The sequence below is a fragment of the Miscanthus floridulus genome, chromosome 1 (genome assembly GCF_019320115.1).
Source record: "Miscanthus floridulus cultivar M001 chromosome 1, ASM1932011v1, whole genome shotgun sequence".
Lineage (NCBI taxonomy): Eukaryota > Viridiplantae > Streptophyta > Magnoliopsida > Poales > Poaceae > Miscanthus > Miscanthus floridulus.
Genome location: NC_089580.1, coordinates 201,652,773 through 201,715,881, shown reverse-complemented (window position 1 = coordinate 201,715,881; position 63,109 = coordinate 201,652,773). Strand labels below are relative to the sequence as shown.

General features: G+C 44.1%; 1 protein-coding gene across 10 annotated transcripts; it reads right to left on the bottom strand.

The window, feature by feature from the left end:
- Nucleotides 1-30,048: 30,048 nt before the first annotated feature.
- Nucleotides 30,049-61,823, bottom strand: LOC136450571 (uncharacterized). 10 transcript variants are annotated; one of them, XM_066451136.1, is made up of 13 exons: nucleotides 61,575-61,823; nucleotides 60,305-60,358; nucleotides 59,628-59,735; nucleotides 58,858-58,912; nucleotides 42,085-42,121; nucleotides 39,686-39,861; nucleotides 39,470-39,593; nucleotides 39,307-39,391; nucleotides 39,104-39,213; nucleotides 38,910-39,005; nucleotides 38,490-38,627; nucleotides 30,664-30,725; nucleotides 30,049-30,489 (listed from the first exon to the last, which is right to left on the bottom strand). In XM_066451136.1, exons 2-10 carry the CDS (start codon nucleotides 60,318-60,320, stop codon nucleotides 38,913-38,915), a joined length of 804 nt encoding a protein of 267 aa, XP_066307233.1. In that variant the 5' UTR covers nucleotides 60,321-60,358; nucleotides 61,575-61,823; the 3' UTR covers nucleotides 30,049-30,489; nucleotides 30,664-30,725; nucleotides 38,490-38,627; nucleotides 38,910-38,912. The 10 variants fall into 10 exon arrangements, with proteins under 10 accessions (XP_066307233.1, XP_066307206.1, XP_066307240.1 ...); XM_066451109.1 differs by having other exon boundaries at nucleotides 60,305-61,823; XM_066451143.1 differs by lacking the exon at nucleotides 59,628-59,735 and having other exon boundaries at nucleotides 30,050-30,489; nucleotides 61,575-61,820.
- Nucleotides 61,824-63,109: the final 1,286 nt, after the last annotated feature.

The window sequence follows — 63,109 nt, the reverse complement described above, 5'->3', positions numbered from 1 at the left end:
CCTAGGGCTCTGGTTCTCCGTCGAGGAGCGCCTCGGCGAGGAGCGATGGCTCCAACTCCGGCGATTCGTCGAAGAACCACGACAGCGACGACAACGCCACATCCGAGGTACAACGTCGATTCCCATCCTCCATCTTCACCACCGTAGGGTTTTAGTACGAATCCAAAATTCCAATTTTTCCTGACCAACTAGTTCGATTAGTGTTGATTTATGTTGTATTGTTGACAGGTAGGTGCTTGTTACTACTGGATTGTGCACACAAACCCTAGGATTCATTCGTTCGTGCGCATTTCTGGTGGATTTGTGACCAAATTGGGTTTTTTCCCCTATTCTTCCTAGGAGCAGAGCGAGTCAGTAGTCCCTGACGGTGTCATCGAGCATGATTGGGCCGGGATGCATGTTGTGCGGCTTCGCAAGTGCGAGCATGGTCGCCATGCCATTCTGAAGAGGGCCTAGGGTGGGAAGCACACATGCAGACGCTTCTTGGGGTGCCCACTTAAGGTTTGCCTACAATCTTTCTGTCATTTTTCATTGCAATTGTGTAGTTTTCATCTTATCTGTCACTGCATGATGGTGTCCCTATTGACCAAGTTACTGAAACTACAATTGTGACACGCAGGAAGAGGCGGATCAATGCCAGTTTGTGGAATGGTAGGATGAACCCTAGCCTGAACGGGTTCAGGAGTGCCTGAAGGAACTCTGGAAGGAGATCAAAACCACCAGGCGTTGTGAAGCCACAGCTAATGAAGTTCTGATCGATGCTATCCGCTGCAACGATGCGGCCAACAATGCCAGGGTTGAGCTGCAGGAGGTGAACCGCACCAGGCGTGTTGCTGAGCGCATCTGTCAGGTTTACCACCGAAAGGCTTCTCTCGCAGCTGTTGACAAGTGCTAAGTACTTGAAAATACAATTACATGCCTTAGACCTTGTACAGCAGGTAGGCCTACAATGCAACCAACACCAACAGAAAAACACAGTGATGCTTAGCATGGTCTCTGTGTTCAAGTTACAAAATCACAGTTAGTGTGTTATGACCGGCATCCCCTATGCCAGGCGTAGGACCAATAGTGGCTAGGGAACCGGTCTGTTAAGGGGCTTAGAGGTCCAATTTATCACTTATTTGGTATTTTCTTAGAGATAGATATAGTTCCTTAATTATAGCATCTATAGGGAAGGATAAATACTTGTAATCGGGGATGATTGGAATTAAGCAGAAAGCAACAATTAAGTTGCTGACTTCCCTTGGGAGCCAGCCGTCCCTACCCTCTCCCTTGCGTGAACAGTACCTGCATTACTGTAGCGCTAAGAACTCTAGGGCTATAGCAGCAGCCGCCGCTCTCGCCACCACGGCCCCTCGCCGATGTCGAGAATACAGACCACGTCCTCCTCTCTTCCACCCCTATAATCTGCGTAGCAACACTGGTAGGGCATCAAGTCCTATTAATCTGGTATCAGAGATCTCTGGTTTGATCATGTCCAGCCCTCTACCGAGTTCTTCCCACCCACCGCCGCCGCACACCCACCCGCCGCCACCAGCGTCTTCGTCGGTGCTGCTGCCCCACACATCAGGTGCGCCGGCTTTAGGCGCGCTGGCGTCCTTAGGGGCGCTCGCGCCCTCTGCCCCGACGCCGTCATCTTTCGCTGCCCTCGTCCTCACCCCAGAGCAGATGACGGCTGCAATCCTAGAATTAGGGCAGGCCATGGCAGGCATCAGGGCCTTCCTCGTCGGGCCCTATGCGCCCCAGTCGCAGCCCCAGCTGCCACCTCCTCCACCACCACACCAACAGCAGCTACCCCCACCGCCACCGCCCTCGGCCGCAACCACGGCGCCGGTCATCTCGTACCAGTATGGGATGCCCTACGACAGGACTGCAACGACCTTGTTCCCAGCCACGCCGCCGCCATCCAAGGGCGTCCCCATCCAGCAGATCAGGTTCCCGTCGTCGCTGTTAGCGCTTCTGGCTTGGATCGCCAGTTCGTCGAAACCCATCTACACGACACCCAGTACCCAGCCTCACCTACCGCCGCTCCCGACCACCGGGGCTGTCATGGCGCCTGGCGGTGCCCTGGCTCTAGGCGTCCTCTATGGCGGGGTGGACGGCCTCCTGTTCCACGGTGGCAGCCTGATGCCAACGCTCTCCGCCGCGTCGCCCTCACTGGACAGCACGGGTGTGGTGCCCTCGGCCGCCGCATAGGACCCACCGTCGCCCAAGTTTTTCAAGTTCGAGTTCGCCACATACGACGGCTCTGTTGATCCCCTGAATTGGCTCAGCTAGTGTGAGCAATTCTTTCGAGGTCAGCGCACGCTCGCCTCCGACCGTACCTCGCTCGCCTCCTATCATCTTCGGGGGGTGGCCCAGACTTGGTACTACGCCCTCGAGCAGGACGAGGGCATGCCACCGTGGGAGCGCTTCAAGGAGCTGTGTCGTCTGTGCTTCAGCCCTCCGATCCGCGGGAGTCGGCTGGCTGAACTGGGCCGGCTGCCGTTTGTTTCCACTATGTAGGAGTTTGCTGATCGCTTCTAGGCGGTAGCATGTCACGCCTGGGACGTCTCCACACGTCAGCGGGCCAAGCTCTTCGTTGGTGGCCTTCCAGATCATATCCGGGTGGACGTGGAGATGCAGGACCCCCGGACCTCCAGATGACCATGTACTACGCCCGGGCATTCGAGCGCCGTGCGGCTGCCATGCAGCCGGCACCGCCTCCTCGAGCCGCTCGTCTGGCTCCGTGTCAGGGTCAGCCTCCTCCGACGCGCGCACTCGGGGTGGCCTAGGCCTGGTAGGCCCCCGCTGCGGCCAATGCGGCCCCCGCGGTGCGCCCATTTCACCGCCTTACATCGGCGGAGCAGCTGGAACATCATCGCCAAGGACTATGCTACAACTGCGATGAGCCCTATATCCCTAGACATGTGTGTCACAGGCTCTTCTACCTAGAGTCCAAGGACTACATTGTGGAGGACGCCGCGCCCTCCGAGGACGGGGACACTGCCATACCACCAGAGGAGCCAGCCGCCCAGGGGCAGGCGACTACTCACGCTCTCGTCGTGTCCCTCCATGCACTTGTAGGTATCCAGATGGAGAATACAATGCTGCTGCCGGTGATGGTCAAAGGGAGCGCCTATTGGCCCTTCTCGATACCGGCTCCACCCACAACTTCCTCCAGGGTGCAACCATGCGCCGCCTGGGGCTTCCGCCCACCAGGGGGCGCAGCTCTGCGTCACTGTCACCAACGGCGATCGCCTTCGTTGCGAGGGCATCGCCCATCACATCCCCATCAGCATCGGGGGTGAGGACTTCTCTATCACTTGCGTCGGCCTTGACTTGGGCTGCTTCGACTTCATCCTTGACATCGACTTCCTGTGGACCTTGGGCCCCATTCTCTGGGACTTCGAGGCCATGACGTTGGCCTTCTAGCGTGAGGGTCGCCTCATCCTCTAGAAGGGCGTGGGCGGCTCTGACTCGGCCGTGCCCCAGCAGCATGTGGCGACGACCTCCATCAACTCTTAGCTGCCCTTGCTGGACCACCTACTACAGCAGCATAGTGCCATCTTCGAGGAGCCATAGGGCCTTCCACTAGCCCGTTCGTACGACCACCGCATCCACCTCCTATCGGACACAGCTCCCGTCACCGTGCGCCTGTACCGCTACCCCCAGCTATAGAAGGATGAGCTGGAATGGCAGTGCGAGGACATGCTCACCTAGGGCATCATCTGACCTAGCACGTCGTCGTTCTCGGCACCCATGCTCCTTGTCCGCAAAGTGAACAAGTCTTGGTGCTTCTGCATCGACTACCGCGCATTCAACGCCAAGACATCTAAGGACAAGTTCCCCATACCGGCCGTGGATGAGCTTCTCTACGAGCTCCATGGGGCTCGCTTCTTCACCAAGCTCAACCTGTGTTTGGGCTACCACCAGGTGCAGATGCACCCTGACGACATCGCCAAGACCACTTTCCATACCCACCACGGCCACTACGAGTTCCTAGTGATGCCTTTCGGCCTCTCCAACTCCCCGGCGACATTCCAGGCGTTGATGAATGACGTCCTTCGCCCCTACTTGTGGATGTTTGTGCTAGTCTTTTTTGATGATATTCTCATCTATAGCTCTTCATGGGTAGAGCATCTGCAACACATTGCCATCATCCTCAATGAGCTTCGGGCGCACCATCTTCACCTTAAGCGCTCAAAGTGCTCATTCGGGGTGACGTATGTGGCCTACCTAGGCCATGTTATCTCTGTTGACGGTGTTGCCATGGACACCGACAAGGTGGCGGCAGTCGCTATGTGGCCCTCGCCGCGCTCCGCTCAGGGCCTCTAGGGCTTCCTGGGCCTAGCGAGCTACTACCGAAAATTCATCCGGGAGTTCGGCCTCATCGCGGCGCCCCTAACACGTCTCTTGCGACGCGACGCGTTTGCCTAGGACATGGAGGCAGAGGAGGCCTTCCAGGCGCTTAAGCGCGCCCTCACCACCGGGCCCATCCTCTAGATGCCCGACTTCGACAAGCTATTCATGGTGGACTACGACGCGTCCGGCGTGGGGTTTGGCGCCGTTCTCCACCAGGGTGCTGGCCCTCTCGCATTCTTCAGCCGGCCGTTCGCCATGCGCCATCTCAAGCTCACGGCTTACGAGCGGGAGCTCATCAGTTTGGTGCAAGTTGTGCGCCACTGGTGCCCGTATCTATGGGGCCGCCACTTCCTTATTCGCACTGACCATTACAGCTTGAAGTTCCTCCTAGACCAGTGCTTGTCTACCGTTCCACAATACCAGTGGATCAACAAGATGTTCAGCTTTGACTTCACCGTCGAATATCGCCCCGGGCGCCTCAACACCATGGCGGACGCCCTGTCCCACCACAACGCCGAGCATGGGTCCAATGAGGACAGCAGCGTGGGCGCTGCCATGTGCGCTCGCTCAGGACCCTCCTTCACTTTCATCGACGACATCTGCCGCGCCACGGCGACAGCGGTGGACGCATAGCTACTCCTTCGGTGCCTTGAGGTGGGTGACCTGTAGGGGCCATGGCGCCTTGACGACAGGTTGCTCCTACATGGTAGTCGCCTCTTCGTCCCCGACCATGGTGACCTGCGCCATCAGGTGCTCCTTTTGGCACACTCGGCTAGGCATGAGGGCGTTCAGAAGACCCTCCACCGCCTACGCTCTGACTTCTACATCCCCGGCGATCGCGCGCTGGTGTAGGACTAGGTGCAGACCTGTAGTACCTATCAGCGCAACAAGACGGAGACACTATAGCTGGTGGGACTGCTGCAGCCGCTGGAGGTTCCGTCCTAGGTATGGGCGGATATCTCCATGGACTTCATCGAGGGCCTCCTGAAGGTGGGCGGCAAGTCTGTCGTCCTCACGGTGGTCGACCGCTTCTCCAAGTATGCGCACTTTATCGTGCTCGCCCACCCCTACACCGCCACCTCCATCGCTCATGCCTTCTTCGACGGCATCGTCTGGCTCCATGAGTTTCCCTCCTCCATCGTTAGCGACCGAGATCTGGTGTTCACCGGTCACGTCTGGCGTGACCTCTTCCAGATGGCTGGCGTCAAGCTGCGTATGAGCACGGCTTTCCTCCCGTAGACTAACGGTCAGTCCGAGGTGGTGAACAAGGTGATTGACATGTACTTGCGGTGTGTTACCGGTGAGTGCCCACGTGCGTGGGTGGACTGGCTCACTTGGGTGGAGTACTGCTACAACACCTCCTACCACACCGCCCTACGTGCCACTCTGTTCGAGGTGGTCTATGGCCGTCCCCCGCTGCCCATCCTACCGTACAAGTCAGGGATGGCTCGGATAGAAGCTGCTGACGCCCTCCTCCGCAACCGTGATGAGATCCTCACCGAGGTGCGCCAGCGCCTCCTATAGGCGCAGCAGCTATCCAAGAAGTACTACAACACCAACCACCATGACTTGGAGTTCGCCGTTGGCGACTGGGTCTGGCTGCGGCTGTTACACAGAACAACGCAGTCCCTAGACCCCCGTGCTAGATGCAAGCTTAGGCCTCGCTACGCCGGACAGTTCCAGGTGTTGGAGTGCATTGGGCGCGTCGCCTACTGCCTGCAGCTACTGGAGGGCACCCGCATCCATGACGTCTTCCATGTGGGGCTGCTGAAGCGGCACCATGGAGATCCACCGGCTGTTCCGGCTTCCCTTCCGCTGGTCCTCGATGGTCGCATTTTGCCAGGACCAGAGCGGGTGCTGTAGGCATAGCAACGCCATAGTGTCTGGCGCGTGTTGATCAAGTGGCATGGCCTTTCGGACGAGGATGCTACTTGGGAGCCTCTTGATGAGTTTCGCAAGCACTTCCCCGACTTCCAACTCAAGGACGAGTTGTTTGCGCAGCGGGGAGAGATGTTATGACCGGCATCCCCTATGCTAGGCGCAGGCCCAATAGTGGCTAGGGGGTCGGTCTGTTAAGGGGCTTAGAGGCCCAATTTATCACTTATTTGGTATTTTCTTAGAGATAGATAAAGTTCCTTAATTATAGCATCTATAGGGAAGGATAAATACTTGTAATCGGGGATGATTAGAATTAAGCAGAAAGCAACAATTAAGTTGTTGGCTTCCCTTGGGAGCCAGCCATCCCTGCCCTCTCCCTCATGTGAACATTACCCGCATACTGTAGCGCTATGGAACTCTAGGGCAGCAGCAGTAGCCGTCGCTCTCACCGCCACAGCCCCTCGCCGACGTGAGAGTACAGACCACGTCCTCCTCTCTTCCACCCCTATAACCTGCGCAGCAACACCGGTAGGGCATCAAGTCCTATCAGAGTGTTGTCAAAACTTCTATGATGGGTGTCCACCTAGTTAATCAATGATGTATTAAACTCGGTGGCTTGCTAATGGACGTTTAGTGATGCTTAGTTCTATTCTATTTGACAGTGCTTCTAGTTTTGAACAAAATTTGATAAATGAATGACTTGACAACCGTGATTTTGTAATTTGAACACAGAGAAAATGCAATGGTGTACATGATCATGGTTCAACTACAAATGTGCATCTTACTTATTACATGAAAATACAATTACATGCCTTAGACCTTGTATAGCAGGTTGGCCTACAACACAACCAACACCAACAGAAAAAACAAGCAAAGCATCCTTAGAGTCATCCTTGCTATCTCCTTGCTGTTGCTAGGGCGAACTCCTGCTTCTTCTTCCAGTTTAACTTCTTCAACTTTGTTTTTGAGGGACCAGCCTCTCTTGTCAGAAAACTACAATGGATGTTGTCTAGATAACCAGACACCTGGGCACTAGCATCCATCCATGTTTTGTAAACCCCTAGAACACGTCCCTTGAAAACCACATAAACCTTCATTGCCGAAACTACAGTAATATAAATTCAATCAGTACAATCACAGCACATTCACATCATTCCAACCAAATGCACATCGATAGATTCAACTCAAATTGCCACAGCTTAAAGAAAAACCATAAGTTGGGGTTCGATGTAGAATGCAGTAGTCAGCTGTGGTAGTTAACTAGGCTAGTTAGTTTAATGCTACCACAATCTACCCTACACAACAACCTTAAGTTCAAACATTACAACAAATGTTATAGCTCCAGAATGGGTTAAGCAGCTACACATCAAGCATATTTTCATGGCTCTTCTTCATCTAACAATCCACTCAGTTCATAGTTCATAGGAAGGCCATCTAGCCTCTGATCTTGGCCAGATGGGTGTTGATCCATAGCTCTTAGTCCTATGGAGACATCCCCACAAACACCAATGCAGAGGCCTTGTGATCCATCAGGTAGTTCAGGCAAACCATCAAGTCAGACCTTGCAAAGTTTGGGCACTCCATCACTGCTTGATAAATCCCTAGAGCAGCCTCTATGTGGTTTCCTTCACTGATAGCAGTGCTCAGTCCCACAATTGCATCTGTCATTCCACTCAACAGGGCTACATCATCCTCATTGAGCAGCCTCTTCCTCTTGCCTAGCTTGTTATCTTCCTGCTTCCCCTTATTTGAAGGCCTAGCTTCTTTGCTTGGTGTAGTGGCAAAAGCTTCCAGATCAATGGTTTCTAGGTCTATGGGTTATCCAAGTGGTTCGATGGAACCCATGGCAAACCTTCTAGTTGCAACTCTAGACCCAAACACTATTTACATGTAGTGGTAGTTTAGAATGGGCACATTCAGGAACTCTACGTCCTTTGGGTGATCCTGCACAAGTGCTTAAACAGTTAGACAACAGTACTCAATAGTGTATGAAATCTGAAGCTCACAGTACACAAATCATGCAAATGGATGTTACCTTGACATGTCCATGGTAGTGTTCGGGATCTAGGGTAATCATGCAGAGGTCTTCGTCCCAATTTGCGCCACTGAGCTCCTTCAACTTGCACACCTTAGTCCATTTTGCACGCCACTTGGGCAGATGGTTGTAGACTTGTGATGTGGTCACTGGCGCCTGAATGAAAGCCTATAGATCCTTGGCAACAGAGTTAACATGAAAGTCTTTGAACCCCTTGTCAGTCCTCACCCCCTCTGCCACTAGCATTGAGAACGTCTCCAACATACGGGCAGACATGAGAGTTGTCCAATTCAGTCGAGGGGCAGCACCATTGCCTTGCTATGCAGGAAGGACCTCTTGTACCTCATCTCCATTGTTCATTGGAACCTCTTCCCCAAAAATATGAAAAGCATCCATAGCAGCCATAACTAACACAAATATAAAAAGTACATCCAATAGAACAGTAAAGGATGCACATAGATAATCAGAATTATGGCATAACAATTTAAGATAACAAATACCAGTTCACAATGATAGCAAACATTGTTCATATTACAAGCAAAATAGAAAATGAGTAAGGGAACAAGCATTGTTCAGATTACAGACCAAATAAGAAAGGAAGTTCAGATAACAAAGGCATCATTGCCTTAGGGAATGGTCTCAGTTCTACATACTGCTGGCACAATAGGTCTACAAGCCATAGTGTTGCTTGAACATTAACTAATTTGGCCCATTTCTAGTCTGCCACATTTGTTGTGCCCATTCATCTCTTCTAGCAGCCCAAGAGTTGTTATCAAGGACATTGTCCTAGGGTCTAGCCTGATTTGTTGGATTGGCCTCCCATTCAGACTCAAGAGGGATAACTTCATCCTAATCAAACCTAAGTATCCAGTTATGGAGGATACAACATGCTAACACCAGCTTGACTTGGGTTTTGTATGGATGGAATGGCTTGTTGTATAATATCTTGAACCTATTCATCAATGCCCCAAATGCCCTTTCAACAGTAACCCTCAAGGAAGAATGCCTTAGGTTGAATAGCTCCCTTGGATTCTGGGGGCTTCAAACACCAAACTCTCTAAGGTGGTATCTTGTGGCTCTATATGATGGAAGGAACCCAGGCCCCACAACATACCCGGCATCAACATGGAAAAACTTCCCTAAACAGAATGAAAGAGGAGCAAAATTAGACATTTGAACAAGGACCTAGTGGACCATGGCTAATAGATTGAGCCAGTTGGTTGTACCTAGTGGCACCCTAAGACCATCATCCCTTTCCAGGGCATCAACAAGAATCCTAGCATCATTAGCAGATCCCTCCCAACTAGCCAACACATAAGTGAATCTCAGATCGAAATCCACAGTTGCAAGCACATTTTGTGTGGTGGTTTGTTTTCTCCCCATGAAAGCCACCCTATACCTTTCTAGAACTCTTGCAAGCACATGAGTTCCATCAATTGCACCCACACAATCCTAGATAAATAAGAAGTTTATGAACAAGGACATCCTAGAAAGAAGAATGAACTTAGGTGAAGTTAAAAACTCCAACCTTGAAGAATGGGTTCCACTTCCTGCTGTTGTTTATTTTGGGGTGGACTGCTGTTGAGGGTGGCACAATCATCTCATTCCTTAACTCACCTACTACATATAGGACTTCATGAAAGTATCTGCTGATGGTTTCTAGTGAACGCCTAAAGAGGGGCATGAGAACCCTAAATCTCTAGTTATGGCCTACAACTAGCAGAAACATTGCAACTTGTTCTTTAATGCTACTATGGATGCTATCCCTGAGGAGGGCCCTATTGTGAAACAAATCGTAGAGCTGGAAGAAGGGGGCTCTCCTCATCCTAAGAAGCTCCACACAGCGACGATCGTTGCTATGGTAGATGAACCTAAGGTTGCTAGCCCTTTCTTCATCTCTGGCACTCAAAGGTCCATAGGTAATTCCTCTCCTAGAGGTGGCAAGCCGCCTAAATCTAACGAACAACCAAGCAGTGATCACAGCGACCAATGTTGCGGCCCTACTGATAAGCTGTCGATGCCTAGCGAGATGAGCCATGGCGCTAAGCAAGAAATTGGACATCAATTAGTAAGACCTTGACCCTAAATGCATGGATCGGCTGCGTCACCACTTGGTGCGCCACCCAAATCCGAAGAAAAAGAATGACTTTACCAACAAATGGACTAAACTAGGGTTTGGGGAACAAAATTAGGTGATTGTTAGTAGCAGTATGACTACAACCCTAACCAAATTCTTGGACCGGCTGCAACACCAATAGGTGCGCCACCCAGATCCCCAACCATCATAGACCAAACCTGAAAGCTCAACGAAGAAATCGAATGAAGTGGCCAATAATGTGTTCAAAGGGTACAAACAAGAACACGCATATGAATTGGAAGGCAAGAGAAAGGGATTGAGGCCTCATACCAGAAACCTTCGAGCGTTACCAGCAACGTCGGTCACGCCTTCTTTAGGTTCTAGTGTCGCCGTGGCTGGGCTGCTGACAGAGGGGTGGCGTGTGGAGTGCTGCCGAGGGCCGGCCTCGACCTCGGCGTCCGTGTGCGTGTGCGTGGCAGAGGTGGTCGTGCTCGCGGAGGGTGGCGTGCTAATGCGGGACAAGGCCAGGGCACACTACCGAAAGCAGTAAATATGCCAAGTGTTTTTTGGTTTGTCGAGTGCATTCCATCGGGCACTCGGCAAAGAGCTAATTTACCGAGTGTAGTGAAGAAGACACTCGGCATACATATTGCACTCGGTAAAAAACACGATTTGTCGAGTATAGTATATCAGACACTCGACAAACAGCAAGACGACACTTGGCAATGAATTGACACTTGGCAAAATACTATCATGTGACCGGCACGTGCGACGGCCGTCTGACGGCGTGCTGGCCGTTAGCAAAAGTGCTATTTTGCCTAGTGTTTTTCACCAACACTCGACAAAATTATAAGTTTGCTGAGTGTTTTTTATAGGCACTCGGCAAAGCCAAAACTTTTTTCCTCTCCTGCCGTCCAAACTTTTTCTACTCTCCACATACAACATGTGGTAATACATGTCAAAATTTGGTATATTTCTCAATCTGTTTGGTATATTTAATTAATTTATTGCATTTAGAGGAATTTTTTGGTATAAGTCAAATTTGAACTGCAAGTGATTTAAATAATGGAATAAAATGAGTGGAAAAATGATATTCATGTTATTGAGTTCATTTTGAGGTCTTACCCGGGAAATGAAAAGAAATTTCGAACATCTTGTTCAAGAAACACGACCACGAACGTGTGGCCGAATGGTTTTTAAATTCTAAAAAAAGCAAACGAAGTCTGAAAATCATGAGATTTGTCAAAATCTCATGATATAACACATGGAGGCTATGGTAAAAAATTGAGAAGGTTTCGCACAATCTGTCACGTACGATGTTTACAAACTGAGGTATATCAGAAGAAGAATCGTAGCGTTGAGAAGGATTCGGTAAGATTTGGAGTCAAAGTGGCGATCAAATTGGGGTTTAACTTTATAGGAAATAGAGAACAAAGATTGATTCACATGTAATTTTGGTAAATTTTTGATCCGTTCAATAATTTTAATTTGTTAAGTGCAATTATAGAATTTTAATTGATATACATTGAATTTGAGCGACAAACTGCATGAAATAATAAGTTTTTTTCACTTCTAACCTTGAAACTTTTTCTACTCTCTACATACAACATGTGGTACTCCATGTTAAGATTTGGTATATTTCTGAATCCGTCTGATATATTTAATTAATTTATTGTGTTTAAAGGAATTTTTTTGTATAAGTCAAATTTGAACTGCAAGTGATTCAAATAATATAATAAAATGAGTAGGAAAATGATATTCATGTTATTGAGTCCCGTGTGAGGCGATATCTAGGAAATAAAAGGAAATTTTGAACATCTTGTTCACGAAACCCGACCACGAACGTGTGGCCGAATGGTTTTTAAATTCTTGAAAAAACAAACAAAGTCTGAAAATCATGAGATTTGTCAAGATCTCGTGATATCATACGTGGAGGCTATGGTAAAAAATTGAGAAGGTTTTGGACAATCTATAATGTATGATGTTTATAAACCGAAGTATCTCAGAAGAAGAATCGTAGCGTAGAGAAGGATTCAGTAAGATTTGGATTCAAAGTGACGGTAGAATTAGGGTTTGACTTCAAAACTTTTTGTATAGGCAATAGAGAATATAGATTATTCATGTGTAATTTTGGTAAATTTATGGATCCATTCAATAATTTTAATTTGTTAAGTGTAATTATAGAATTTTAATATATACATTGAATTTGAGCTACAACTGCATGAAATAATAATTGTTTTTCACTCCTGACCTTGAGACTTTTTCTACTCTCCACATACAACATGTGGTACTCCATGTTAAGATTTGGTTTATTTCTGGATCCGTTTGGTATTAACATGTGGTACATACAACATGTTAAGATTTAGTATTGCATGAAATAATAAGTTTGTCGGTATTGCATGAAATAATAAGTTTGCCGAGTGCCCCTTATATGGCACTCGGCAAAGCTAGGTTTTGCCGAGTGTCAGACCTAAGGCACTCAGCAAACCCCTTCATGGCCCCATTGACGTGCAGCAGGGTTTCCAAAAAATGGGGAAAACAAAAACCGAGGCTTTATCGAGTGCTACCTTGGACACTCGGCAAACGTAGTCTTTGCCGAGTGCTAGATCTCGGGCACTCGGTAAAGCTTGCGCATATCCACCCCTCCAGCCACACACTCATGCACAAACTCACACACATGCCACGACGCACACACACTCCACACCGCCGCACCGCCCCCCTGGTCGGCTGACCGCGCCACGCTCCCGGTCGCCCAAGCCCCTGGCTGGTCGGACCCTTGAGGAGCAACCCCGCCATCGTCGCACCCTCGCTGAGTGACGCCATCCACCGTCCGCCCCTTGCTGGGTGACCCCGCCGCCATCCACCCCTCACCAGGTGACCCTGCCGCTATTCGCCCCTCGCTAGGTGACCTCGCCGCCATCCGCCTCTCGCCAACGGACCCCGACGACGTCCGTCCCTTGCCGCCGCCCCATCCTCACGGAGTGACCCCGCCGCCGTCCACCCTCTCATCGACGGACCCTGACAACATCCGCCCCTCGCCGAGCGACCTCGCCGTCGCCCCTTCCTCATGGAGCGACCCCGCCACCATCTATCCCCAATAGTTCGCCTCACGCCGGGCGACCCCGCCGCCATCTGCCTCTCGCCGAGCAACCTCGCCGCCGTCCACCCTCTCGCCGATGGATCCCGACGACGTCTGCCCCTCACCGAGTGACCTCGCCGCTGCCCCTTCCTCGCGGAGCGACCCCGCCGCCGTCCGTCCCCAGCAGTTCATCATATACGTATGTGCCAAATTTGATGCTCTGTTAATTTTTTTGAATGAAAGTAGAGAAGCCCCGATGACAAGAACTGTGATGATCCACTTGTCTGCATGTGTTTGTTGCCTCTTTACAATACAATATTCAATCGATGGAACTCTCTTGGTATATTGCTGATGATGTTTGTTCAACTGAAATAATGAAATTGTCTGTTTTGGTTGTCTCTGTATTTCGTGTGTGCTTGCTGCTACTGGCTGGTGTGTGGTCGGATAATTTTCTTTAGTTTATAAATGTTCGAGTTCGACATTGTTGAACTTGTTATATTTTTTTATGCAATTGATTTTACTCATCGGAGACTAGCATGATACTCGTACGTAGGGATAAAAATGGATCGGATACGGACAGATATCACCGATATTATATTTGTTTTCATATTTATGTCCGGATTCGGATTCGAATACGGATAGTGTCAACTATATCGGATAGAATACGATTGGATATCGACATCATAAATATGTGATTTGAGTATTCGGATACGGATATGGTATCGGATGTTGGATATCCGGACTCGGATACAGACAGATCTCAACCCCTCTAAACGAATTCGATTTCGAATACAGTTGGAAAATATCCGTACCGTTTTCATCCCTACTCGTACGCACGTCCAATTTTCTTTTACCTGTTTGATACACTAGGATACACTTCTTTATTTTACCATCAAGTATGTAACCTGATAACCAATTCTGTAGTAACCTAGTACGGTCCCTAGTAGCAGTAGTTGGACCTATATTGTAACAGAAGAAAACTATGTATGGTCAAAACTGAAGTGGCTATGAAGAATATAGGTTTTTTTATATATTTGCATTGCAAGGACAAGGGTTCTGCACGAAAAGGCATCCTATTTGTCTCAGCCAGAGCAGCTATATGTTTAGTAGTAATTTTATAGAGTCCTTGAGCAGCATGTGTGTAATATGTAAAATGTTCAGAGGTTATATGTGATGAGGACATGACAACTATGCATATGACCATGTTTGGTGCATGGGATGGAGGAGAAGGAGGCCAGCAAGGGTGTCCAAATAAAGAAGGAGGCCCGAGGCTAATTCGGTTCGAGTCCCCGAGGTGGAGGCCCAAAGCAACTCAAGTTCGAGTCTGCCTCGGAATCCAGGACCAGTCTGCCTTAAACTGGTCACCCAAGATGCATCCGGACTCCGTTTTTTATGATCCACATATGGATGGAAAGATAATTTGATAAGGAAGCCAATCCAAGTGGTTTCACATCAAAAGCTCTTCGGAATCAATAGGAATCGTTGAAATAAGCCAGCATCTAGAATCTGCTAGGGTGTTGCGACACCTTCTTTTGGTCCGTTGGACCGTGTATCGTGTTTGGGCCTCCACCTTGGGGACTCGAACCGAATTAGACTTGGGCCTCCTTCTTTACTTGGACACCCTTGCTGGCCTCCTTCTTCTCCATCCCATGCACCAAACATGGTCATATGCATAGGTGTTATGTCCTCATCACTTGATCTTCCGTCAGGTGATGGTAACTATCGTCGTGGCGGAGAATGACACATCGATCCGACTTCAGATCGAAAGATCGAACCCTGCAATCTTAGCACCACAGCTCCTCTGGTTATCAACCGAGTCTTAGACCAGATTAACCTCACCAAGAAGGCTAATCCCTGCCTGCACAACGAAGAACACAAGCAAGAACACAACCAAATTGCAGATGAATGATTAATATCTCAAAGTTGGGGTCTCACAAACCGATGAACGGCGAAATTGTTCTTGACAGAATAATCTAAGCAAAACCCAAACCCTAATGACGATGGCGGCGTATGATTATAAAGGTCTTAGGGTCGTCGCCTACCCTAGACGCGCCCCCTAATGGACCCAAATACGATACACGGTCCAACGGACCAAAAGAAGGTGTCGCAGCACCCTGGCAGATTTTGGATGCTGACTTGTTTCGATGATTCCTGTTGATTTCGAAGAGCTTTTGATGTGAAACCACTTGGATTCGCTTCCTTATCAAATTATCTTTCCATCCATATGTGGATCATAAAAAACGGAGTCCAGATGCGTTCTGGGTGACCAGTTTAAGGCAGACTGGTCCTGGATTCCGAGGCAGACTCGAACTTGAGTTGCTTTGGGCCTGCACCTCGGGGACTCGAACCGAATTAGCCTCGGGCCTCCTTCTTTACTTGGACACCCTTGATGGCCTCCTTCTACTCCATCCCATGCACCAAATATGGTCATATGCATAGGTGTCATGTCCTCATCAATATGCATATATTTTAATATTCTAATTATAGACAACATATGTTTGACCAATGAATTGAAAATTAGATAAGAGTGGCACACGAATATGCTAAAATTGGGATTGGGAGGTAGCCAGGGAAATTTGTAGTAATCGATGCAAGGTTACCTTTTCTTCTCGGTTACCCATTGTTCCTGCTACACGTTGGAGGTTCAGTTGCTGGTGGTTGTCCTTGCACATGTAGGTTTGATATTATGTTTGAATCTATGATTTATGAGCGGTCAGCATTAACGGAATATTAACCAAGGAGCATAAATATAACTGGAAATGGTACAAATTAGGCACAAAAAAGAACGCAGGTTGCAAAAGCTCTGTAACAGGAACATGCATCAAACCAATCCACTCCTATGAACGAATGGCACAGGGAAATACGAATCAAAACGGGAAAACAGACACTGTTAGAGAAGGAGCAAATTTAATATAACAGTCTCTGCTATAAAGGACAATGCGAAAGTAGAGGTTGTAGACATCAGAACAACCCTATCCATAGGTAGATAAGTAGAAAAATCAAGGTAATCTCTATTCTAAAAATTTCGTGTTGTCCATTGTTGATGGTCGTTTGACCCTAGGGGTGTACAACCATATTATTTGTCCATCATTTACATTATTATTAGGCCAATTATGTGTGTGACATGGGGGAATAGAACAAGTCCTTCCTTGGACTATTGTTAGAATAGTTGGGGTTTGTACTTGTCTAATGTACTAGATATGCACTTCCAAGATTGATTTAATTTTAGCAGACAAGTGGCATGGCTTGCTTTATGTTTTAATAGGTTACGCGGCTGCCGCTCCCTTCCCTGCCCTACGTCGCCGTCCGCCTTGAACTCCCGCCGCCCCACACCTTCAACTTGCCGTGGTTTTGCAAGGTATAAGATGTGTATGTGGTTGTCGGCCATCGTGCCGTTGGTTTGATGTGTATGTGGTTGTTGGTCATTGTGTCGTTGGTTTGTTGCAGGTTTTGGTTACCTCACTGTGTAGGGAAGGTGCTGCCGAAATTTACAATTGACACTATTATGTTCATTTGTTGCAGGAGAGTCTATTGCAAGGATTATTCCCCACCGTCCTTGACTCGTCACTTTGCAGGACAGCAAGGTGTGGCATCCTATAGCCCTCTTTCCATATCATGTGCGTATATCATGTAACCTAGCTAGGCATCTCCCGTTCAAAAGAGTTACAGTTGGAAATATGCAGATCTTTGTATATCTATAACTATATCTATTTCGAATTATCCACGTTTTTTGGACAGCCCGAGGATGTGTAGATAGAGTTAGTTTCCATGCTCTACTAGGATCCGAGTCAGAGTTTCAGCAGCATCTCCCTGTTGTTCTCCGGATACACAATCTCTCTGCCAGGACGTGTATTTGGAGAACAGCGGGGAGGTGCTACTAAAATTATGTCTTGGATAGGAGTAGAGCATGGAAACTAACCCTATCTACACATCCTCGGGTGGGATTAGGACCTATCTTCACCTATTAGATAGTATAGGAACCTGTAGATGCAACTGATTTTTATATTACTTGCTGATATGTTAGAGGATGGATGACTGTGAGTGGATGTACATGGGCCGCTCTAGTCAGGCTTCGTTCAGCGATGAATGGATTGAGAAGACCGATGCTTTCTTGGAACTAGCATTTGCAAGGGTTAAAGGAGCGCGTGGCACTTGGTGTCCCTGCAGCATTTGTGCAAACACGCATCGACAAACAAAGGTGGTCATGGGTAAACATCTTTGCAAGAATAGATTTACGACGGACTATACTCGATGGATCTACCATGGTGAATCTGATCGTGTGAGAGATGAGGTCGTTAGACAACGCATCGAGGATTATGATGTTGATGCCAGGGTAGGAGACATGTTAAATGACTATCATGAAGCACACTTCGATGAAGGACGTAAAGAGGAGGAGCCAGAGCCAACCACAAAGGCGTATTATGATATGTTGTCTGCAGCACAGAAACCCCTTCATGGGCATGCCAAGGTTTCTCAACTAGATGCCATTGCACGCCTAATGGTTGTAAAGTCCCAATTTAGCTTGAGTCGAGAAGCCTTCGATGTTATGCTGACAGTTGTTGGTAGTCTGCTCCTGGATGGTCACATCCTGCCAAAGAGTATGTATGAGACACAGAAACTCCTTCGTGCACTTAAGATGCCATATGAGCAGATACATGCTTGTCCGAAGGGACGCGTCTTATTTAGGAAAGAACATGCGGAAGCAAAGTTCTGTGTGAAGTGTAAATCGTCAAGGTTCCTGGAGGTAGACTCTGGTGATGGTCAGAAGAGGCAGCTCGCCATTCCCGTGAAGATCCTATGGTACCTTCCATTCATACCGATGATCCAACGGCTTTATATGAATGAGGAATCCATGTCGATACAATCCTAAGAAGCTGGTGCATCCATCCGATGGTGAAGCATGGACAAGGTTTGATATGATTCATTGTGAGAAAGCTCTAGAGGCTCATAATGTACGTGTTGCGCTGGCAACAAATGGGTTCAATCCTTATGGAATGGCAGCTGCCTCATACACTTGTTGGCCCATGTTCGTTATCCCTCTCAATCTCCCCCCTGGCGTCCTCTTTCAATGACAAAACATATTCTTATCGTTGATAATTCCTAAACACCTAGGGAATAATATGAGTGTGTACATGGAGCCTTTGATTGATGATTTAGTCCGTGCTTGGGAGGAAGGGTTATGGACATATGACCGAGCTATAAAGACAAACTTCAAAATGTATGTTTGGTACCAGTACTCCCTGTATGACTTTTCAGCGTATGGGATATTCTATGGCTGGTGTGTTCACAGGAAGTTCTCATGCCTAGTATGCAAGGCATCTCTGATGTTCATTTGGTTGACGAAGGGTGGTAAGTATTCTTCGTTCGACAAACATCGACAATTCCTCCCTCTTGACCATCCATTCAGATGAAATATCAAGAACTTTACGAAAGATGTAGTTGAAGGCCCTACACCCCAGATGATGATTGGTGTCGCGGTTTGTGCTCAGTTAGACGCTCTCGAGGTCAATGACCAAGGAGATCGTTTTCTAGGATATGGTGAGGAACATGCATGGACACACAAGTTGTGCTTGTGGAACCTACCCTATTTTGATGATATTCTACTTCCACATAACATTAATGTAATGCACACTGAAAAGAATATCGTCGAGGCAATTTTTGGTACAATCATGGACATTCCTGATAAGACAAAGGATAATGTTAAGGCTAGAGTGGATCAGGCGAGGTTATGCAATAGACCAAAGCTAGACATGGTGCCTCCCGAAGGTGGGAAGTCATGGACAAAGCCTAAGGCCAATTTTGTTCTGACGAGGACCCAAAGGAGGGAAGTACTAGAATGGTTCCAAACGTTAATGTTCCCTGATAGGTATGCAGCGAATCTGAAGAGGGGAGTGAACTTAGCTACTTTGTGAATCAACGGGCTCAAGAGTCATGACTACCACATATGGCTTGAGCGGCTACTGTCGGTGATGGTTTGAGTCTATGTCCCTGAGCATGTCTGGATAGTGCTAGTGGAATTGAGCAATTTTTTCCGCCAGCTTTGTGCTAAGGAGTTATCTCATACTGTTATTGCAGACATGGAAAGAATGGCGCACGTGTTGCTTTGCAAGTTAGAGAAGATCTTTCCACCTAGCTTCTTCAATCCGATGCAACATTTGATTTTGCACCTCCCGTATGAGGCACGAATGGGGGGGCCTGTGCAGGGCCGTTGGTGCTATTCAATTGAGAGATTTCAAAAGGTTCTTTGAACTAAATGTAAAAATAAATGCAAAATTAAAGCATCCATAGCAGAGGCATACATTCTAGAGGAGGTGTCAAACTTCACAACAAAATACTATGCTGACAACCTTCCTAGCGTGCATAATCCACCTCTCGTTACAATGCTAGCGAAGATGAATTGAACCTTAGCATTTTTCGAGGGCAACTAGGAAGTGCAAGTGGTGCGACTAACAAGACCTTGAAACATGAAGAGTGGCGCACTATTATGCTATATGTGTTGACCAACCTATCCAAAGTGGAGCCGTACATGCTGTAAGTTCTCAACAAACTTTTTCTCAAGTAGTCACAATTCTATGTCCAACTCCCTTGTTTCTCATTGGTATAGGGAATTTCATGAACGATTCTAGTGTGAATCAAGGGAACCTATCCCGTAGGAAACTTTGACCCTTCTTAGAGAGGGTGTGGGAAATGGAATGCCCGATTTCAATTCTTGGTTCAAACAGAAGGTACTATCCATTTTGGCTCGTACTTAGTTTGACATTACAAGTTGCTCGTACGTGCGACTAATATAACGAACTACCCTGCTTGAACTTGTAGGGACAAACTGATGCGTCTATGAGTGCCGAGTTGAGACAGGTTGCCGATGGTTGTGCCTATATGGTGTTATGACGTGAATAGATATCGCTTTCACACAACAAGCCACGAGCAGAGTCGGCCCAATCAAAGAACCACAAATACCATAGTTTTTACGCAAGGCTTAGATGGGGTTGAGTATTATGGAAGAATTGAAGAAATATACGAACTCATGTTTCATGGTTGCAAACCTCTTAATCCCATTATATTCAAATGCCATTGGTTTGATCCTGAAGTAGTGAGGCGGACCCCTAATCTTGGGCTAGTCAAAATTTGACAATCATCCATCTTACCAGGAGACGATGTCTATATTGTGGCTCAACAGGCAACGCACGTTTATTATCTCTCATACCCGTGCCAAACTAGAGACCGTCTTAAGGGTTGGGATGTTGTGTATAAGGTATCGCCACACGGTAAACTACCTGTTCCAAACAATCAAGATTACAACATAGACCCCAACACATATGATGGAGAGTTCTTTCAAGAAGATGGGCCCAAAGGGAGTTTTGAGATAGACTTAACCGAAGCTCAGGGTATGGAAGTAGACAATGAAAGTGGTGCTGACGAGGACGTCGGAGATGAGGTTCAGAATGTGAAGGACTTAGAATTACTTTAGCGATTACATCTAAGCAACAACGTTGATGACGACATTCCTCCTTCGGAGCACGGGGATGATTATATCGACATGCGTGATAGTGATGATGAGACCAATGATCCAGCTAATCTCGATGATGATGATTATTTCTAATACATGTATGATCCATGCTAATTGATTTATTATTTGTCATACCATGTTATTTTCTAAGTATGTTTTGTTTATTTTGCATCTATTTTGATGTATTATTTGTGCTAATTGGTTTACTCTTTTTAATTGCAGGTGATTGAACAATGGTGGGCGGTATGAGAAGGATAACGTTGCTTTACTCAAAAGCGACAGCGACGAGTAAAGGGTTCGATGCAGCTGAGGGGTTCGGGAAGAGACCTCGGGGTAAACCCAAGGGTCGAGGGAAGGGTGGAGGCAAGACGAGGCCACCGTCGCCTATATCTTTGTCGTCGTCTATGTTACCTTCCGCTCACTCATCCTCTGAGGAGGAGGAGGTACAGGTGGAGGAGGAGGTAGGGGTGGAAGAGGAGGAGGCAGAGGTGGAGGAGGAGGCAGGGATGGAGGAGACAGGGGGTACCTCTTCCTCTACTTTGTCACATGTGTGGTTGCAAGGTCCCTCGACCCTCCCGAGGTGACTGATACCTCTTGAGAGACGCCCGCTGATTTGACCCGATGGAGACAAGTAAGTAACTTTATATGTTATCACTAATTTTTTGTTTGATATGTTCAAAATTATAATAAAAACTAATAATTTATCTTAATCACTTGGGCAGGGGTTAGAGGAAGGTCGGTGGTGGTGATCACGCACGCCATGTGAACGGCATCCTTGGTCTTTTGATCAAGGAAAAGTTCTCTGGCCTGGTGTAGTTCAGCGAAACTGTCGAGCCGGCCTACACGTGGGCCCACTATGCCGCCACCCCCAACACCACTGATCAGGATGGTAGGTGTTTCGCTGACAAGGTGAAGCGTGTCAAGGCTGAGCTTTGGGTAAGTCTTTCTCGCACTACATTGCTCAATACATCATATTGATTAGACATTCTTGAAATAATGACTGGATACATCGCGTCTATATGTAGGATTTCTTTAGATGCGAGGAGGGATACAAGGCCAAGGCAGATGCTGTTGCTAACAAAGCCACCAAGAAACTCATCAAGGATATGCACTACAAGACGCGCATCCAGGCTGTGCTCCAATACCACACGGAATTTCTTAGAGAGAGGATCCCTAAAAGGGTGGCAAGAACCATGAGCCTGACCTCAGAACAATACCTGAATGTAAATATAGAACATTAATACTTATTTTTTTAGATTAATTACGTTTAATTTTATCTTTTTATATGTCATATACTTGATGACGTAGGTGCCTTCGTGGTGGTGCGCCTACGATCTGCAGTGCTAGGCCCGAATGGTGGACAGGTGGTGCGACCCCGTGTGGGAGGAGAATCACAACGCTTGCCGAGAACGGCGTTTGCTGATGCCGGGTGCACCACACCATCAAGGCAACCTCAACCTCTCAGAATACGCGACTAGATGAGTGCACGTATTCATTTCTTTATTCTAACGCTCAACTCTGCATAATTTCTAATCTTATTGCTTTTTTTGCAGTTGGCGTCACATGGTGGTGAGCCTTGCTCCTAGTTTGTGGCATATGCTTTGGCCCACAAGGGGAAGGCAACATCCGACGTCGCCTACAACCTAGAGGACCCGCCCTCGACGTACAGCAACGAGTCCATCCACAGCCGTCTCGATGGATACACATCGATGGCAAGGCAGATCCATGGCTCAGAGTACGATCCGAGCGCCCATGACCTTGATGGAGAAGTGGTCATGAAGGCGGGAGGAGGCAAGAAGCATGGTCGGTTCTGGATTGGCGACATCACCATCGATTTTTACATACTTTTTACATACTTTTGCATTGTATTGTAACATTGGGATGAAATATTGTAGGCTCAGCTAGAACAAGAAACGAGGCACCGGGAGGAGCTAGAGGCGAAGATGGAGGCAGAGCGGTAGAGAATGGAGGTAGAGCGGCTAAGGATGGAGGCAGAGCGGTAGAGGATGGAGGCAGAGCGACAGAGGATGGAGCTGCAGATGTTTGAATATATGAGGGATGTTTATGCTGCAATCGGTCAACCTCCACCACCGTTTCCATTCCCTCCTCCTCCTGCTCCAAATACTGTTTCAGGCACTGTGAGTCGCTTTACAACCTTATAATCTAGTTTATGCGGAATCAATCTTACAAAAATACCAAGACACTAGAAACTTTATGACTAATGCTATATGTTTGTTACCAACTAATACTTAAGCAATCATACTAGAGTACAATGCAACTGAGAAGATATTATTGATAGTTGCAAGGGTTATACTAGTTAGGCAGCAGAGAGACCATATGTGTTGTTTAATCTTATCTCACACATGCAATCTCTTCTTCTTTGTGCAGCATCAATCGACGGCATCGAATGAGCCTCATGACCCAGCCCTGTCGTAGTGGCACTCGTGGCCTAAGTAACTACTTGTGATTTTATTTGTATTTGCATTTGTGGATTACCTGTGACTACTTGTGGTTGTGAATGAACCTACTTATGATTCTGAAGTTTATTTACATTTATGTGTTGTCGATATATCTATATGAATTGTCTATGATGCCTATTGTGAACTATTTGTGATGGATGTGATGTTTATTTGAATGTGGTATGTGGCTGTGACTGAACCTAATAAACTGATTATTTGTGACAGCTTTGCCGAGTGTAACACTCGGCAAAAAGGCCTTTTGCCAAGTGTCAGGGTTAAAACACTCGGCAAAGTGTACATGTGACAAAATTCTGTGCATTCTAGGACTAAAATGTCTTCTTGACACTCGGTAAAGAAGCCAAAATTCTGTACATTCTGGGACGTGTTTGCCGAGTGCCTGGTATTCAACACTCGACAAAGGACGAAGGTTTACCGAGTGCCTGAAATATGACACACAGGAAAGGGGGAGTGTTTGCCGAGTGCCTGGACTATGACACACAGCAAAGGAAGGAATCTTTGCTGAGTGCCTTGACTGTGACACACGGCAAAGAAGCAAAGTTTGCCGAGTGCCTAGAATTTGACACTCGGCAAATTAGGAATGTTTGCCGAGTGTCCGATATTTGACACTCAGCAAATGCGTCGTGACCGTCTCCGCTCGGTCACGTTACTTTTTTTCGCTGAGCGTCGGTTTTAGCTCTTGGTAAAGTCTTTGCCGAGTGACCGAGAGAAAACACTCGGCAAAGAGCCGTTTGACGGTACTGTAGATGCCGTGTGCTGTTTGCCGAGTATTTTTTGGGCTTTGCTGAGTGCCTGTGACACTCGACAAAGCTGACTGTTTCCAGTAGTGGCGGCCGGCCGCGGCACGATGTGGTGCGGGGCCACCAGGCTGGAGGGGATACCGGAGGAGGCCATGGACCTTGGCGGCTGGGGCCGCTACGAGTGGTGGAGGTGGTGGTGCTCGTGGAGGGCGGCGTACTGATGCGGGACAAAGCCCGGGCGGCGGGCCGCGGCAGGATGCGGTGCGGAGCCACGGAGGAGGCCACGGACCTCGGCGGTTGGGGCGGTGCGGCGACGACGACGACGGTTGGGAGGTGGTCGGGGACGCGTCGGACGACGGCGAGCTATGCAAACACGAGGAGAAAGAGGAGGGGGAGGTTGAGATGGAGACGGTGAGGTTGGCGATGGAGATGGGCGTCTGGGCCGTGTGCGGTGTGCCTCGGCGTCGGCATCCTCGCCACGGCCAGGCGCTTCCAGCGGAAGCGCGCCTTCTGGTGAACGCCGACGGCTGCTGCCTCCGACCAAGGCCAAGGCCAAGACCAAATTTTGCCTGTAGCTTCAGGTGTAGCTTCGGATATTCTGTACAGGTTTCGCGCCCTGTTGGCATGGAGGAATTCATCCGGATGAATCTGGAGAAATTTATGAGAGAAAAACACTGTTTCGGATAAAAAAGAAACGGATCAAGTCGGGTTTAAAAGCACACGAACGGGACCTATGCTTCACGAGTGTAGTATGCCACATCATCTTTTATCCGAAGTGGCAACTCATTTAACATCATCTTTTATCCTATGTGGCAACTCATTTAATGCTATGGACATCATATAGTCATTGGGAAGGGCACGCGGCTCTTATATATCTATACCAAATAATAAAGAGGCAAAATTTCAGTCAATTTTTTCGTCCATCCATTTTTTAGTCCGTCTCTCTCTAACTACCGAACAATGAAGAGTTTCTTCTGTCCGTACTTATATATAACCCATGTTCATACAAGTTAGAGTTAGAATTAGCTTTTGTCTAGCGTATTACGGAGTGCGATTCTAAAACATAAGAAAAGGAAACGTTAGGAGTCAATTGTGAATATTCGTTTTATCTACGGAACGCAAAGACATGAGATAGAGTTCAGATACAGTACGCTTGGAAGACAAAACAGAAACAAAAAGGAAAACGAAATAGGCTAGAAAAAGGAAATCCCAACAGCAAATCGGACACAACACGGAAAAGAAAATCTACGCGGGCATTAATCGAGCAAAACAAGCTGAACACAGACTAAAAATATTGGACACGGACATTAACTAACAGACTAAAAACAAATAAATAAAACAAAACGCGTTCAGGAAAACTTCCGTCCGTAGGGACAGAGATACGGACGAGCGTGTTTCCAAGGACAGCTCGGTTCAGATACGTATCTTTCTGTTTTTAATTAGATTTTTCCTTTTGGAGTCGTATCTTTTTCTGTTTTTTATTATTTTTCCTTTTGGAGTACACGGTGAATCAACCAGAGCGATTACGTACTTATGTGCAAGAAGAGCAAATCGAAAATAAATTGGCACGATCATAATGAAATAAAAACCATATGAACCTGCTGCCTTGGTGCTACTTCTTGGTGACGCGGTCGATGGAGCTAGATTAAAGTCAGCAAGGAGTTAGTTGTTTGTAAAATTAAAGTTACGATATATTTATATCTAAACATTTTTTATGTTTTGCAATGAGAAAAATATGTAACTTTTAAATTTTATAAAAGTGTAAAACATAAATATATATGTACCATTCTCTCATCGTCGTTTCTAATAAATATATTTAATAGTTTTTCCCGTCGTAACGGACATGTTTGGTACCACTAAAAAGCGTGTAACGGACCCGTCTACCATCCGTGGTGAAGTCTTCCGGTGATTTGGCTGAGCGCCGACATGTGGGCCCCGCTCTCTCTTCCCTCGCGTCCCCTCCTTACTCCCAATTCAATCAAGAAAAAAAGAGACAATTCCCTGTGTGCCATTAAAAAGATCGTGCCCCTGGAAAAGTTCAGCGGTCTTCAGCGCCACTACTCCAACTTTTTCGTGTCCTCCATACCACTTCCGTCAGTTTGGGCTCTAACGCCGTCAAATTGCAGGTGTGAAAAGACAAAAATACCCTTAAGTCTAAATATGTTATTAATTTTTTTGAGCATCTTAACGACTTTAAATGAAAAAAACTCAAAACTATAAAGTTGTAGATCTCGTCGAGATCTATAATTTTCATATAAAAAATATTTTCGTTTAATTCCGCAAAAAAATGATTTGATATGATTAATATATCTTAGAAAAATCATATTATTTTTTTATGAAATTAAATGAAAATTATTTTTATATAAAAATTATAGATCTCGACAAGATCTACAACTTTCTAGTTTTGAGTTTTTTCATTTGAAGTCGTTAAGATGCTCAAAAATAATAATAACATATTTAGACTTAAGAGTATTTTCGTCTTTTCACACCTGCAGTTTGACGGCGTTAGAGCCCAAACTGACGGAAGTGGCATGGAGGACGCGAAAAAGTTGGAGTAGTGGCATTGAAGACCGCTGAACTTTTTCAGGGGCACACAGGGCATTGCGATCTTTTTTAATGGCACACGGAGAATCTCCCCTCCCCCCCCCCCCCCCCCCCCCCCCCCCCACCCCCACCCCCACCCACGCACCCCCCCCCCAAAAAAAGCCCCTACCCCGCCGCCCTGACCTGCGCTCCCGACGCCGCCGCCTGCCGCCGGCTCGCCCATGGCGCGACGGCCGTCCCATCGGCGGGATCCATGGCCTCCAGGCCATCTCTTCAGGAGGCAAGGTTCCAACCGCCGGTGATGGAGGGTGGTGGCAACAACAGCTTCTACGACGACAACGTTAGTTCTGTGGTGCCATGGCCTCAAATCCAGGGTATTCCAGTTGTGAGGTCCCACTCCATCTCCTCAAGGTCCAAGGGCTGGAGCTACATTGGTTCTATTTTTCCCCTTTGGAGATCAATGGTGTTCCAGGGCACAGACAGCTTCTGCGTGCACAACAACGTGGGAAGTCTGGTGTTCCGAGTCAACAACTGCTTGCGTGCTGTTGAGCTGCTGCTCATGGACGGGCAGGGCATGCCGCTCCTGTTCATCAGGCCATGGCCCATAGGTGAGTGGTGGTTACTGGTTGGCTTGCTTACCTCTTCTGCATCATCTAGCGTCACAACAAACTGCATGTATCCGCTCATTCTGCTCTCTAATTGCTAGCCACATATCGAAGGAGAGAGATAGAGAGTAGAAATGCATTCCCTGAAGCGTAAGAGCCGGTTTATAACTTTCTATTGATTTGATTAAGGATCAAAATAAATTGTGGAATCATTTATATTTATATTCGCAGCATTCATGGAGGTGGCTGCCGAAACTGTGCAGCTTAGATGACTGCACAATTATTTGCCAAATCTTTGGAAAGAAAATTATTTGCTCTGGTTAGTGTGGTACTGTGGTTAATGCAGCGATGATGCCTTGCTATAGCTTCTTGGTCTGTGATTTGTGAATTGTTGATACATAGAGTGCTAAATATATTCCCATGGATATATTTTGCACATAAAAAATATAGGGGACTGATATTTCAGTCGTATCATCAATATATCAGCAACTAACTATAGATTATCTATTATCTACACAGATCACGATACAAGTCCATTGTTCCTAAACAATCAGCTCAAGGATCTTAAGCAAGCTTGTGAGGTTTGTTTCTCATTCTAATGTGACAAGGCAATTTGTTAATTACTTTTACTATATTTTTTGCCCTCCTACATCAAGTGGTTATGGCTTTTCAAGTAATGAAACAATTGGTTTGGTTCAGTCTTTCTGGTTTCAATTGTGCTTTCCACACATGATAAATATTTATGTGTCTATTGTTAAATATCCCATCATTACTCATCTAACACCCTTTCTTAAGATAGTTCATGTTGACTCTTGGAATTTTGACAGGCCACTATCCTACAACTACAAGTTGTTTGGGGATAAAGGCTCTATTGTTGAATTATAACATTGTTCTAAATATTGGAGTTGCAGTTGTTTTTTCATAGTGATGTTATGGTGCAATAGCATTGGGATGGCAAATTGTACTTTAGACTAATTTATTATTATTTTAGTTTAGTGAAATGGAGAAAAGTTGTATGTTTGCACAGGTGTTTTGTTTTGTTTTGCTATGGGATGTCAGATAAGTACTATGGTGCAAAGGCCACCTTTAATGTGTGGGAGCTCAAGATTCAGCGGGCTGACGAATTTAGCCTGTCCCAGCTCTGGATTTTGAGGGGAATCATTTGGGGAGGATCTCAATAGCGTAGAGGCGGTTGGCAGGTATTTTAAAGTTGAGTTTAGTAGTTCAGCTTGCTCATTCTTGTGTCAAGTAAAAGTTGACCATTTTCAGCGGTTGCTTGCAACTTTTAAGTGTGTGTCATTTATGCGGTGTTTGGTTCAGTAGGTTAGCCCTGACCTCTATGGAGACAACAATACTAGGTTGTTCACATACTGGACTATAAGTCTCACAAATACAGTCTCTTGCTCATATTATTGATGTGTTTCAGTACTTGATTAGCAGACATTCTAGCAATGATGCATCATCTCATTCATTGCTGCATTGCTTTGCTATTGTCTATTATGCAGAGTGATTCATACCAGGCCACAGGATGCTGCAAAGGGTGCAAATGGTATCTCTACTCTCCATACTGTTCTTGTTCTTGATCTACTGTTAACTATGACATGCCATCTACATGTTCATAACACAACTCTGTAGATGCCAGAAATTCCTTCTGCCTCAGATGTAGACAATGACGAGTGGTCCCAAGGATGAAGATTGCAGATAAGGTAAATTTTGCATTATAACTAACTAACCAACCATTAGTGCTTGAAAAAAAAACTCAACTAGGGTAGAAAAATCCCCTAATTTCGTTCTTAAGAAGACTACGGGAGAAGTTGGCTAGCGCTTGAAAAGCAATGCAGCACACTTAGCACTTGTTTATTTACATCTACTTTACAACCCTATGATTTCCGGTTGCTGGGAAAGTAGAGCGTGAACCATGCAGCTGCGACTCCTGCTTGCCGGACTCATCCATTCAGTTCGTCTGGTTCTGAAGCTCTCTGTGTGATTTAGCTCCAGAGTATAGCAGCATGTTGTTTCCTTCATGGTAATTCATGTTTTAGAGATGTTAGACAGGTTAGGTTTGCCTTATGATCTATGTAACCAAACTGCATGTATTCTGAAAACAATTTCCTTTTAGATTGTTTTGATCTCACATTATATTCTAATTATTCATCCTTCGTGAAGACTTATGTAAAAGTGATGTTGCAATTGCAAACATCACGCTCGAAATACCGTTTTTTGGGTAACAGTATAACACGTTCATATATCTATACAATAGTATAATAAGCGTGCAATCCAAAAACTCCGTCTCCTCTCACAGAACACTGTTACTGGCACAGCCAACGCGCGATGTGTCTTCCCTGATGAACAGTAACGGGTTGATATGAACAGTTCTTACCCATTAAGGAACAGTGCCTTTTTTTTTTGGACGCAATACAAATCTTTTTTCCCTACTATTACCCGCGCAAAGCGCGGGGTTCCCTGCTAGTTTACATTATTATGGTACTATATATATAAACATATTTTGCCCTTTATAACACATGGGCATTTATTGTTTTTTAGTAACAATATAACACACTCATATTTACACTATCATGGTACTTTTTTTTCTCCGTTGCAATGCACGGGCATTTTCCTAGTTGATCTTAAAAGGATGCGCAATTGAACGGAAAGGGGACACGCTATTCCTTAATCTTAAAAGGATGCGCAATTGAATAGTCACTGAATCAGTGAATAAAATTGTGAGAACAGCATCAGCGAATGTACTATTAGAAGCGTTTAAATATTCAACACGAGCGTTCTCTGCTGCGGAATGGTTGTGCAGCGGCTGTTGCCAAATTAGCTATCCATCATGAGCTCAATAAAATTCCTCCATTCAGGAATAACAAATATAAAGCTCAGTATTCAAGTTCCGGCAAAAGGGTAGAAATCGTACAGTATTTGCTTCGGCAAACATCTCAATAGCCAAAGCCAAGTAGCATGACAGAGCTACGGCTACCAACTATTCGCTCCATGAGCTCGATAGTCAATGCAAAATTTCTTTCATCACTTGTCAGAAGTGTAGTGAGTACATAGCACTGTTTCCTGGTCATCACTTGTCAGAAGTGTAGTGAGTACAGAATACAACCTCGCCATCATCAGGTCAGCATCTCCCGTGGAGTTCAGTGCAGTCACTTCTGTACAGGTCAGCAGCTCCCACTAATCAATCAATTTCTGTGATGCTGAAACAGGATGAAGAAAGAAGTAACAGATCACATAACAGCTGCAAAATTGTAGAAGATAGTCACTCCACATTACCCCGGTAACAGCTCCCTATATCAAATCAAATGTAATAAAGATAGATTATGAGTTGCTCACAATTTTTTCCCCCAAGAGCAAGATCTAGCTTTGCTTACCTTACTTCTTATCCTCCTGTTTGAATCGTATTGCATCATCAGAGGGAAAGAATCTTGCAAATCTGCAAACATTGAAACCATTACTTGCAAATCTGCAAATCTTGCCATGCACACATTGTAAGGCGTTGTAAGCATGAGCAAAAGCAGACATTACCATACAATATTCAGTGCACAAGCAGACATTAGCATACAATATTCAGAGCAAAGGGCACGCAGCATGAGCAAAAGCAGAGCACGAGGCATTAATAAATAAGATACCTCTTCAACACGGGATAAAATGCCCCTCGATTAGCCTTGCCACGTAAGCCTTTTTTTTTACTGTTACCGCACATCTTAGGTTATCAATGAGCATATAAAAATTGACTTCATACAACTCCGCTTCTCATGTTACATTAAAGGGTAATTTTGCAATACAATCATTAGTTCTTCTTGCTACTATGCTTTCTGGACATACAGTTAGGCTTATCCTACATATAGGATGCCTGGTTTGTCATCACAAACGGTTTGTTTGGCATGTTTGAAGACTAAAAGCAGTTTTTGTAGCATGGGAAGAAATGAAGGTTATAATTCGACAACAAATTGGCTGTAATTCAGTTTGTCAAAAAATTTAGAGCTGATAGAATTTCGAGGAAAGATCGATGAGCTCAGCAAAATTGAGATGCAAAAACTCCACCTTGCACTTACCACTTCATTTTAGTTTCTAACTATCGTTGCGGCCCCCACATCGATGCTACTGCTGCCACACGGAACAATACCTATAGTTTTATATGGTAATTTGTTTGCAATCTAAAGACGCACGTGCTTATACATGTAGTCGATTTGTAAAAGACAATAGGAGACAAAACTTTCATCCATTCTATAGCACTGTCTTTGGTTGATTCCTCTTCATATGCATCTATGTTTCTCAAAATGCTTCCTCCATGTGCTCTTAGATACATATGCATATATACAGTGTCCACACTTATCTTCCTCAAAGCAACTTTTGGTTCTTCGTTCAAAGAAGTTATTTAGTTTTGAAAACTAAAAATGCAGTTTTTTTTACCTGCATATCTTTGTGCCCACATATGGTCATTTCTTTACTATTTTTGGTCTTAAACATTTACCACTTTCTTTGTCTACATGTTTCCTCTTTTGTAGCTTATCATCTCTATACAAAACGAGACCGTTCCTATTACCTAACAGTACACTAATTCTGCCTTTTGCATTGTACCTGCCTCTTTGAGACTCCATACAGACCAATTTGGTGCTCCATAAACTTAATGTATGAGTTAGGCTCAAAAAAAAAAAGGCTCAAAAACTTAATGTATGAGTTTATCCTTATAGTCAACTGGACTCCCTTATGCTATGCAAACCATGTATGCATGTCTTCTTATTAGCATTACTTATAGTCAACTGGACTCCCTTACGCAATGCAAACCTAATAATCTGCTCCATGTGTGTCAATCCATGCATTGATCTTCATGCCCACGACAGATCTCGCATTAGGAGGCAGCTCACATGTAACGCTTCTCCTAAATATAACTAAGTACATGGAACTACATTTAGATTGTACCTTACTGCTGTTTCTTTGCCACCAAAGAAATTAAGCTTGCTTAGCCTATCCATATCCATGCAGGTATAAGATGTGCACAACGTCTGCTGACGCTGACCAGGTCGGCCTAACCTACCTGCTTTGCATTTTATTTGCCTTCAGGGATCCTATGATGGCCAACAATAATACTGCCCCCTCTTACAGCTTTGTTACCAACCTACAGCATCTGCTTCTTTCGTGCAACAGATCACTTTTTTAATGTAAATTAATCGACCATGTTGTTCCCATCTAAAAGCTATTTGAGTCATTTGTTCATTTCTTTTCATAGAATATCAGACATCACGTTCTCCAATCTCTGTAAAGAAACAGTTATGGAATAAAAAGTTTTCATTTTACCATAGATAAAGCTACGATCCACAGGTCCCAAATTTGCTACTCAGAACAATTTATGCAATTAAATAAGGATGCAGTGGTGCAAACAGAACTACAGAAGTGGTGTCCAGTTGTACAGCTAAGCTTATTACATCAATGCAGTCATAAATATGTACTAGTATATTACTAATACATTTGATTAATAAGTGAGTAATAAATTGATTAGGGTATGTTAACATACGTACCATTATAAAGTATGTATTCATAATATAAGTAGTACATATTCATACTTTTTCGGAAGGAGTGTATATATACATAGTTTTTTCATGAAAGGAGTACATATTTATACTTCTTAAAAAGGAGTATGGGAGGAGTATACATGGCGGCGTTTATACATGTGAAGTATGTGTGTATTGAAAAAGTATGAGTAGATACATTTTCAAGGATAGTATGAAGACATACTTGTTTATATACAGGAGTATATATACATTCTAGATGAGTGTGAAGTATGAACACATACATTTCATGGAACGTAAGAATTAAGGTATCTATGCATACTTGTTTTTTAATGTTTTATTTCTTAGTCACCCTTTTAGGTTTGAATGCATTCATAAATCCTACATTTTAGTTATATAATAACTTTTTCCTTTTTTTCTCAATTATTTGTTTTGTTTTCTAGTTGTTAATTTTTTTTAGTCACTGGTAATTTCAGTTTCAGTTATTTTCACTGGTTTGTACTATTGAGACACTTGTGGTGACATCTATGAAATAAGACTGATGCATGTGTTTCAAAATAGTTTGTATGTACTAGCAATTTATGTTATATAGGTAATAGCTATTTATGTATTAAGCGTGTAGCAACCTATATATTAACCTTCCAACAAATTATATATACTAGCAAACATGTAGCAACTTATGTATTAAGCGTGTAGCAACTTATGTATTAAGCATGTAGGAACTTATTTGGCAATTTCAATTTTGATTATTTGTTGTCATTTTCAATTCTAGTTAATTGTACTCTCAGTTTTAGTTTTCTTTAGAATTTTTTTCATATAGTAGGTTTTATAATAACTTGCTCCTCTAGTTGGTAGCTTATCCAATGCTTGTTCTAATAATTTGTTTCAGGTTGTAGCTTGTCTTGTTTTGTATCGCTACCCTTATTTTTTAATGAATGCCCACAGTTGACAGCAAGTCATGTTTTCTGGTTTTTTGTAATTTGTTGTATAATAACTTGTTCCGCTAATTGGCAGCTTATGCAATGTTTATTAAATAATTTGCCTCTCCATGTTGCAGCTTGTCTTGTTTTGTATCGCTACCCTTATTTTTTAATAATTTGCCTCTCCATGTTGCAGCTTGTCTTTTTTGTATCGCTACACTTATTTTTTAATGAATGCCCATAGTTGACAGCAAGTCATGAGAAGGAAGGCCTTCGAGGCAGATATCGTGGGATTTTAGTCAATCGTACCTATCCCATCTAGCGAGTCTAGCGGAGAGATAATTAATAATGATTAAAAATTATTTACTTGGTAGATAACTAGATATCACGTACATATCGGGTTTAATTGTTTCTGACGCGCTAACGGTAGTAAAGCGTGGAGTACAGGATTAGGAGGGAGTAACTACTCCTAGGGAGAAAAAAATTCCGTAACTTTTTATATTTTGTATAAGTTTTTTCTTTTAGCACTGTTGTTGTTGTTTATTATGTGATGAAATGCTCCATGACACCTCACTCGCTATTTTTTTCCTTCTCTGCGGGTGGTAATTCATTAACAGTCCGATCTTCAGTTTCCATGGGCACCATTCAACATCTGTGTTCGTTGGGTCAGTTCAATATAATGCTGCCTGCTCCTCATGATTTATCTGAGTGGGAAGGCTTCAACACCAACATTAAAGAATATTTTAATCGCTTTTATGCTTTCAAGCACAGCAAAGTCCCTGGAACTGACCCAGAGTCTTCTCAATTTAATATGACCTTTCTGAAGATGTTCTATTGGTATTTGTGCCTCCCATTAAAGGTGTTCGCAAGGTCACTGATCGTATATGTTGGTGATACTTTCCATGCCGAAGCTGCTACAAGACTATCAAAGAAAAACACATCTTTCTTAGAGGAAAAACAGTCAAAATTCTTGGCGCTGGTCTTACAAATTATACACTGGAGAAAGCAGTCAGAAATCTGAATGTCATTGGGCGTCTCCTTGAGCAGCTGCTCATGAAGAGAGGGTTGCTCATGAAGAGAGGGTTGGACAATACTTTCCTGCTGATCTTACAGAAGTCCTGCACCTACTGGACAGGAATTCTTTTAGAGACAATGATGATCCGGAAAATAACCCCGTCAAGGACTATGACATAATCAAGAACAATATATGTTGGATGGATGGAGAGAAAGAAACCATGTCATTAATGATCTGCTGCAAGACTTCTTCTACCGTATGGGGGATTATGATCCGTTAGCGGTAGGCAGGCCATTTCCTCCCTTCATTCAGTGGGTGGACATGTTTGATAAGGAGAACTTTCTGTTGAGAATTTTCAGAAGTCACAATTTGCTCAAAAACAAGTCTCAACAAAAAAATTGGAGAAATGGTACGAAGTAAAAAGAAACGAGCTACTTGAATACGTCAATCATAATAAGGCTGAAGCTGACCGGCTCCACAGCACAAGGGAATACTTTAAAAGCATCAACAATTCAATAAAACATCTGTTGGATACAAGTATTAAAAAGGTACGCTGCCGCAACATTTGGCTATATACAAATTAGAACTGAAATATCATTATCGAAAAAATCTTGACAATATTGCAAAATGTCATTGTTGGCTTGAAATTTCAGAGACCAACAAATCGAAATTGTAATAACAGATTATGGTACTGCCCCTCTAGTTCCTCTAGGTAGAATTTATCGTTCAATTATATTGTTGATAGCCTCAGCCTGTATCTTTTTGCTGAGGCTATCAATAATCTAATTGAACGGCAAAATCTACCTAGAGAAACTAGAGGGGTAGTACCCCAATTTGTTAGTACAATTTTGATTTGTTGGTCTCTAAAATTTCAAGTCAACGACGACTTTTGCAGTATTGTCAAGATTTTTTCGATAATGATATTTCAGTTCTAATTTAGATATAACCAAATATTACGGTAGCGTATCTTTTTAATACTTGTATCCAGCAGATGTTTTATTAAATTGCTGATGCTTTTAAAATATTCCCTTGTGCTGTGGAGCCGGTCAGCTTCAGTCTTATTATGATTGACGTATTCAAGCAGCTCGTTTCTTTTTACTTCATACCATTTCTCCAATTCTTGTTGAGACTTGTTTTTGGACAAATTTTGGCTTCTGAAAATTATCAACAGAAAGTTCTCCTTATCAAACATGTCCACCCGCTAAATGAAGGGAGAAAATGGTCTACCTACAACTAAATGATCATAATCCCCCATACGGTAGAGGAAGTCTTGAAGCAGATCATTAATGACATGGTTTCTTTCATCTCCATCCATCCAACATATATTATTCTTGATTATGCCATACTCCTTGACTGGTTTTTTTTCTAGATCACCATTGTCTCTGAAAGGATTCCTGTCCAGCAGGTGCAGGACTTCTGTAAGATCAGCAGGAAAGTCCTTCTCCAACCCTCTCTTCATGAGCCTCTCTTCATGAGCAGCTGCTCAAGGAGACGTCCAATGGCATTCAGATTTCTGACTGCTTTCTCCAGTGTATTTGTAAGACTAACGCCAAAAATTCTAACTGTTTTTCCTCTAAGAAAGATGTGTTTTTCTCTGATAGTCTTTTAGGATGCTTTGGCCTGGAATGTATCACCAACACATACGATCGGTGACCTTGCGAACACCTTGAATGGGAGACACAAATGCCAATAGAACACCTCCGGAAAGTTCATATTAAATTGAGAAGACTCTGGGCCAATTCCAGGGACTTTGTTTTGGTTGAAAGCATAAAAGCGATTGAAATATTCTTCAATGTTGGTGTTGAAGCCTTCCCACTCAGATAAATCATGAGCAGACAGCATTATATTGAACTGACGCAACGAACACAGATGTTGAATGGTGCCCATGAAAACTAAAGATCGGAGTGTTAATGAATTACCCCTGTAGAGAAGGAAAAGAATAACAAGTAACGAGTGAGGTGTCATGGAGCATTTCATCACATAATAAACAACAACAACAGTGCTAAAAGAAAAAACTTATACAAAATATAAAAAGTTAGGGAAATTTTTTCCTACTCCTTAGGAGTAGTTATTCCCACCTAATCCTGTACTCCACGCTTTACTACCGTTAGCAGGTCAAAAACAATTAAACACGATATGTACGTGATATCCAGTATTCCGGTTATCCACCAAGTAAATAATTTTTAATCATTATTAATTATCTCTCCGCTGGACTCGCTAGATGGGATAGGTATGATCGACTAAAATCCCACGATATCTGCCTCTAAGGCCTTCCTTCTCATGACTTGCTGTCAACTATGGGCATTCATTAAAAAATAAGGGTAACGATACAAAACAAGACAAGCTGCAACATGGAGAGGCAAATTATTTAATAAACATTACATAAGCTGCCAATTAGCTGGGCAAGTTATTATACAACAAATTACAAAAAGCCAGAAAACATGACTTGCTGTCAACTATGGGCATTCATTAAAAAATAAGGGTAAAGATACAAAACAAGACCAAGCTACAACCTGGGACAAATTATTAGAACAAACATTGGATAAGCTACCAACTAGAGGAAGTTATTATAAAACCCACTATATGAAAAAAATTCCAAAGAAAACTAAAACTGAAAGTACAATTAACTAGAATGGAAAATGACAACAAATAATGAAAAGTGAAATTGACAAATAAGTTGCTACACACTTATAATACATAAGTTGCTACACGTTTGCTAGTATATATAATTTGTTGGAAGGTTAATATATAGGTTGCTACACGCTTAATACATAAATAGCTATTATCTATATAACATAAATTGCCAGTACATAAAAACTATTTTGAAACACATGCATCAGTCTTATTTCATAAATCTCACCACAAAACAAATAATTGAGAAAAAAAGAAAAAAGTTATTATATAACTAAAATGTAGGATTTATGAATGCATTCAAACCTAAAAGGGTGACTAAGAAATGAAACTAAAAAAACATTAAAAAACAAGTATGCATAGATACCTTGATTCTTACGTTCCATGAAATGTATGTGTTCATACTTCAAGCTCATCTAGAATGTATATATACTCCTGTATACTATCCCTGAAAATGTATCTACTCATACTTTTTCAATACACATACTTCACATGTATAAACGCCGCCATGTATACTCCTCCCATACTCCTTTTTAAGAAGTATAAATATGTACTCCTTTCATGAAAAAACTATGTATATATACACTCCTTCTGAAAAAGTATGAATATGTACTACTTATATTATGAATACATACTTTATAATGGTACGCATGTTAACATACCCTAATCAATTTATTACTCACTTATTAATCAAATGTATCAGTAATATACTAGTACATATTTATGACTGCATTGATGTAAGCCTAGCTGTACAACAATAATATACCCTACAGTATGTGTACATACTCTTTTACCTATGTATATTTATATACTGGATACAAAGTAATAGGGCCGGCCAGCCCGACGTACGTCAAAAGCAAAGAATTAAACAACCTGGTCCGCTTTTGCAGGGAAAATAATCAGCATGCATCCCCTGATTGTTTTTTTCCCGCATACATACTATATGCGCAACCCCCGCAATCAACCCATTAGCTCTCCCAACCCGATAGCTTCTCCTAATTGGCCGGAACCTGCAAACGGTGTGCATACTCCAGAGTTGGGAGTAATTACTCCCGGGAATATAAAAAATGCACCCAAAAAGTTATTAATAATAGTAATATTACATAAAAAAATGAAGTTACCTGAAACATCAAGAACTTCTCCACGTCCAAAAAGTAATACATGTTTTCTGGGCACTGAATCTCTACTGGTTTCAAAACAAACGTAGCAAAAACTTGCTTCAGTGACCCTTCTTTATCAGCACTGGGTAAAGAATTTATCTGCATTGAAGTATTGCCAAGAAAATGTAAATCAGCCTGTAGTTATTAGCAGATCTGTACTCTGTAGAAAGGTGAATCAGCGGATCTAGAAAATTACAAAAGGGAAAATGTACTTTTGGTTTGATTAATTAGAGAAAAATACATGGAAGGGGGTAATTTTATACATCTGATTCAATAAGTGAAACACAGTCGTGGAAAGTTTTACAAGGTTTAAACTCTTGTTCGAAATATCAAATGGAGATTTGTTCATAGAGTTCACAAAATTAAATGATCATGGACTACCTTCTAAATTCGAAGGTAAATCTTTCCTGAGGTCCTTGTGAATGCATACAAGTAATCTTTAGCGCAGTTAATGTTGGCATCAGGTTTACTGAATACCTGCAAGGGAGAACAAGATAAGCTATGCATGTTATATTGTTGCTATACATGCTATATGGCTGCTGAGCATTTCACATTTAATTTTTTTCCCCCTTTACCTCAAACAGCAGCATCTTGGTGTCCTCCCACTTCCCACCATTACCAAACCCTTCAGAGAAAACTAATAAAGGGTTCTTTATCTCAGTTTCCTCAGGAACAGCTCCAAAACCTATGCATTTTCCAAGATAAATTAGCAGGATATTCAAAAGAGCAACAAGAGAGATAATATAATCAACAATAGAACAAATAGAGATTTCTATACCAGCTATAACAAGTAGCTCAAATTTGAGGAGCTGTCTTGATTGACTGCGAGCATGTATGAAGTAAGTTTCTTCCTCCTCAGACCACTGTACAACAGTTAAAGAAAATTAATGTAAAAGGTTTAAAGGAGTAAACCCAAATGTGAGACAAGAGATTTAGCTAACCTCCATGTAAACCCCAGCATTGTTTGCATCACTTTCAAGAATTTCCTGCATATTGTCGGTGGCTCTTAAGTCCGTCTTCTTTGCTGTAACTAAAGCTGCTAAGCATGCTAGCTGTCCCTTGTGCCTATAGATTGTTTGAGGCTTATTATAGTGAACAAACATAAAATATGAAAGCATACAGAAAAGCGAAGAGTAGGGAGAAGTAGCACAACCAACCTATCACTCATTTTGCTGTTGTGGCCAAGGGATACCACATACTCCACCTTTTTCTTCTTTGGCTTCGCGTCTTCCCTGTTCGAAGACCCGTCAGGTTTCCTGTTGGACTCAGAGCGACGCTTACGAGTATCCTTTGCAACAGCCCTGCCCTCCTTCTCCTCCTCCTTTGCCATGGTCTACATCAACCAGGTACCAGACAGAAAAGAACATGATCGTTTTGTAAACACCAGATAAACAAATTACACAAATGGCACTTTGCAGATCTAGTATATGAGGCATTGTGGCAACAGCAAGTCAACACATGAATTAGGACTGCTTCACAAACTCGTGATAAACAAATAGGCAAGGTCAAGCAAACATCTCGATAATCTGTCACACCTCTGGCACTAGAACATCTCTACACAAATCCCTGATAAACTGTCACCCGCATCCTCCATTGCAACCAAATATCATCATCTTTACCAGTGTAACACATGTAGAACGTTCAATTCTCATGTAGAACGTTCAAGCTAATACAATTAGGGGCTGTTTGGTTCCCTAGAATTGAATCAGTTTCTAGGAATCAGATTCTAAGAATTGATTTGTCCAGAATTGAATCAGCTGGAAACTGATTCATTTCCATTTTTCTTGTTTGGATGCAAACAGAATTGAATTCCTGGAATTAAAATCCAAATGTTGTTTGGCTAACTTAGATCAGTCAGTACCAGAGGTTATGCATAAGGGCAATTCTCTCGCTCACTCGCAAGTGCATATGCCACTCATCAGCAAGGCTAGCCATCCTCATCTCCTTAGCTTGCTTGCACAAATCTCTCTCTATGTCTAGAGCTCCTCGCTGCATACTACCGCCGATCCATCAGCTACTGATCTATGTCAATCTATATATGCAGCTCATGCATCTAACCTACATGCCGTCACACAATCCAACCCCATGCCTGCTGCTGCTGTGCTGTGTTGCTGTAGGAGCTACCTGCTAGGAGGGAGGAAGAGAAGGATTGGATGAGGAGCTGCAAATCATCGACCCCGTCCCGGTCCCGTCACGTCGCATCCCACGTCTCTCCCCAACACTACGCCGTCTCCTTCTCCCTTTCTCTCTCTCTACTGCGCCTACGCACCTCTCTCTGAGACCGCAGTACCGCACACCGTCAGCCTGCCGTGCGCCGAACTACATCTAGATCTAGCAGAAGGGGGTGTGGGGGAGGCGGGGGAGGAGTATACCTGGGACGAAGGCGGGCACAGCTCGAGGAGTCGAGGACGGCGGCGTCGGCGCACGGGCAAGTCGAGGGCGGCACGCGGACAGGTCGAGGGCGGCGGCGAGGAGCTCTGCCCAGGTCGCGTAGGTGAATCTCTGCGATGCTCGAGGTAGCGGCGGCGCAGATCAGCTAAGCCATGGCAGCGGCACGACGGAGTCGGGGAGGGAGAGTGACAGCGGCGCGATGTAGTCGGGGGAGGGGGAGAGGACGAGTCAGGTTGGATTCCGAGGGTTTCCGATGGTTGGGCCCGGCCGTCACTGAGAGAGCAGAGAGAGAGCGGGTGAGGAAAGGGTTTTACCCTTTTTAGTTTTTCTGAAAATACTTTTTAATGCTGAAACTTCATTAATTCATAACTAATTAATTAAGAATGATAAAATTATGAAAATTTTTGTGTAAGATTGTTATCATATGCTTAATCACCAATGCTTCTTTTTAGAGACAAATATGTAACCAATGCTGGCACTTCATCCACACCACATTAAAGAGTAGACACAGTATAAAATATTCCAACTATATATAATAATTAGTAGGTACTGATAGTCTGCTACTCTGTCACACTTTCCTTTTCAAAACTGAATTTAACAAGCAACACAATCACCCTTGCATACCAATTCCACATCATTGATCCTTTTTTACACCCAGCGACATATAGATTCAACAAAGGTTCAAGATCCCAGACGTGTCCCCATGTTTCATAAAACTATGTTTTTTTAATTTCAAAATACAAATTTAGGATTCAACCTTGAAGATTTTGTGATTAAATTATTAAAGCAAATTATGCCTCAAACTACATACCAAATAAGACATAACTGGTGAGATAATACGAATTCTCCAACATGGGTTGTGGCCCATTAGAAAACTGCACTTTGTCATTCGTGAGGAAACGAAGGCATAATTACACATATAATCATTCTAAACGCATCTGACTAGTGACTACCAAATGGAAACTGCACATAAAATGAATGCTGCACAATGTTTTAAAAAAGAAAAGGCCCTAGGCAACCAGGCTCTCTACCTAGAGACTAGCCTGCCTAAGTACCTAGGCTGCTGAAATGTTTCCAGGCAGCAGGGTAGTATCCTAAGTCCACATGTTGGGTCATGGAAGTAATTTTCATGTCATGGCATGTTAAAACAGAGAAATTGACATACCCTACGCTCCATCTTCCTCCATCTCCAATTCGTCCCACTGTCCTACATAAGCGCATGAGAGTTTAGTAGAATAATAAACATACAACAGGATTACAGTTTCTCAGATATACAATTCTGCACCCCTGCTCAGAAAACATTAAACAGATGTACTGCTAGACAGAATGTTTTGGTCATGCTAAATCTTTCTCAGATGAGGATGAGATTGCATCTCTTGGTCTTCATATCCTTCAAAGACTTGAGAGCTGCGCCAGATTTTAGTATGGCGACTTAATAGCATTTATAGATGATATACATACTATTTTCCCAACTAAATGTCAAAAAACATGTGAGAACAACAGCCCAGCCAAGCTGTGTCATGTTCATCCAACCTTGCTATAAATAACACGCATGCATAATTTCTACCAGCCTCAAAAGCCATGGTAATTTACAATTTAGCATCACCAAGTTCATTCTCTAATGCAAATAGAAGGGGTTTTGGTCTTCTCAACTTCTCTCTGAATCTATATCTCAATAATATATCATGCATCCTTTTCCAGTGTGAACTAAATGAAAGGAACAGAATAATTTGACCTACTTTCTTATTTCTGGTGAACAAGTCTAGCACAACTTACTGGAGGGAGTAAGGCTTAAGCATTTGGTAGCCTAAAGTATAGGGTTCATTCCAAACAGCAAAACAGCCAAACAGTCCTTCCGAATGAAAATAGCAGTACCCTAATGTGCACTTGCGCACGAGGGGAAAGAGAAGTACAGGACCAAATTAAACGAGGCAACCTGTTTCATCTTCTCTAACCAGCTTAGCGCCAAATATCTATTAGAGGTAGCAGCACGACCATCAGTATACCTATAAACATTTTAAAATGATACTCATTGCAATAAGATTTCAGCCTTCTGAAAGGTCAGATAGCTTTGAATCCTATAAAAGGATAAAAACAAAGTTTTACGTGTCACTCTAAGCACAATGAGGTAGGGTATGCGGGAGGGCAGAACAGAGTTGTGGCCTATTTACAAGTTATAAATGCAATAATATAATATATGGCCATAGCCAATTTGTCAACTTGCCAAGGTAGGTGATCTAGCATACAGTACAAGGAAAGCTTCCTATGAAGTGTAGAAACTGAGAAACAAAAGAGGTACATGATAATTTGCTGAGTGCAAGTTCTTAATGAACATACTGTGAAAGAAATGTGTTGATGGTGCTTACTTATATGGATAAAGCAAAGGTGATGGGTGGGGAAGAGAACCCAATGTCACTGGAAATCTTGAAGATCTGCTCCGATTGGCTTGAGATTGAAACTTCAGGTATCACGGCTCGCAGCTTTTCTTCATTCAGGATTTCAGGGTTCTCTATTTGATAGGTTATCAACTTTGCAAACAACTTCCTTGGACGGAAATCACCTATCGTGTCATCAAAAGTCCTGCTGCGCTTGCGGTTGTCAAGTTCAAAAGTCAATGTAGAGAAGCGTTTACTGTCCAAGGACGTCAAGTAGTGCCCTGACATTGCATCAACTTCTTCATGTTCCTTGCTTCTTACCGAGAACACAGTAATGGATAGATTAAGAGCACCGCCCTTGTGAGATAGTCTTGCCTCGGTAGAGACGCTGCTCGGGCTGCTTGAAGCTGAGACACAGATGCGGTAAGCACAAACAGGCCCGTTCTCCCGTGATAAGGCAAGGAAAATGCAGCCGCTGTTCCTGTGTGGAGTGGCAGAGCCAACAAAAGGTAGGTGCTCCTTGTCAACCTTATGCCACTCATGTTCTTCAGTGTCAAATGCATAGGTGCCGCTGCTCGGCGGATTGAGCGATACCAATATGTAGCGCCCAACAACCACATAGGACCTGACTGTTATTATGGGTGGCATGATGTAGTCCATCGGGGCGAGCTTACCAGGGAAGCAGAGTGGACTCGGCAGGGGCTTCCAGGAGCACCCATCCAGGCTGAGGCTCCCATCCGCTGCCTCTGTGATCAGAGCATCTTTGAGATCGAGGACCTCGAACCAAGGCACGAAATTGGGGTCTTCAACGAAACTTGGACGGCTACAGAGAGAATAAACTCTGTACCCGACGGCTGCCACGACAGGACAGAGCTTTGCGGCCACCAGTTCAGGCCCGCGGATCACCCTGTCCATGTTGGTGTCATAGATGATGATGCCGCCGGAATAGCCCCCGACGCCGACGATCCACCGTGACTGCAAGGAGACGAAGGTCTTGCCTCCTACGTAGGTTCGCAACTTAGCGACTCGGGTTTTCCCAGCTGCAGGCGCTCCCCACGGGGACGACTCGTCGGAGTCGGAGGCGACGTTCACCTTGTACAGGGGGTAGTATGGTTTAGAAGCAAACCAGTCCCGACGGCATGCCGCAAGGTACACCGACCGATCCCGGCCCTGGCTGCTGCCGATGCCCATCTGGTCGGGATCTTCCGGCTTCGGATCGCTAACAAATGGCTGTGGGTAGGTCTCGGCTCCTCCACCAACCTTTGGAACCTTGCTCTGGCGCCCAATCCCTGCGGTCGCCGAGAGGCTGGAGGAGGACATTATCGGATATCTCCGATGAGACGGCGGAGGAGGAGACTAGGGTTTCGACAGATGGGGAAACTGGGGAGGCGGCGGCGGCGGCGGCGGCGGCGACAATGAAAAGCTTGAGGACGAGGGCTGCTGCTTCTAGATGCCGCAAGGCATCCGATTTTTACTCAGCCAAACGACCCACAAACAAAGGGCCACGGCCCATGGGTAACTCCAACAGAACCCACCCAAACCCAAGACACATTCGTCGGTTTAAGTTGCGTAAAGTAAAAGGGTCCGTGACCCGTAAACTCTCTTCAACAATGGACGCAACGGAGCGTCCTCTTCCCTTCCTCCTCTCGCACACAGACACGGCCCCCGAGCTCCCATCTGGATCAGAGCGGCGGCAGTGGCTCGATCCCACCCGGCGGCGCCCTCTCCCCTCCACCTCGAAAGCCGGCGGCCTTGCCCAGCTCCCGTGCCGGCGGATCTCGTGGATCCATCGAGGAGGCTACGGATCCGGCGGCCATCCCCAAGGCGACCGCGGCCACGGCGCGGCTTCCCTCTCCCATGCCAACGGCGACTGAGGCGGCCTTCCCCCATGCCGATGGCGACTGCGGCGTCCCTCCCCCACCCCTGATGGCGAGCTCCGGCCCCAGCCTCACCGCGTCCGCGCCGGCGGCGCTCTTCTCCGCGGGCGGCGAGCGGCCCTTGCCGGCGGCGCTGCTCCACCGCAGACAGACCTCACCGGCGGGATCCTCCCTCCCCTGCCCGATGCTGCCTACCCCTGCTCCCTCTGATGGCGGCCAGGCGGATCCGGACTCCACGACGGCAGTCGCGCCTCCACCGACCTCCATCGGCCCCGCCCCTGTGTCGGGCCCCGGCGTCGGTCGCTCCTCCCTCTCTCTCTCTGCGGTGTTTTGCGTCGTCGAGAACGACGACACTTTTTTGCCTTCCGTCACAGCTGCTACGCAAAATGGCTGCCTCGATTGCGTCCTCCGTTGGATGGCGATTTTGGGACGTAAAAACACTGTGCACGATGCATTCTGCGTTTGGATCGGCCGTTGCATGCGCTGTTGGAGACAATCAGGAAGCTTTTTTCGTTTCCTTTCTATAATCCAATTTTATTTTATACTACTATCTCAAAGTTTTATTGTGGGAATGACTTCGCAACAATCGAGTATAATCTGGGTCATTTTTTATGCCAATAGGATGAAGCCACGTAGCATTGTCAGTTAACAAAAATTGAGTAACAAGAATTCAAAAATCAATCGGGAAAATCGACTGAAAACGTGAAACTGGATCAACTGAATAAAGGTAACGCTTGGTGAGGCTCATGGCCCAATAGGCATCGTCTCTCACTCTCTCGATCACCTCGGTGCCTCCCGTGCAGTCACGCAAGCACACACGCCACAGGCTTGCAGCCTGCTGTTCGTTTCGGCTCGTCGAGAGTAGATACAATGAACAATGATTTGGAAATAATTATTGTTTTTATTGATTTCTTATATATATATATATATATATATATATATATATATATATATATATATATATATATATATATAAGTCATACAGACGTCGTACGGACGTGATTGTTCGAAAAAATATAACTGTTCACTGGAACAGTCTACTACCGAAGGGACATGCCTCTTCGTAGTGTTAACTGCTATACTAACTAACTGCTAGTTCTATTCATCTGTTGATGAGATCACCGGTGTCTGTTAGGAACAGACACCGTTTCGTAACACTCTCCCTCGATCGAATTTTCTTTGAGATCAATGTAGCCGTATGCTTGAATTCCTCGAAAAACTCTATAGGAAAAATCTGAGGAATATGTATGTATAGATATGCTACAAAAACTTCTTTAAACCCTATAGGAAAATAAGGAGAAAATAGCATATATGAGTGTGATTTAAATAAATCATTATGTCATTGGTATCCCATTAAAAACCTCTGTGGGAAAAAAATATAGGAGATACGACATATAGATTACTCCACCAAAAATCATTTCAGGAAAAATATGAGGAGCAATATAAAGTGATATGTTGCTAAAAACTCCTGTAAAAACCCAGTAAAAAATTATGAGAAAATATGACGACATATTATTGGTGTTGCATCTTGGATAACTCACATGAAAAAACCTTTTCAGAGAAAAACCATGTATGAGTTGTGAGGGCAATATGTGTCTTTGATATTTCCCACAAAAACCTCGATGAGAAAAATTAGAAATATGACACATACTTATGTTAATATTACCTCATTAAAAACTTAAACAAGAAACCTTGTAAGTAAAACTTGTGAAAGAAAATAGTATAATATGATGTTGGTATAGGTCAACATTTAGGAGATGTCTCCCCCTGATTCTGGCAAATCTCGAAGTCGCCGCATATTAATTTCATGTATCAATTTTTGAAACACAGAAGTTGGTAAGGACTTAGTAAATAGATCAGCGAAATTATCACATGACTTGATTTGTAAGATATTTATTTCCCCGTTTTCTTGTAATTCATGGGGATAAAAAAGTTTAGGAACAATATGCTTAGTGATATTGCTCTTTATGTAACTTGATTGCATCTGTGTAACACAAGCGGAATTATCTTCATAGATAATTGTAGGTGATTCAATTGAACCAATACCACATGACTGTTGTATGTGGTTAATCATTCTACGAAGCCATATACATTCTCGTGATGCCTCGTATAGAGCAATAATTTCAGAATGATTAGTAGAGGTCGCTGTCAGAGTCTGCGTAGAAGACTTCCATAAAATAGCTATACCTCCATGTAGGAATACAAATTCTGTTTGGGATTTTCCGTTATGAGGATCAGATAAGTAGCATGCATCAGTATAACCAATCATACTGCGATCATGATTTTTCTTGAAGAATAAACCAAGATTATTTGTGCCATTAAGGTATCTGAGGATACACTTCGCTCCCGTCCAATGACGGTGAGTTGGGTCCGCACTATGCCTAGCTAGTAAGTTCACTGCAAATGTGATATCAGGCCTGGTGTAATTTGTAAGATACATAAGTGCGCTAATGACACTGAGATATGGGATCTCTGGTCCCAACATCTTTTTTTCTAATATCCCGTGGTCTAAAAGGATCTTTTTCTATTTCTAAGGAACGAACAACCATCGGAGTTTTATTAGGGTATGATTTATCTATATTGAATTTCTTCAATATCTTCTGGATATAGGCTGATTGATGCACTAAAATCTCTGAAGGACGGTGCTAGAGTTGTAAGCCTAGGTAATACTTGGTCTTACCCAAATCCTTTATCTCGAATTCCCTCTTTAAATGTTTGCGTGCTTCATCTATATTCTTTGGGCTGCCAATAATATTTAAATCATCAACATATATGGATATAATACAAAATCCCGTTCGAGATTTCTTAATGAAAATACATGAGCAATCATCATTGTTAGAGTATTCTTTCTTTAGAAGGAATTCCCTCAATCAGTTGTATCACGTTCGTCCCGACTGCTTCAAGTCATATAATGACTTTTGTAGTTTTACACAATACATGTTGTGATTTGTGTTTGGATTCAGAATTTGGATTCCATCGGAAACCTTCATGTATATGTCCAAATCAAGTGACCCATATAGATATGTTGTCACCACATCCATCAACTTCATAGATAGATGATTTTGAACTGCCAATGATATTAAGTATTAAAAAGTAATTCCACTCATTACTGGAGAATATGTTTCATTGTAATCAATGCCGGGTCTCTGCGTGAACCCTTGTGCTACTAGCCTCGCTTTATATCTCACAACCTCATTGTTCTTATTCCGTTTTCATACGAAAACCCATTTAAAACCTACAGAAAAGACTTTAGAAGGTGTAGGTATTGCAGATGTGAATACCCCTATTCTAGTGAGCGAAGATATCTCAGCTTGAATTGCTTTTTTCCATTGAGCCCAGTCCGAGCGCTCTTTGCACTCTGCCATGGTCTTAGGATCTGGATCATTGAGACAGATTTCTACAATTGCTGCGGAAAAGTACATATCGACAATAATAGTCTTACGATCGTATGATTCTCCATAATCTATGTAATTGATGGAAATTTTCTTTCACCCCATTACTTGACTCAACATTTCCCAAAACTATAGAGTCAGGGTGTTCCGATATCCCAGGATCAGATTTTGGATGCACCATTGATCCGGGTTGTGGATTTAGTCCTGATATTGGATTTTTATTCACTATTGGGTGACTACCAACTTAAGGTTGGTTTGGATTTACTGATTTGGAGGATTTAGCCCTCGATTTTCTCGGACGCTTACTTATAGCATTATCCTTAGGAGCGGCCGTACTTCTATCCCTCTTCTTTGGAAGTGGGGGTTGAATGGTTTTTATTGGTGCCTCTACTCTTTCGAGTGCATTACGAGCAGGATAAGAGGATTTAGTGACATCCTTATAATCAGTAAATGCTTCTGGATGGTTATTTGCAATATGTTGCAAGTTTATGATTTTCTAAACTTGTTCAGTCTCTAGAGTACGTGAATCTAAGGGGGAATGCCTTGGGCATTTCAGATGATTTCCTAGCATTCGTTTTGGTACTTGAAGTCTCCCCCTAATGCCGGAAAATGGTCCTCATTAAATATGCAGTCAGCGTATTGGGTCGTGAATAAGTCCCTTGTAAGAGGCTCGAGGTACTTGATAATTGATGGAGATTGATATCCCACATAGATACCAAGTTTCCTATGTGGGCCTATAGAGGTACGCTTAGACAGTGAGATCGGTACGTATACAACGCAACCGAATTTTCATAGATGAGAAATATTTGGCATATTTCCACGTACTAATTGCAATAGGGAGACTGCTTGATATGCAGCCGGTCGTAATTGAATTAAGTCAGCAGCATGTAAGACTACATGACCCCCAACATGAAGTTGGTAGGTTGCAATTTTATAATAACGGTCTTGCAATGAGTTTAATTATCTTAATAAGAGATTCTGCTAGACCATTTTATGTATGGACATATGGGACAGAGTGCTGAACTTGAATTCCCAAAGCCATACAATAATTATTGAAAGTCTTTGAGGAAAATTCAGCAGCATTGTCCATTCGAATTGGTTGAATTTGATGTTCAGGATGATGTGCTCTAAATCTAATAACTTGAGCAATATTTTTTGCAAATGCATGGTTACGTGTGGACAAAAGACACACATGAAACTATCTAGTAGATGCATCTATTAGAACCATGAAGTACCTAAACGGTCCAGATGTTGGTTGTATGGGGCCACAAATATCTCCTTGAATGCGTTCAAAAAATTTTAGTGGCTCATTTTGGATCTTAACGGGCGATGGTCGTACGATCAATTTCCCTGTAACGCATGAAGTGCACATAAAATCTGAAGATTTTGGGAATTTAGCAGTATTTAACTCATGACCTTTAGAATTGCTGATAATTTTTCACATCATCCCTATACCAAGATGGCCAAGGCGTTCATGCCAAATTTTGAATGCGTCAACATTCTGAAAAATTATACACAGCATGCGGTAAGGGTTTGATGTATGTGTAGTACAATCCTGACAGAAAAGAGGAAATTTTATCAACAATTCGTTTGCCATATCCACTATTTTTAGTAATGAGGAGTATTTCCTCATTATTGTCATCACGGGTTTCAATATGAAAACCATTTTGACGAATATCTCTATAACTTAATAAGGTACGCTTTTGAATCGGGATACAATAATGCATCCTCAATTATAATTTGGGTACCCATGGAGAGTACAATAGTGGCACGACTAGAGTCAACTATTGTAGCATCGCGCCCGGCGATTGTCAAAACATTTCCTTGTCTTTTTATAAGAGTTTGGAAATATTTTATTTCTCTAAGTATAGAATTAGTGGTACCACTGTCCACTAGGCATAAATCCTCCTCCATCAGATTGACCCCGTAGAAACTATATATAAATAAAGAATTTGATATAAAACTCTTTGATGATATATAGAATACATACTTTATTTATTGAATATCAAATATGTACATTACATTTATTGGATATTCAAACCAAATAGTGATGACATTATTAAATATTTATAACACATAGGACATAAATTATTTTAACTATTATAATCACTAGGACATAAAGACATTAGAATTTAAGGGACTGGAAGCCTATTCAAAGTCTCCAAATATGTCGTTGGATGCATATTCCACGATCATATTCCCCATATCAGCAAGATCCTCGCCTCCTCATATGTTGCTGCTGCTTGGTTCTATTGAAACTTGTTGCGAACAACCAACCTCATTCCTGGTGGTGTCAGGTCGAATGTTGAAGTGGGCTTCATACTTCTATCCTGGTGCAGCACGTCCACGACCCACAGACTTTAAGTAGAGATCAACAAGATGACTTAGGGTACGATATTTCTTTGTAGTATGGCTATAACAACCACACTTCTGACACACAGGTTTATCATTCCTGTGTTTGGAAATGTTCTTACCATTGTTGGAAACACAAGTTTAGGATTTCTTATTGCGTCTGCGTTGTTTTTTATCTTTCTTGAAATTTCCCTGGTGATGGGTCTTAGAAAGTCCACCATCAAATTTGGGTTTATTCTGAGTGTAAGCATGTACTTCAGGCAATGGAGCAGACCCTACGGGGCGCTGCTGATTATTCGAAACCATAAGTTCAGAATATTTTTTGGCCTCAAGTAAAGTTTGTATAAGCTCGGAATAAACCTGGAAACGCCTTTCACGGTATTATTGTTGAAGAATCCTTTCAGAGGGAAGCATAGTAAACAGAGTTTTTCTATTTTATCCGCATCTGTAGGTTCTTTCTCGTAGAATTGCAACTTTGAGCAAATTCTATGAACAACATGGTTGTAATCACTCGTAGTTTTAGAATCTTATAAGCGAAGTTGCGTCCACTCATAGTTGGCCACAGGCAGGACAAGTGCCTTTTGTTGTTCATAGCGTTGCTTAAGAGAATTCCATAGATTTCGTGGGTTCTCTTCCAACAAGTGTTCAGCCTTAAGGTCAGGATGAATATGGCTCCTAATGAGATATAGGGCCGTGTATACATGTTGATCTTCAAGTGGTGCAACATCCTCTTCGGGTGGTAACACAGCTCGATAAAGTCCACGGGATGCAAGACTAACCTTTACGTCCACAGCCCATGTGGGATAATTGTGGTCGTCTAGAGCAAGCAAATCAAACTCTTTGACGGTCATTGATCCTACACGAGGCAAACCATCAAAACATTTTAAATTATTAAAATGTTGTGGTGTGTTGTAATTATAAGATGCAAAATAGAGACAAGATAAATCTTGTATTATTGATGTTGTAAAGATCTCATGTGCATAATGAAATAATGGAGATAGTCACCATAAAAGTGTAGACCTCAAATTGTGCATAGTCTATATTAACAGTAGATGCCAAGTAATTATGCAAGTTGTATAAACACGTCTTAAGGTAGTCATCAAGAATAATGTAGACCTTAGTCAATTCACAAACGAATTGGGTACGCACGTTAAGGATAGTCACTAAGTTGTGGACTTAGTGTAGATTCTATAGTAGCAACTATGGTGCTACCTTGTGTATGGCCAATAGGAATGCGAATTAATGGTAGTCATCTTTATGAAAAAGATATAGACCAAATGTTCTCATTTGTGATGTTGGGTACGCACATTGAGGATAGTCACTAAGTGTTTGCTTAGTGTAGATCTCGCAGTAGCAACAGTGGTGCTACCTTATGTATGGCCAACAAACAAATAGGGAACAAGCGCATTATATAATTGATGAGAAAATATACATAAAATGTCGCATCCATTATTTAAGCGTGTAGTGCTTTAATTCAAAAAAACATAAAAGGGGCTTAAATAAAATGATCGATTGCAAAAGTGATTAATGAATAAATAATTTACAAGATCATGGTCGTAATAACAAGGATATTATTTATTGGATTTGCCATACATACAAAATACTTTGAATAATATCATAAATGGATATTTTACAATGATAAAATATCACAAGTACAACTATAATTAAAGTCAGCGACTAAACATAAGAGTACTTAATTTTACAGCACATAATTATAAGAGACTAATATAGTCATTGACGAATTAATGCTAAAATTAAATAAAAAAAGGAGATAGCCAGGCCATTGGAATGGGATTGAGTCCATTTTCGATTTTGGGCCCAGCTTGGCCCATTCGGGCAGGCACAGGTAGTGGAGGAGGGTAGGGCACCGGCCTTGGGCTGGCCCATTATCACGAGCAGCTCATAAAGGGGGGGGGGTTGGGTGGCAGTTAGGGTTTCAACCAACCCTAACTAATCGCCGCCGCTACCTTGTAAGAAGCAGACGCCGCCGTCGCCGCAAACCACCTCGCCGTCACACTCCACTGCTGAAAGGTCCTAATGGCTAGAGGGGGGGTAAATAGCCTAATAAAAATTTCTACAACAACACTTAACCAAATGGTTAGACAATTATGAGACGAAGCGAGTGTTGCGCTAGTCTACTCAAAATGCAAGCCACCTACCATAATTCTAGTTTAGATAGTGTCAATTCACACAAGAGCAATGACACTACCCTATGTTAGTGTGCTCTCAAAGGCTAACTAAAGAGCCACACCAACTAAGCATGCAAGCTCTCACAACTAGCTACACTAAAGAGCTTGTCAACTAGTTTGCGGTAAAATAAAGAGAGTGATCAAGAGGGTTATACCGCCATGTAGATGAATGAACCAATCAATCACGAAGATGAATAACAATGATGACCAATCACCTCAGAATCAATGATGAACACAATGATTTTTTTCCGAGGTTCACTTGCTTGCCGGCAAGCTAGTCCTCGTTGTGGCGATTCACTCACTTGGAGGTTCACGCGCTAATTGGCTTCACATGCCAAACCCTCAATAGGGTGCCGCACAACCAACACAAGATGAGGATCACACAAGCCACGAGCAATCCACTAGAGTACCTTTTGGTGCTCCACCGGGGAAAGGTCAAGAACCCCTCACAATCACCACGATCGGAGCCGGAGACAATCACCACCTCCGCTCGATGATCCTCGCTGCTCCAAGCCGTCTAGGTGGCGGCAACCACTAAGAGTAACAAGCGAAATCTACAGCAAAACACGATCACTAAGTGCCTCTAGATGCAATCACTCAAGCAATGCACTTGGATCACTCCCAATCTCACTACGATGATGAATCAATGATATAGATGAGTGGGAGTTCTTTGGCTAGGCTCACAAGGTTGCTATGTCAATGAAAATGTGCAAAAGTTATCCCTTGAGCCAGCCATGGGGCTATAAATAGAGCCCTAATCAAATAGAGCCGTTATACCCCTTCACTGGGCAAAACGCGCTCTGACCGGACGCTCCGGTCATACTGACCGGACGCTGGCCCTCAGCGTCTGGTCGCCTGATGGACGCCACGTGTCATCGCCTTCAAACGCTGTTCGTCAGATCCCAACGGTTATGACGCTGACTGAACGCAGCAGCTTCAACTGACCGGACGCTGAACTCCCAGCGTCCGGTCGTTTCTAGTAAGGTACCGACCTCGACCGGACGCGTCCGGTTAAAATTGACCGGACGCTAGAACCTCAGCGTCCGGTCGAGTACAGTAAGGGTCGAAACCTGGTTTTCCTCGACCGGACGCGTCCGGTCCACCTCGACCAGACACAGCAGCGTCCGGTGCTAAACCCTAGCCACCGTACCGACAGTCAACGCGACCGGACGTAGGCAGTCAGCGTCCGGTGCTTCTGGATTCAGCGTCCGGTCACTGGACCGACGCTGGCATCAGCTTTGTTCTCACTTCTATCTTCTCCACCCTTGCTCCAATGTGCCAACCACCAAGAATTTGCATCCAGCGCAATAGAAAATAGGCATTTCATTTTCCCGAAAGCGCCGAATCCCGCCGAGCTTGCTCGGCGGGAGGAAGAGAGGGACCCAAACCCATCTCAACCCTGCACACACCTTGTGCACATGTGTTAGCATATTTTCACAAATATTATCAAGGGTGTTAGCACTCCACTAGATCCTAAATGCATATGCAATGAGTTAGAGCATCTAGTGGCACTTTGATAACCGCATTCCGATACGAGTTTCACCCCTCTTAATAGTACGGCTATCAAACCTAAATGTGATCACACTCTCTAAGTGTCTTGATCACTAAAACAAAATAACTCCTATGGTTTATACCTTTGCCTTGAGCTTTTTGTTTTTCTCTTTCTTCATTTCAAGTTTAAGCCCTTGATCATCGCCATGCCATCACCATTGTCATGCTATGATCTTCATTAGCTTCTTCTACTTGAAGTGTGCTACCTAGGGTTTCATCAATTTACCAAAACCAAACTAGAGCTTTCAACTGCGCCACCGCTGCCGTCGGTCTTCAGTTCGAGGACTCCCCCTTATCGGGAGAGTAGAAGCCGCTGCCGCCGCTAGCCATGTTGAGCACCTCCGCCGATGGGAGGCCGAGCACGACCAGGTTCCAAGTCCCCCGGCGGGATCCCCGGGCGTCTGTCCACGGCGGTCACCCTGCGACCGAGGCGGCGGTGAATCGTTGGGGGCATGGTGGCGCTGCCCTCAGCAGAAGTTGGAGGAGCCGCCGAGAGAGCCTGCTCTTTCATGCGGGCCACAGCCTCCGCGCGGGTCACGAGCGGAGGAGCCGAGGGTGGGGTCACCGTCGGAGGAGGAGCCAAGGGGCCCGCACGTGCCGGAGGCAGAGCTGAGGGTCCGACCCTGTCGAGGAAGAAGTACGGCGAGACGCCAGACCTCGCCGCGCCGTTGAAGATGTCGCCGATGTCGAGGCCGGTCACCACATCCCCCTCTTCCTCAATCTTCACGGTGTCAAGCGCAGGAGCAGCCCGCGTGTTCAGAAACCACGGATCGAGCGGGGGGATGCCGTTGCCTGTCGTCACTAGAGTCGGAGAGGCTGGTGTGGGCGTCGGCAGCGAGTATGAGTACTCAAGCGTGTGTGGGATCGAGGTGAACTCCTTGCATAAGTCGCACTAGAAGCGAGGCGGTGACAGTGCCGGCGACATCGGCTCCATGGGGACGTACGCGGGTATCACGACGGGCTCGACAACCACTTCATCAACGGGCGGCGCCGGGGCTTCAACCGCTGGAGGCGCAGCGTTGCTGGGGCCGGCACCGTCCAAGCCAAGGCGAGGAGATGGTGGCTGGTTCTGCAGATGAAGGTTGCGCGGAGGAGAAGCATGGCGGCCACGAATAGGAGTCCATCGACGGCGAGGAACTGCATTGGAACGAAAGCCACGAATAGCGGAGTCGAAGAGGCGGCCGAAAGGACCATGGCCATGTCCATGGGCAATGTTGCGGCGAACACGAGGCCCAAGGCGCTCGAAGACGCTGCGGCGTTGTCCATGGTGGCCGTGGTGGCGGATCGGGCCACGACGAACTCCACCGACGCGGCGAAGGGCGAAGAACAGTTGACGAACAACATGCGACGGTAAGTCAATCCTTGCCATGCTTACCGATGGGGGTTCAGAGGCATGTGCCTCTGTCGTCGTCGTTCTCTTGTCCAGTAGAGCAAAAGTGCTGATAACGTGTTGAAAGTAGATGGAATGAACAATGATTTGGGAACAACTATTGCTTTCATTGATCTCTTATATACACACACACACATATATATATATATATATATATATATATATATATATATATATATATATATATATATATATATATATATATATATAAGTGAAGGATCGCGTCGTACGGACGTGACTGTTCGGGAAAATGTAACTGTTCACTAAAATAATCTACTACCGAAGGGACATGCTCCTTCGTAGCGTTAACTGCTATACTAATTAACCGCTAGTTCTATTTATCTGTTGATGAGATCAATGGTGTCTGTCAGGAACAGACATCGTTTCGTAACACAGCTGAAACGATCGTAGATTATTACTGCTGGCTAGTTTCGTGTGAAAGAAAAATATTGTTCTGCCTTGTATCATCACTCTTTTGTCATACTACTACAAGAGCATCGATGGACCCCGAAGCTGCGCTGACGAGTGTAGTGGACTCTGCCTCCGGCGCCCTCCGCAGCAGGACGATGGTGCCGTCGGCGATGCTCAAGCCGGCGTATTCCAAGCTGTGGCGGCGCTCGCGCTCCTCTTCTCCAAGACTCCGGAAGGTATCTTCTCCCACCACGGCAAGGCGTCCGTTTTCGTGTACTACATCGTCCTCGTTGCCGGGGCGATCACCGGCTCCGCAACGGCCTCTGCTTCTTTCTGGGTTGCACGCCGCCTGGACGGTCGACACGTCGATGGACACAGCAAAATTTTACCTTGCAGCGCATAATTTGTCATAAAATATGTTTAGTTTGTTTGATGACTAAGAGCGGTGCATAAACATATATATTATACAATCTGCACTGCTATGTTTTTTTAGCAGCTGTCGGCCATGGTAGAAGATGTAATGGTCCTAGACTCCTAGGGCACTATTAGTAGTCCTTAAACTTGCCCTTGACATCATCCGATCAGCAAGAAACAATCTCTTAAAAAAACACTCAATTCGAGTACGCAAACCACTCTGAGGCTTCACATATGGATGTCACGTGGCTTCAAAGGAACTGAGACAGTTCGAGACAGTTTCACGTTGCCATCGTCGCCATGTACTCGCAAACCTGATGAAATATAAGGCTTACTGTTAACGGATAATTCAGCACGAACGAAATCTGATATCTGGAAGTTCTGACAACAGTAATATGTGCTACATTTAATGCTATAAAGTTACTCTAGTACCAAAGCGAGGCTACAAAGCATGTTCCAATAGAAAAGGCTTTGCCTAAAAATGTTTATATGTGATGCCACACTGGAGGGTCGCTCTTCAAAGTATATATGGCACATTACAAAAAGTACTTATGAATTAGTTCCTTTTAAACCTAACAGAAAGCAGCGCTACGTGGAGGTTCGGAACGCTGGCGGGTTTAATCAGAGAGGCATATTTTCATAATACATGTTCTGTGGGACAATGGTACTTCAGCATGTAGATGTCTAAGGCCCAGTTTAGTTCCCCAAAAATTTTACCAATTTTTTCACATTTCCCATCACATCGAATCTTTGGACGCATGCATGAAGCATTAAATATAAATAAAAAATAAAACTAATTACACAGTTTAGACGAAATCCACAAGACGAATCTTTTAAGCCTAATTAGACTATGATGGAACACTAATTGCCAAATAACAACGAAAACGCTACAGTTGCATTTCCCAAAATTTTTCGGTAACCAAACAAGGCCTAAGTTTACCTGATCATAAGTTGTCGGCCATCTTCTGACTACAACTAAGCAAATGGCAGAAGTATCTGCAGGAGCACGTGGGTCTAGAAAGATAGTACGAACCTATGTACAAAAAGCATACATATTTGGGCTGTGTTTAGGCCACGAATTTTGACAGTTTGACTACTGTAGCACTTTCATTTTTATTTGACGATTAGTGTTCAATCATGGACTAATTAGGCTCAAAACGTTCGTCTCATAATTTCCAACCAAACTGTGCAATTAGTTTTTTTTCATCTACATTTAATGCTCCATACACGTAATGCAAGATTCGATGTGATAGCTACTGTAGCACTTTTTGAGAAACTTTTTTGGAACTAAACAAGCACTTGGACTGCATTTTTATTGTTAACAAATCCGAACTTGACTATGCGATTCTTTTTCATGCAAGGAGCAACGGGCAGAAAGGATGGCAATCTATTGTGAAACCAAATTAGCCACGACTATCCAAATAATGGAGAATAAACATTAGCACAACAAATCTAATACCTAGTCCATTGGCTTATTCTCCTACAAATCATGGAAGGAACAAGTGAAAAGCATAATACATTGACGTTTATGTTAAAGAACCATTCAGCTGAAACTTCTCTAAAAATTATGGAACTTCTCAAAGCCTATGGTGCGTAGCCTTTGCATGCTTAAGAAAAACAGCTATCCATAAAACAAAGAATTGGTCCAGCTGTTTGCTCCAATATTTCCAACTGTGCAGCTAAGTAATTAATCTTCATATATATATGGTGCAATAGGTGGCATCAAATTTGGTCAAATTAAACTTTGGAGTACAGGAGGCACTGAAGGTAATGTTCACTTGACTGACCATGAAGCTGGCTATGGTTTGCTCTGGCGACATGGTTCAATGAGGTTTTCCTTCTGTTGCCTACTATCATGTGATAGTAAAATTCAATCCTGACTTTATATTTGTATGTGTGGGTGCGTGTACAAACACGAAGCATATAGGAGCATCTAAATATGACATATTAGACAAAATTATGAAGAGTTTCAATCAACAATGTCTACCTTTCCAAAAGGATGCATGGAGGAAGGCAAAAGAGTTTTCCCAAGCTTACATTGCCTGAAACAAATCAGTATAAGATGTATAGCATATCTGCACGTAGAAGATGATCTGCAATCTGCAAATTGCTCACACAACAAAGATGATAGGCAAATTAAATCCTCGAGTAATTAGAGTTTAGATTTGCAAAACTATACACATGTGTTGGAGTCAGGTCCAGCTACCATTGCATATGAAATACAGGTTAGGAAAACGACAGTAAGTACTTGACACATCTAATATGGGCATTCCATCGGCAACATGGTATGCAACTCCTGTAGAGCCGTTCACATCTCGCTGCAAATACAAGACGTGAAAAAAGTGTGGAACTAAGAGTAAAAGAGGACCAGTACACGCGTGATGCTAAATCAGATCATCAGAGCCAGAAGCGTGTAATGGTAGATTAAGCCGTGAATGAAACATAATTGGCAGGATGAAAATACAGATAAAAAAAAGTTCCATTTAACACTGTAGAACAGGAAGGGATAGAGCCAAGGAAAGGCAGTAGTGTCATAGTTCTTAATAACGGTGATTTATCCAAATCAGCCTACGATTTTGCAGCTTGAAAAAGATGACGTAGAGCAAACAATTAACATTTTTCCTAGGTTGGCTCAAAATATAATTATTACTGTAGAGCAAGAGGACACAAAAGGTAAACAATGATCCACTATCTCTGTTTTCCTCTGTTTTTCGCTTTCCTAAGCAACAGGTTCCAATCTATGGCTGGCAGAGTTACCTGGTGTTAGCTCTTGGAATGCAACTGAATGGACCTTGTAGACACAACTATGACTCTCAGAATCATAGGCACAATGAACAGAAAGTAAATATACATATTTCCTCCAACCTAGCAAATGGACATAGCTAAAATATAAGAAATATCATTAAGCGGACTTATAGATAGTGAATCTATGGGATTCAATATATAACAGGGCAAATGCTATTTGATATTTGATATGGATTGTTAATCTTATCTTATAATATTTGAATGTAGATAGGAATAATCTCAGAAGAGCTGATGGTGCGCAGCTGACATTACCGGTCAATATTCTGTTGCCTGGATTTCCACCAAAATAATGAAATAGCTAAGAACTGACTAATCATTAGCTTTGAGTATGTAAATGATATTTTATGAAACATGTACAATGACTTTAGCCTGCCCATTCAATTGGAAAACCACATCCAGTGTTTGGACATAGATATGAGTCTGCATCAGCAGGAAAAAGAATGAGCAGAGCAACCTCTTATTATCGAAAGGAAGACAAGATGCAAAGCACCAGACTTTTGTAATGACCATGAAGCATGGCCTAGAAAATGAGCCGGAGCGTTCGCTGGAAGATTACCATGCAACTTTATACGCACGCACATGTGAACTACGCAACAATATTCAGGTAATAGATTCATAGAAGCACTCACCTTTCAGAGAAACCATGCATAAGCAACACTTTTCTGAAAAAGGGACCCTACAGGCTACAGCAAGGAAACAATTCAGTGTTGTTTGAAAATCTATCCTTAGAAGATGACGTTGCAATGTATACAGCATGGTTGAACTATCATTTACTTTTATAAATAGTTTTCTCATGAACATAACTCAAAGAGGTGTCCCGGTGTTACGTATAGACAAACAAGCGGAGCAAAATTGAAAGTATAGAAGAATCGTTGTGCCATCATATGTTCCAACTAGAAAACACACAAATTATAACAAGACAATTAAACAGTAATGATTGTTCGAATAAATTTAATGTAACATGCCACAATAGGATAAAATAACTTGCAACAAAAGATAAACACTTCTATAAAAAAATATATATATATACCAATATCACAGTATGGCTTATAGAACAAGGTAACCAGAAAAAGGTTGTATCTAGTTTCTATTTATTTGGAGAGAAAAATATACTTATGTCACCATCTCGATAGAAAAACAAAAAGGTAACCAAAGACTAAAAAATAGGCATTTCCACCAAACAAAGTTATTGTATCTACAAGAGCAACATGAAAAAGCCATGATGCAGAGTTGTTCAACTAGAGAAAAAAAATATATAGAGCACAAAAGTAAAACTCTAGCTACAAGCATATGAAAGGACATAGGCAAGGAAAATATACACTTGTATAATTTCAATTTAGCATGCCCTACTGTATAAGCCAGCATGACACAAGTAGAGAGAAGCTAACAACTAAAGTAATATAAGATGATTATAAACAAGCACATTGGACAGAGGAAAAATTGAACCAAATAAAAATATACAGTTAATAGTACTGAATTTTAGTTTAGGACAGCAGCAAGTCAGCATTCAGCAACCATTGAATGTAGCCAGGAATAGCAAACTACAGCTATCTGTTTGGGAACAGCAAAGCAAAATGTACAAACTGTTGACTGAGATGAGCAGTTCACTGAAAATGGGTTTAATCTGAATTTTTAGAAGCAATAGAGCAGGTTTTTTTTTTTTGGAAATGCAGGAGAGCTGCGCTTCTTTGCATTATAGAGAGAAAAAGATCCCCATACATCAACCCCACTCATATGGGGATCAGGTATAACTACTAAATCGACCAAGTAGCAAGGACTTATTAACGCTGCAAATAATTCTTGCAACTCTGGCACTACAACAGATCCCCATGCTTATTCTGAAAGAGAAGCTGTGAAAACCTTGACGGGTTTCAGGAACAGCAGAGAGCACAGGCAAACCTTGACGGGTGCTCGCTCGGGAAGGGAACCACCGCTCGCCGGCTGGGGTTCCGACAGGGAGGCGGAACCGTCGCCCCCCAGCGCTGCGCTGCCTGAAGGAGAGGATGAATCGTCGGGTGCTCGCTCGGGAAGGGAAGGGAAGGGAGGCTCGCCGGCTGGGGTTCCACGGGAGGAGGAACCGTCGCCCCCAGCGGCAGCGCTGCCCGAAGAAGAGGATGAATCGTCGGGTGCTCGCTCGGGAAGGGAAGGGAGGCCGCAGGCCGCAGCGAGTTGGATGGGCGCGCGTCTGCTGGGCCGGCCATGTATCCCATTATGAGCCCATGATCATGGGCCAGCCATGCACGGACAACAGTATTTTTGTGTTTTCGTGTTGGATTGCCATGAGCCCATGATGAGTGCCGTGTTGAATTGAGCCCACCGCTCTTCTGCCACTCGAATCCGCCAGTTCGCCGAAACGGATCTGATCGGATGGGACGTCGGCCAGTGCTAGAGACGCGCGCGCGACCACGAGAAGGACGCGACGGCATCACTTGCCACAACCGTCAAAAGCATGGTCGGCCGCCGTACGTGCCGGTGTTGGCACGTCCTTGTTTTGAACAATGAACCTTCTCCCAGATCTTGTCCGTGTGACCGTGTCTCTCTTGGTTGCTGGCCTTGGATTGGTTTCGCTGTCCCACGTCAGGATGAGAATCTCTAACGCTTAGCAGTGGGCCGTAATGCAGTGTACTGGCCTACTAGTGGCCAATGCACACATGCACCACCCAACTGTACTGTGTACTGTGACTGTACTTCACCTTCTTCCACGTACGTTTCCGTCCCGTCCACCAACACGTTTCGCCATGCATGCATGACGGGCTCCAGCGAGCACGAACAACGACAAAGAAGACCACTGGCGCCTGGCGGATGCGCGCGCGGCGCTACTCGTCGTGACGCCGCCGCTGGCTGCCGTCCGGCCTGCGCGCTTGCACGTGGACGCGGTCCCGGGCACGGGCAGGCTCCCATGCGCTCCAGTCCCCATGCAGGATTGCAGGCTGCCTCGCTGGCCGGCGCCCGCGCGTGGCGGCAGCCGGCAGCGGCCGCCCAACCACCTCCAGTCGGCGGATCGTACGGCGCGGACGGAGCCGCTGCTGTAGCCGGAGGTGGGCCCGGAGAGCAGAGCCCCGTTTCGTACGAGCGTACGTACCCGGCCGTGGTACTTGGGTCCGGCTCGCTCCCAGCCAGCCCGCAGCAGAGCTAGCGCTGGTCCGCTCTGGACGGGGCCTGGATCCCATCTGGACGGCGACCTGCAGTGGCGGACCCAAAATTTGGGAAAGACTAGGGCCAAAATTTAGTAGCGAAAAATACACCATATACGCCACATATTGAAAGATATCTAATGTCAATGAAGGTTTTAAAATTTATAAGTTGCTTGAACTATGTGTGTTTAATAGTGCCATACAATTGTTAAGAATATAACATGGATGGAACAAACAAATATAAGTACGAAGTGAACATTTGATTATTCGCATCTTACGTCTTCAGCAACAACAGGATGG

Excerpts from the sequence above, each read along its gene's own strand:
- LOC136450571 (XM_066451078.1), bottom strand. The coding sequence starts at position 44,614 with ATGTCCTCCTCCAGCCTCTCGGCGACCGCAGGGATTGGGCGCCAGAGC.